The sequence below is a fragment of the Leopardus geoffroyi genome, chromosome C2 (genome assembly GCF_018350155.1).
Source record: "Leopardus geoffroyi isolate Oge1 chromosome C2, O.geoffroyi_Oge1_pat1.0, whole genome shotgun sequence".
Classification (NCBI taxonomy): domain Eukaryota; kingdom Metazoa; phylum Chordata; class Mammalia; order Carnivora; family Felidae; genus Leopardus; species Leopardus geoffroyi.
This window is the reverse complement of record NC_059333.1, coordinates 119,643,970-119,716,058: the sequence shown is the minus strand read 5'-3', so window position 1 is coordinate 119,716,058 and position 72,089 is coordinate 119,643,970. Positions and strand designations below refer to the sequence as shown.

Below are 72,089 nucleotides of genomic sequence, written 5' to 3'. Positions count from 1 at the left end.
GTATAAAGGAAGATAAGGTTCCTCTAAAATGTACGTACAGCAGAACAACCAGGAGGGCTTGTTCAAATACAAATTGTTGCACCACCCCCAGCCCTTTTACTTCTGGAGTTTCTGATCCAGTAATGTGGAATGGGGCAGAGAATTTGTATTTCTGTCAGGTTCCTAGGTAAGCTGATACTGTGCCATAGTTTGGAAACCACTGCTCTTGTAGTGTTGAATTGACATTTTTCTCTTAATCCCTTGCTTTTCTATGCCATGTATTTTGTCTTTTTCTATCCACCTAATGCAGCCTCTTTAAATGGATAGTGGCCTCCATGATCATGCATATCAGGAAAACAGCAAAGCCTACCCATCCTTAGCCATTCACAGGTAGGCCTTCACAGGTTCTTTGTCTAGCCCCTCAACATGCACTCACATCCCCCGTTTGGCTCCAGAGTTGGGCTTCCACTGTGGCCCTTGTCTTCTTGATGATTCCTTTCTGAAGAATTATCTTGGGTCGACCCAGAAACTCTCCTTAAAATCAAAATCCAATATTTTTACCCTTTTACCTTACACAAAATAGTGGATATGAGACACCTGGTCATTTTCCATTTCCTCCTCTGAAGTACAGCACATGGAATAGAATTGACTAATGAATAGGCTGAAGCCTGGATGGGTCTACACGTCCATCTTTCTTAAGGGAAGAGTATTGAATTTTTTATTTATCTCTTTAGTTTCTTTTTTTCCTGCATTTATACTTAAACACAGGTGGCTGTAGTCAATAGGGAACTAGAAAAGCAAATGTAGGGAAAGAAAAGTAAGCAAACCTGTTACCCAGGTACAATAGTCTTGCTGACCTCAGGCTTTGGGTTCACACTATAGTTTGTGTGCACTACAAAGCCTTCATGACATATAATAAATAATTATGATTGCTGTAATTTATAGAAGGTTTTATTTTTTTTTAATTTTTTTAACGTTTATTTATTTTTGAGACAGAGACAGAGCATGAACGGGGGAGGGGCAGAGAGAGGGAGACACAGAATCGGAAGCAGGCTCCAGGCTCTGAGCCATCAGCCCAGAGCCTGACGCGGGGCTCGAACTCAAGGATGAGTGACCTGAGCACGAGATGGTGACCTGAGCTGAAGTCGGCCGCTTAACCGACTGAGCCACCCAGGCGCCCCTAGAAGGTTTTAATAAATGCCAGGAGTAGACTAACACTTCTGTGCCTTCACTCTTATACCTGACGGCATGCCATGCAGGTCTCACTGTATTTTCCAAGGAGGAAAGTGAATGTTAGAAATTTAAATAGTTTGCTCAAAATCCCTCAATTGAGTAATTGACAGTGCTGGTATTTGTACTCAGATCTCATGCCCTCAACTCCTCGAGTCCATCTCGTGCAGTCAGCAGGATACTTTAAAAAAGAAAATTACTTTGAGAAGGGAAAACAATTTTGCTGTGGGAAGCTAGTGGCAGCTCGTGTAAAGTGATCTGGTAACAATAGGAATGGTGAGAATAACAATACATATTTATAACATTTACGGTAGCTGTATTCCAGGTTATGTGCTCTATGTGACTTGTCTCATTTAATCTTTAGAACAACAGTGTGATACAGACGCTACTGTCCCTACAGTGCTTTCTAGCCTTAATGACCCTTATGTGCATTTCAGTGTGATCAGTTTGCTTTTTGACATCATCCAAGTTTCATAAACCTCCTTGGCCTCAAGTTCCTCACCTGTAAAATAAAGTGGTTGGATGACAGGTGGTTTTCATGCTACCGGCTCCCCCATTCCCTAATAATGTGACGTCGAGGCTGTCTTATGAATTTTGTCCGCAATTCCAAATTCTCTCTTGCTCTTTTCCTCCTTTCAAATCTTTTCCTCTAGATGAGCAAGGGATGAGAGACATTCTTATTATTTTATGATAAACTTGTACTCCAACAAGTCTCCTGTAAGCTTTTAATTAAGAAAATAAAGCATGCTCATGAAAAAATAAATAGTACAGAATTCTGGAATGTAGAAATCCCCTCTCTATTTCTGTCATGCTCCCCATCTCCTACCCAGAAGAAGTTACTTTTAAGTTTATAGATTCTTCAAAATTCTGCATAACAAAATCAATTTCCAAACTTTCTCTCTCATAGGTAGCCAGATTTCCTTGTATCTGAGGTGTGAGTAAAACATAAAAACATTCTGAGTAGTGGTACGTACGTGGATTTTGTAGACATGAGTGACCATATATAAAAGAAAAAAAGCATCAAAACCTGATCAGGTCTAGTCACTGGGAACATGTTGAATTTATCACACACAAAAATGGCTTCAGTGTCTTGCACAAGTTTATAGGTGCTTTCATAGTCTTCTGGGAGTGGGGGGCAGTGGAAGCACCTTATCATACTGGTTGCCCAGCTCCACCCAGTGGGGTAGGGTGAAAGCAGCAGTAATGGTGGCCAAGAGTGCAGACCCCAGAGCCATACCACCTCGATTTGGATCGCAGCACTGACACTATTTGAAATGTTGCCTCTTTTTGCCTCACTTTCCCCATGTGTAAGGTTGCTTTGAGTACTAAGTAAGTTAATATTTGTCAAGAATTTCAAACAGTGCCTAGAATATCGTAAACATTACGTAAATAAAACAATGCAGAATCCCTTTCTACAGTCATTCTGTCACTCCTGAGAGTTTATCTTGTTCACAGTTGTTCCTGAATGTCTAGCGTGGAGTTTGGCAAATTTTAATTACTCAATTCATGTTTTTGAATGAATAAGGGTTGAATATTTCCAGAGTTAGGGATCGGAACTCCACAAATAAACTCATTTCCTAGTTGGATAGCTCTAGATAATAGAAAATATTTTCCTTTACTAAGTCAAAAGCTGTGTCATCTCTAATTTCTTTTTTTTTTTTCAACGTTTATTTATTTTTTGGGGGACAGAGAGAGACAGAGCATGAACGGGGGAGGGGCAGAGAGAGAGGGAGACACAGAATCGGAAACAGGCTCCAGGCTCTGAGCCATCAGCCCAGAGCCCGACGCGGGGCTCGAACTCACGGACCGCGAGATCGTGACCTGAGCTGAAGTCGGACGCTTAACCGACTGTGCCACCCAGGCGCCCCTCATCTCTAATTTCTACTGATTATTCCTGGTTCCAAATTCTGCAGCAACTCACTGTGCCTCCTGCCCGTTGAATTGGTGGCATCTCTTAACATATTTTGAAGATCGTGTGCATGCTCTTTCTCTTTTTAGAGTGAAGTATTCCTCAGTAATTATTCTATAGGTTCATGTCTGGCTGTGTTCACGGACAGTATGCTGTTTGAGCTTCATATGTATACATAAAGCGCTCAGAAGAATTACATGCAGTAATGCGTGTGCAAGCAGTTAGCTCAGGACTTGCTACAAAGTAGGCCACTTAAGAATTTCAATGGTGTTGGTGTGTGTGGGTGGCTCAGCGAGTTAAACCTGTTACTCTTGATCTCAGGGTCGTCAGTTCAAGCCCTGTGTCAGTGCAGTTTGTCATCAAATGCGGCTCCTATTCTTTAACAGACCTTAGATCAGGCCCTGATCATTTTTTACCTCGATGATTGTGTGTACTTCCCTCCTTCCAATCTTTCCTCTATATTGCTACAAGAATTAAAATTCCTAAGTAGATTTTATCATAATACTGGCCTTCTTAGAAATCTCTGGTGATATCTCTGCTTAAAGAAGAAAGTCATTTTTGCTTAACCAGATACATGACTAGCTTTTTTTTTTTTTTTTTTTTCAACGTTTATTCATTTTTGGGACAGAGAGAGACAGAGCATGAACGGGGAGGGGCAGAGAGAGAGGGAGACACAGAATCGGAAACAGGCTCCAGGCTCTGAGCCATCAGCCCAGAGCCCGATGTGGGGCTCGAACTCACGGACCGCGAGATCGTGACCTGGCTGAAGTCGGACGCTTAACCGACTGCGCCACCCAGGCGCCCCAACATGACTAGCTTTTTAAGCTATCTTCCTGGCCTCATTACGTGGCCATTTTTCTCCTTATATTGTGTGTTCCTAGTCAGACAGGTAGGCGGGACAGATGCTTTTGTGTCTTTGGATCTTTGCACATGCAGTTTTTTGTAACCTAGAATGCCTTCTACTCTCTGCTTTGTAATAACCTTTTACTTACCAAATCCTTCCTAATATTTTGTAATTATTCACATACCTCCCTCCTCTATAAAGCCATCCCTGAGTCTTCCAGACAAAATTCATCATTTGTTTTTTGTATTGACTTAATGCATGTTTATACCTCTTTGGGTATATAACACATTGCATTTTAGCTATTCGTTTATGTGTAATTATAGTTGTTAATCACATTTTATTTAGTATCTTATAGTTAAAAATGTTTCTACTTCTATTTAGTCTTCATAGTATGAAAATCAGAATTCCTATTTTATATATAAATAAAGTTGGAGGCAAAGGAGTCTCTGAATATGGTAACACCTCAATGATTTCGATGGCATTTCCTTAGACTTACCATGTAGGAAGCATTATCCTAAGTGTCTTGCAGGTAGTGAATCATTTAATTCCTTACCATAGCCCCATAAGGTTGCTACCAATACTCTATTTCATTGATTTTTAAGATCTATCTTGTTCAGTTAGCTGTTGCTGCATAATAAAACTCCCCCAAATGTAATGATCTAAAATAATAAGTACTCTTGCTCATGAACCTATAGAATGTTTTTGCGGATCTAGGTGGGCTCAGATAGTTTTATAAAAGCTTGTTCATGCATCTGTGGTTCACTGGTGGGTAGGTTGGATGCTGAGTAATCTAGCAAGACCTTGGGTAGATTGCATTGGCTTTATTCCACATGATCTCTCCACTTCCTAGCAAGTTGGGGGGGGGGTGGTGGACGGTAATTTTCCTAGTAATAGTGGAGTTCCAGGACCAAGTGGAAGCATGCAAGGCCTCTTGAGCATCAGTTTGCAAATAGGCACATCATTTGTCTGTCGTATTGTATTGGCCCAAACAGGTCATAGGGCAAGCAGAGTTTCAGGTGTTGGAGAAATAGACTTCTTCGGGGGGGGGGGGGGGGCGCTGCAAAGACATGCTGCAAAAGATGTGGTCTGAGGGAAAGAAAGACTTGGTGCCATGTTTACAATGAGCTGCCATGTGTCTTTTTTTTTTTTTTTTTCTGCATTGTAACATCTCTGAAATTGGTCTTATTATCATTGCTGGCTTCAGCCTGGGTTTCCATCAAATTCTTGCAGATATGATTTGCGTTTGCTTCTGCCCGTCACCTGGATCATGACCAACCTAAGGCCACTTTCAATTAAATTCTTTTTTGAGGTTTTTCAGACCATACGGCTAGGGTGAATTCAGCCTGCATGGACACGAACTTCCTGTTTATATAGCAGGGAACATATTTCTTCCGTTTGCACTCTATGTCATAGTGGAGGCATGCAAGTTTTCTGGCACTTTTCTCTGTGTGTCACGTCTTTTTCTCATTTTCCTTACATTGAAGTCCTGACCCTTTGACAGGTTCACTTTACACTGGATCTTCCTTTCAGCTCTCTGCTTTGGGTGTTTTTCTTTTGTAGTAGTGTATCAGATAAGGGTGCGTTTCACAATGAAAGACATCTTAGATAAAATATGCCATATCTCTACTATAAAGATGAGGAATTTGAACCACGATGAGTTTAATGAAGTTGCCAAAGGCCTAGCTGTTAAATAGTAGAAGAATTAAAGCCCAAATACTGTGGTATAGGACCCCTCCTACTAACCACTGCCACTATTCAATATATCAACTGAATATTTAGCTTTAAAAATGCATTATAGCTTAGAAATTTCCATATATTGTGCCTTTTATCACCAATTGTCTTGGCGATTCTGACAGTAGACAGGGGTTACATAATTTAATATATACATATATTAAAAGATTATATATACGTATATAAAAGATCAAATATAAATAATATGCTTTGTCTTTCAGGCAATACACATTATTTTATTAGTGACCTAACTTTATGAAGTTAATAATATATGTAGTTCAAGATCTGAAGTAAGTCTATTAAGAGAGACTTTCCAGCAGCTTCTAAAAAAAATATTTCCGCAGTCATACTATTATAATTAACTTTATCTCCATCCTCATATAATACTGAATCTCCCCAAGACTATAAGGCTCATCACTACCTTTTGTCTGATAAATGTGTCCACCTACTAAATTATTCACTGTTAAGAATAGAGGCCACATAATTATTTGAGTCATTCAAATTCTTTAATTCAAATAATTCATGTACAGTAGACAACTAACAAATATTAATGAAAACATAATGAATTAAAACCCCAATAACAACATTTTTATCTGTGAAAAAGCTATGATTTTGAAATTTAATATTCAGTTTTTTAATTTTGCAAAGAATTACCTTGTTGCCCAAAGCTGTTGTTTTTTTTTTTTCATCTAGCTTTACAGTTTAGAAATATTAAACACTTTTTTAAAATTTCATACAAGTTGAGATAAGCTCTGAAATATTTGCCAATAAAGAACCCCAAGTTTTTCTCAGGCTGCGAAGCAGCAATGGGACATTAAATATTTAAAAACTCTACAAAGTTTTCTCTCTGAGCTGCCAACCTTTTCTAAAGAAATGTATTAAAAGAATTCCCTCCAGTCTCTATAAGATACCTACATTTCATGAATACAGGTAATACCTTTCCCTCTTTGCTGTAAATAAATCTAAAATTTCTTCTTACTGAAACTCCTAAAAGTAAACATATGATGTTTTTCTCATCAAGCTATAAGGAGGTCCCTAAATAGATTTTCACCACCTACAAATAGCCAGACTTTGGTTATTGGAAAGTGCCGTGTGTTTCTCAGTCTGGCACCTTGGTATGTGGGTTTTTAGTTTTCTTCCAGTTGGAGATGTGTGGTGTCAGACTGTAATACTAATAAATAAGACAAATAGTTCAGAATCTTTTTAATTTCTTAAGAGGTTTTCTGGGCATATTTAATTTAACAGAACTGGGGGTTGACATATCCATATTTCATTTTGGGTAAATAAAGCAGTGATCTTCTAATAAATAAACATTTTTCAATTATTTTTTGACTAAGATTCTCTCTGAAATGCTATATTTTACCAATTTTGGTCTCACTTTTTTCCTGCTAGCCCTTTACTTGGTATTTTTCTTCTTTCTCATCTTTTTTTTTTCTTTTTACACTGCATTATGTTCAAAGAGATTTTGTCTTTCTCAAAGCGTGACTAAAATGTTAAATATTTAGCTGTTATTCTTCATAATTATTTGGTTGCTATCATACTATGTGTTTCTCTTTTCAAGTCAGCTTTTCAGGCATCTGTTGCCTTTAAAGTTTCATTTACTTTCAGCATAATTCCTTGAAAATTATTTCTGCTCAGCAAATTATTGGTGGATATCATAACACTAGAAAAAGGATAGTAACTAACTTTTTACTTAGTAGTGTTTTAAATGCTTTATTTGCTTCGAAATAATACAGTTAAGCCAATGAAAATGTACAATGCTTTTTAGTTTTAATGACTAAATGAAGAAAAATCTTAGATAAAACACATTACACTAAGAGTAGGTTTGTTGTGTTGATTTGGAATTTACAGAACTATTACAGTGTAGAGAGACTCTGAAAGCGTGTTTTGCTTAACCTGGTCAGAAATGGAATGAAATTAAGTCTGTGTGATGGTCTCCAGTGATGGCTGACATCAGTTCCTTCGGTCTCCATACATACATGCCGCCCTCCATCCAAAAGTAGAGTGTAATTGTTCTTCCTGTAATTCTGCGCTGGCCATCTGACTGCTCTGATAAAGAAAATGTGGCATACGTGGCATTCTAGGTCTTCTGGGTCCAAGCCATAAGTGGACCGGGGGCTTCCTATTTCCTCCTGTTTGGAATCCAGTGGCCATGCTCTGACGAAGCTCGAGTAGCCATATAGATAGGTCCACATGGAGGAGTACCAGGGGCTGTGCCTTTCAGCTCCACCTGAGCTCCCAGATGGTGGTCAGCACCAATTTCCTGTTGTATGAATAATGTATGAATAAGCCCTTTTGGACCTCGCACCCATCTCATATGAAGCACAAAACACACCCAGTCAACATGCACGTGTAGGGTTATATAACTGGTGTTAGTATGTAACTCTGAATAAGAGGAAAGGTTAAGAATAGGTCAGATAGGGGCGCCTGGGTGGCGCAGTCGGTTGAGCGTCCGACTTCAGCCAGGTCACGATCTCGCGGTCCGTGAGTTCGAGCCCCGCGTCGGGCTCTGGGCTGATGGCTCAGAGCCTGGAGCCTGTTTCCGATTCTGTGTCTCCCTCTCTCTCTGCCCCTCCCCCGTTCATGCTCTGTCTCTCTCTGTCCCAAAAATAAATAAATGTTGAAAAAAAAATTAAAAAAAAAAAAAAAAAGAATAGGTCAGATAATGGAGATGAGATCTGAACGATCAGGGAAATGGTACCAGGGAGAACAAGGCAAGTTCAGCATTCTAAACTCTAAAGTGTTGAGATTCTCATGGTGAATTGGGGGGCGGTTTTACCATGTTTCTAAAAGTAATGTCCTTTCCATACCCTCAGGACTCAGGGTATGTTTATAATCTAAAAAGGCTGTATTACTTTTAGCCAACAAATACACTGAAAAGTCAGAAAGGAGTGGCTAATCTCAGTAATTTTTGTGCATGCAAAGTATACCAGGGATGGATCAGGGGTCAGGTCACTTTCATGCTATTCATACCACTCTCCTGCCTTATCAGGGCATTGATCTCCTCTCGTTTCCTCCTTTAGCGTTAATTCTGTTCTGTCTTGTGTCCCTCACCCGCCTGGTTCCAGACAGTGTTCCTGATGCTTTTATTGGGAGAAGAAAGTTTGAGTACCTTAATGTCCTCTGTCTCCAAGACAATCTTGAATTGTACTGCCAGTTTTAATGCCAGTATTGCTTAGCATTTTAAGGGTTGTTAGGTGAAAATATTGAGTCTCTTTTTTCTTTCTCAATTGCTTTACAGAAGGCAGTCTTACTTTTCTTTGCATTGTGTATTCTGTATCCTAGGCAACCCCTCTTTGCCACTACTCCCCTCCCCCACACCTCACAACCTGTCACAAAAAAGACAGCCTCAGATTCTGAATCAGAGGGTCTTTTTGTTGATTTTTTTTTCAGAATATTTTCAGTCCCTCCACTTTCCTGATGAAATTAGTCTGCTTGTAGAGATTGGAACCCCTTCCCCACCAGCCCCAAAACGAAAAATGATTTTATTTCTGTTACTGAGATACCAGCCAGGCTTTCCTAAATTACTCTCATGCAATTCAGAGTGACTCATCTTACTGGCGCAGAGACATTGCTGGATTGATGGAATTTTTCCTTTATTAAAGTGTTACCACAAATTCTCAATATTCTGAAGGATCTGCAGGAGAATTTTCAGGGGCATTAGACTGGTATGCGGGTGTTCTCTCCAGGTCAGGGTAAAACCTCTACTCACCTGACTGTGGGAGCAAAAATGACTGCCTGGTATCTGTATTCCCGAATATTGTCTCCTGGCTTCCCACGGGTCTGTGAGGTTGCTACTTTTGTTCTTTTGTTAACTGCTCCTACTGGCTATTTTACACTTTAATGGTTTGGTGAAGTACCCTTGCCTCTGAAGCTGTTAACCTGAGAGAGTAACTTCCAAGAATTTTAAGGTTCATTAGAATATTCACAAAAGTGTGACTTCAGAAAAAAAAATTAAAGGTAGTATGGCAAGAGGGAAGTATTTTTGTGTAATAAAACCAAATGAAGTCAGGATTCAGAAATTATTGAAATCCATTAAGTCATCTTAAAGTAGTTTGTGCATTATTGGTATGAGGCAAAAATTCAGACAGTTAATGGCAGGCACTGAGGCCAACACAATAACACCAGAATCCATTTTAATTGTATGAAAGGTTTTATATATTGAATCTAATGGCACCCTTCAAGCTATTTGAAAAACTGAAGCATATTATGAAATTTTATAATCTGAGGTAACCAATTATGACTTTTTAAATTCTTAGACCACAGTGAATCTTTTTATGGAGTGTTCAGAACTATAGGTGTTATGTAAAAGTAATTCCTTGCAAATGCACAGAACTGTGAAGCATCATCAGTCCTTCTCTAAGGAAAAAGGGAAAAATTTGATCATCCAGATATATAAAAGTAAAAAGCTGGCTGATAAAAATGTGGGGTCAGTTCAAACATAGATTAAACTGACTTCTTGATGAATTTGATAAAATGCTCAGCTCTCAAGAATAGAGAGAAGCCTATTTGAAGAACTGGGACCCGTGAGAATATAGAGGTCATTTCTATGTTAAAGAGGACAATACATTATTTGCAAAATGCTACTCTTTCTACATGTTTGTCGCGAGTTTCTTGAAAATTAATGGTAATCTTCAGAAATAACTAACTGCTGTCAGTCCCTGTAGTTTCTGACAAGGTAGCTTGTACCATACTACATTCATTAGTAGGAGAATTAGAAAATATGTCAGCAGGACACAAAAGCTGATTGCAGATGTTTTCCCTCTCTATTAGGTGTGCCAATGGAGGGAAAGAAGTATTTTATTCAGGAAAACAGATACAATGAAGGATGATATGAAAATATTTTTTAAAAAATCCAAATGACCTTAGTTGCAAGTGATCTTAAATCTCAGAAGTCTCCATTTCATTTTCATATTATTCATTGATTTTCTTTTCTATTATGCTCTCCCAAATACTTTAAAATACTGAAGTATCTTCTAAATCCTCAAATCAGGATTCAGGAATTAGTGGGTTCATTGTTTTACTAAACTCCTTTTTGTAATTGTTTAGTGTTTTATTTGTTTTTATGAGAGAAAGACAGAGTGCGAGCAGGGGAGAGGCAGACAGAAAGGGAGACACAGAATCCCAAGCAGGCTCCAGGCTCCGAGCTGTCAGCACAGAGCCCAACATGGGGCTTGAACTCACGAACAGGGAGATCATGACCTGAGCTGAAGTCAGACGCCTCACCAACTGAACCACCCAGGCACCCCTGGTTTTCTTAAATTCTGATCATTCAGATATAGTTAGCACATGTGTTTCCTCTAGGTTAACTACCTAATTAACTAAAATACTTTATTCTTTCAGCACATCAGATAATTAGTGCTAATAGTCACAATGATCACATGTCAATATGAATTTTCCTCCTAATATCAGACCATATACTGAAATCCAAGGGATAGAGAGAGTCAAAGACATGTTCAGGAAAAGGAGTCTATGCATAGAAAATGTATACAAATGAAGTCATAGGATCGAAGATAGGGATTTGAGTGTGAAGATTTCTGGACAATAATAATAATCCCTAATGTTTATTGAGCACTTTTCATTTAGTCACTGTGCTCAATACTTAGCACAAATGAGGCAATATGAGATAACTGTTGTAACAGTACAAGACATAGGCCCATTTCAAGATGGGTGAGTACACTGAATGCTGAGAGATTAAAAGCCTTGCCCAATGCCATACAGCTAGTAAATGATGGTTGCTTATTTCAACCCAGATTGAATCCAGATCCCGAATTAGGGATTCACAATACAGCAGAGCAGGGCGCGTATGGTGGTACACAGAATTGCAGGCAGAGGATCTTAAGCCATTGGAGAAAGCTGAGCAAATCATTGTCTCCAAAATAAATCCAGAAAGTGTTCTTATTCAAGTCCGTGAGATGCTGGGTAGGTTTACCTCTATATTTATGTGCTCTAGTTTTTCTGCTTTCTTTCATTTATGAAAATTAGGGCATTGATTTGAAACCCAATTCCCCTAGCACTGAACAGGTCCTGCTCTGAATTTCAGGATGCCTGGGAAAAGCTTTGGTTAAGAGTAGATTCTTCCTTTCTCCGTTTCTCATTTCGTATTCCTGTGGCCTCCTGTTTGCTCTCAGAATTGTAACATTTCAGGTTCTGACCATTGTTTAGCTATATTGCCCCTTCTGCTTTCACTGTGAGAGTGACAAGCAGATGACAAAACAGGAAATGTGTAGGTGAGCTATTGCAAAGCTCTCTTCTGAAGGAAGGTGTCACAGATTTTTAGGAGAGCACTCTGAGCCTATATTTAAGATGTTACCGGGCTATTTGATCATAGAAGTGTACAAGCAGTTGTTAACTCTGTTTATTGGTGTATGACTGCAAAATTCATACACCAACTTTAATAAAAGGCTTGGAAAATGTTACCAGCCCCTCAACGCCCACCGCTGCTCAGAGGAGTTCCAAAATTCTATAAATTGATTCGAATAAATGCCCTTCTAGTTTCATAACAGAAGGTACAGTCTAAGGCTGGGACTTTCTGTCCCTTTGTGTTTTCAAAGTCCTACAAAGATAGGAATCTGCATAGAGGAATTGAATTTTCTGGTTTTATTAAGTCATACTAACACAAGAACAACAATAATGATGATAGGTAACATGTATTGAGTCTTGTTCTCTGCTTCTGGGAACTGTGCTTAATAAACACTTTGAAGCATTTATTAGCTCATTTAATCTTTACAACAACACTAAGAAGTAGTATTCTTATCAGTGCCCTCTTACTGATGAGACTTGGAAATTTTTTAACGTTTATTTATTTTTGAGAGAGAGAGAGACAGAGACAGAGCATGAGCAGAGGAGAGACAGAGAGAGAGGGAGACAGAATCCGAAGCAGGCTCCAGGCTCTGAGCTGTCAGCACAGAGCCCGACACAAGACTCGAACTCATGAACTGTGAGACTTCGGATGCTTAACTGACTGAGCCACCCAGGCACCCTGAGACTTGGAGATTTTAAAAAGCTTGTTCAGCATCATACAGCTGGTAATAGTCTAGTTTAAAACCTGCAGTCTCATTGAGGTGCTAAATTCTTATCCGTATCCGAGTAAAAGGCAAAAAATCCAGTGATTACCTGGATGTTTGGGCAATTGGTCGGTTACTTGCTGCTAGGATTGCAGTAACAAAATACCACAGCCTGGGTGTCTTAAACAGCCATTTATGTTCTCACAGCTCTGGAGGCTGGAAGTCCAAGATCAAAGTGTCAGCAGGTTCGGTTTCCTCTGAGGTCTTTCTTGTAGTTGGCCACCCTCTCACTGTATCCTCACATGGTCTTTTCTCTGTGTGTGCCCATCTCTGGAGTATATATTTGATTAGGGCCCACCTTATGATATCATTTAACCTTAATTATATTTTTAAAGGTCTTATTTCCAAATCTGGTCACATTCTGGGGTGTGCTGAGGTTAGAACATCAACATAAGAATTTTGTTTGGAGTATACAATTCAGCCCATAACACTTGCCATCACAGATATGAAATATCTCAGAGACCAAATTCTCATATTTAGATAGCCGAGTCAGCAAGTATAGGTGAATATAGGTCTTTGCTTTATTTGTAATGTTAGTATAAAATTACTGCCATTCATTAATTGAGTCAGTTTAAAGTACAAAGCCTCATGTTATTCAAGGAAGAATAAAGGGAAAAAGAATACCAAGAACTAATCATTATAAACTGGAAGTATGCAGCGTACCTCCATTTCTGTAAAAGGTTTTGAAAGTTTTCTAGTAATTCAATGATCAGTCTTCTTCTATAGTCACTGATATTTATTTATTTATTTATTTATTTATTTATTTATTTATTTATTTTTGAGAGAGAGAGAGGGAGGGGCAAAGAGAGAGGAGAGAGAGAATCTCAAGCAGGCTCCACACTGCCAGTGCAGAGCCCGATATGGGACTCGAAGTCATGAACCATGAAATAATGATGATCTGAGCTGCAACAAAGAATCGGATGCTTAAACGACTGAACCACGCAGGCGCCCATTTTTAAATGAGATGTTAAAAAGTTAATGAAAAGCCTTCAATATGAATAAAGAATTGCTTAAAAACTGTAATTTTTCAACTGTCTGAGCTATCTTTTCTAGTTCTACGCATTCCCCAGTGTTTGAAACTAGAGACCTTAACGTCCAGTATTGCATTTGTGGAAAAGAAGTCATTGTTGTGTCAGTCTTGAATCTCACTTTAGAACAACTGATAAAATGAGAGTCCAGAGCAGTGCAACTCACAATGCATTCTGAAGAAGACAAGTTTATGAGTTATTCCATAACAGCAGTTTTCTTACTGACACATTAGGGAAATTGTACATACTGTGATCTCCTTTTGAAGCTTCACAGTGTGAATCTAACTAAAGGATCGATAAAGTCTTAGAACAAAACCATTTGATCAGTGTTTTTGAAAAGCAATATTAATATAGCCCCAAACTGGTATTTCTTGGACCCAGTAGGTATGTAAGGTGTTATACAAATCAAGGCACCTAGGTGGCTCAGTCAGTTAAGCATCTATGGTTCGTGAGATCCAGCCCTCGTTGGGCTCTGCACTGACAGCATGGAGCCTGCTTGGGATTTTCTCTCTCCCTCTCTCTCTCTCTGCCCTTCCCCTGCTTGTAGGCTCTTGCCCTCCCTTTCTCTCTCTCTCTCTCTCAAAATAAGTAAACTTTTTTTAAAAAAGATATTATACAAAATGCTTTCAGCCTAACTCTGTTAATGAATTAGTAGGGATGATCAAATAGAGAAGTTAAGTCTAATAGAAAGTACTCAGGAAAAGTACAGAAATCAAGTTATGAAAAGTTATGAAGAAAATAAGGCACAGTGTCATGCAAGTCAAGAATGGAAGAGGACAGTTAGAAAATATAAAGTACCTATGTACTCTAGGTACTATGCTGAACACCAAAGAGATCCAAAATGAATCAAAAATGACCTGTTTACAGACTTGAAAGGAATAAATAAGCTGAAGTTTATAATTGTGATATAGGAAGAGTACAATAGGAGTATAATCTAGGTATCATAGAGTCACAGTGAAAATTCAGTGTTTGTCATGTGGTTTTGCTTTACCCAGAAGGAATGGGATAAACCATACTAAAGGCCTGTGTGCACTAAGCAAAATTAAGAAAGCTGGCTTTGGTGACATTGTCTTAGGGTTATCTAATGTATTCACTGGGAATCAACTTTTAATACCAAATGGCAGGATATGAACATTAAATCTTTAATATAAAGTCTTTTTTCTTTTTCCATTCTTTTTTTGTTGCACTAGATAGAGCCCCGACATCTGAAGATTAAACAGTCCTGCCCTTTTGAGTTCTCAGTGATTTGGGATCTGGGATTATTGGGCCATTGATTTCTACTGTGAAAGACCTAGAAAAGAATAGACCTGAGAAGGTAAAAGAAAGAACTGTTTTCTCAGGAAAAGAAAAATAATTTTCTAAAGAGAACTCACAGGAAGGAGGGATTAGCTATGAGAGCCTTGGGATCCTGGCAGCTGTTTTTGAGAGAGGTTCTAAGATATGGAAGAGGCCCAGAAGATAGTTGGATTAGCTCTAGGAAGTAAAGTCCTGAGCGGCATTCTTCAAGTCCCCTGTAGCTTAACGGAACTGAGACATAACTCTTGGATTTCCTGGCCCTCACAAATAAACATCTGAGCTCCAAAGCCATGCCAATCTTTTCCCTCTCATTTTTCATTAAGGACTAACACTTTGTCATCATCTAGTAACTCACTTGTTTCTCAGCAGGAAGGATGCCCATCCATGCTATATTAGTTAGCTATTGCTGCAATAATGCTGTGTAACAAATCACTCCAAAACTTGGTGATTTAAAAACAATTGCCATTTATGATTTCTCATAAGCATATGGGTTGGCTGGGCTTGGATGTTCTGCTGGACTCCCTCCTGCACTTGAAGTGTGTTGGTAGGTTAGCTGAAGGATGGCTGGTCTCGAATGCCCTCAGCCGGGATGAATCTATCTTTGTGTTTTCTCATCTTCTAGCAGGCTAGCAGGTGTTTGTTGTCATGGTGGTGGAAGGCATCAAAGAGAGTGGAAGTGTACAAGGCCTCTTGAGTCCCAAATTCCTATTGTCCCATTGTCAGTTCTGCCCCATTCTGTTGTCCAAAGTAACTCAGAGGGCCAACTAGATTCAGTGGGTGGGGAAATAGATGCCACCTGGTGGGAAGAGCTGCAAAGTCAAGTGCTAGACTAGGCCAGGGGAAGAATCTGGGCTACTTTAGTAAACATACTCCACACATGCCTTTAAGAATAGGCTCAGCCCAAGGGCGCCTGGGTGGCTCAGTCAGTTAAGCATCTGACTTCGGTTCAGGTTATGATCTCACAGTTCATTGGTTTGAGCTCTGTGTTGGGCTCTGTGCTGACAGCTCAGAGCCTGGAGCCTGCTTCAGATTCTGTGTCTCCCTCTGTCTCTGCTGCCGCGCCCCCCCCCCCCGACTCTGTCTCTCTCTCTCTGTCTCTCAAAAATGAATAAAGGTTAAAAAAAAAATTAGGCCTCATCCTTCTCTGCTTATCGCTCAGCAGATCCCAGGACACCGATATATCTAAGAAAAATAAAGTGGAGTCCTGGCTTCTTATAGGGAGTGGTCCCATCCTGTATTTGGGGAAAGATCAGTTGATTGAGCTCAGACTCCCTGACTCTGGACAGGGATTAATGACACTCCTATTTTAAACTTCAGAGCAGTTAGTGATACTAAAAGTGGAGAGCAATGTGGCACACACAGAAGACAGAAATTTAGGACAAAATCATGGACACATCTGTGGGAAAATAATTTAAATTTTAAAGCCAAAGGCAGAATTCAGAGTCAGAAGAGCAGAGTAACAGAGAGCCAAACCTAAAAAAGGAGCAGCCACATTATCCCTCAGGCACAAGCAAATTAAAAATTTGGTCGAAAAGTAGATGAAGCTCGTTACAGATTCCATGCCGCATCCTGTGACGGAGGCTGTTGCTCTGACAGCGTGTGCAACTTCAGCAGAAAACACTGCTGTCTCCAACTGGGGGCTCCGTGTCCTGTCAGGGTGCCGGCCTCCCTCCTTCCATCACCGCAGCCCTTAAAGAGCCCACATGGAATATTAAAATGTTTGCCGGTTATATAAGATCTCGGTGGAATATATCGATTCTGTTCATTATTGTTAATCAGAACAAGCAGCATAAGATTCGTCTTCATTTAATCAAAATACACATACTTTAGAGAGACCACCACAGTTTAATAAGGGTCAGGGAACCAGAAATTTTGCCTTCCTGATTCTGGATCAGGCAAATTATAAAGGCAGTAGAATATGTATTAGGAGAAAAGGCTAAAGAAATGAGACTTAGGCTACAAGGCACAAAGTCCTAAAAAATTATTCAAGAATGGGAGAGCTGATTATATAGAAGATGATAAGCATTTGCGACTTAATAGAAGTGAGATCGGTAGAAAGTGGATGAAAACTGTGGAATTAAGGAATCTGGCTGAATGGAAAGAAGATGCTCCTAATCATGACAAGTAATAAACCTCTGAATATCCTTGAACGTCAAAGAGAGTGAATCTCGATCCTCCTAAATATTTGAGACTTTATTTTACTTGTTTGATTCTATGCCTTTCCATTTCACTCATTATAAAAATGTACAAAATACTTGCCTTTCTGTAGTGCCTCCCTGCTTATAAATTTGTTTTATGTTTATTTTCACATACCTTATTTTACTTTTTCCATAATACCCCTAGGGAATGGGAGACAGGCTTTATCATTTCTTGTGTGTGCTTAAGATAAAGACACTGGCATCTTAAGTATCTTACCCAGGGTCAACTAGATAGTATTAAATCTGATGCTTTTTAAATTAAACATTTTGATCCAGTTTGCTATTCAACTGTGGTATGAGTTTGCAATGAGGACATATTACTTATTTTTATTTATGCCTACTTGGAGGATTTTGTGGCATCCCCTTATGTAGTCTCACCCTCCTGTACAATAAATTCAGTGCCTCCTGGTTGCCTATCAGACAATTTCCAGAAGCCTCAGCCTAGGCTTAAAGGACAACAGATAATCTCTTGTCCTGATCCTCCCAGTCTTCCATTTAACATCTCTGTAAGTGTTCCCTCCCCTGCCCCTCTGAGTACAAGGTAGATGGCATAGAATGTTAGAAATGGGGTATTCTTCATTCACATTTGGACTTCTGTTAAAAATTATAAGGAATTCTCAAAGAGAAAACTGTCTTGCCCATGTATATCTTTGTGGAAGGGGTATTGAATTAGAAATACCAGAGGGACACCTGGGTGGCTCAGTCAGTTAAGCATCTGACTTCGGTTCGGGTCATAATCTTACAGTTCATGGGTTCGAGCCCCACATCGGGCTCTGTGCCGACAGCTCAGAACCTGGAGCCTGCTTTGGATTCTCTCTCTCTCTCTCTCTCTCTGTCTGTCTCTCTGTCTCTCTGTCTCTGTCTCTTTCTCTCTGCCCCTCCCCTGCTCATGCTCTGTCTGTCTCTCTCTCAAAAATAACACGAACATTAAAAAAATTAAAAAAAAAACAGAAATACCAGAGATACCATCTTAATATATAGATAAGCATTTTCAGTGCTTCTCCAAGCACTGCTGCTGCTCTCCCGGAGGGCACTTCACGGGCCAGCAGCATACTCTCTTTTGTTCAGGCATAAATCATGGAGTCGGAGGTGACAGGGTGAAAGTCTGTGCCTGGGAAAGATCATGGCTAGTTGCCTTTCACAGAGGAAAAAGGATAGCAGAGGCTAGTATTTCATGCCGTAATTTATATATATATTCTCCATTTTAAAAGTCCACTCTTTTTTATGTCTATTTTACGAGGCAGGGAAAATAACACTAGATTTAGGGTGAGACAAACCTGGAGACACATCTTGGTTCTGCCGGGTGGAGAGTCTTGGGCAAGTCAGAGAGCCTCTCCTAAAACCAGTTTCTTTGCTATCAAATGAATGCAGTCAGTTAACTAGCAAGGTGGTGGATAGGTTTAAATAAGCTACACTATTTAGAGATGTCCTTTCACACAGTGCTTTCCTGCACCTTCTAGGTACTCAAAGTATAATTGGAAAAATGGCAGTGTTCTTTGTTGCCCCAAATAGCTTCATTTTTGTCAACACTCAATCTTCATTGCTCTCTGTACCTCGTGCTTCTATATTAGAGTATACTAGAGCACTTCTGGTACTAATAGATTGATGATTTAAGCATGTATTGAACAGCTTTTACGTATGGAACTAGCTGCTGTGGGATGTCAATATATAGGCAACAATGGAGTAAGGCCACAGCTTAAAAAGTGTTCAGTGGGGGGGTATAGGTTGTAAGCTGCAGTAAGATCCTAGTAAAAAGACTATAAGAGGTTAAGATAGTCTACTGAGATATGGTGGATGCAATGTGACTTAAGTTGAGGCTAGAAAGATGAATTGGGTGTCGCTCAGCAGAGTAGAGAAGACTGAACCTTCCAGGGTGGAGTGTGGCAAGAGTGGAACACGGATGTCAACACGGATGTGGTTGTGCTGTGATGAGAGTCCTCTCCCTGAGCCAAGGATGGCTTTGCAGCAATAGGGACGTGTGAGAGCACTTGTAGCTTTGGTAGGGGAGATGCACAGAATAAAGGGCCTTCAAAACCAGGTGAGATTTAACTTTGACTTAAAAACAGCAAGGATGTAGTATGCATTCAAGAGCAAAACAGTGATATAAATGCCTTTTATCCATTGGTCATGTGTGGAATAAATCGGGTAAGAAAAGAAAAGCTTAGGGGCGCCTGGGTGGCGCAGTCGGTTAAGCGTCCGACTTCAGCCAGGTCACGATCTCGCGGTCCGTGAGTTCGAGCCCCGCGTCGGGCTCTGGGCTGATGGCTCAGAGCCTGGAGCCTGTTTCTGATTCTGTGTCTCCCTCTCTCTCTGCCCCTCCCCCGTTCATGCTCTGTCTCTCTCTGTCCCAAAAATAAATAAACGTTGGAAAAAAAAAAAAAAAAAGAAAAGAAAAGCTTATTTAACAGTTTTGGATTCCATGCATGATGTGATAGTGAGAGTCTATAGTTGGTTGCCCTGGGAATGAGGTCAGGAAGACTAGTGGTGGAAATGTGACTAAGAGGCATTTAGGCAAATTACCGACAGGACTTAAGGATACATAAGTTCTATAGGGAGACAGGAAAATTCCAGTGTTTCTGTGTTGGAAGACAACGTAATGGTGAAACTCTCATGAAAAGTTGGGAAGAAGATCTGTGTTTTGGGTAGATCATGAATTAAAATTTGAGAATGCTGGACTAATGTCCTCTAGGAACCTACTCTTGTAGGAACGGGAATCAACATGGTCTAAAGCAAGTTCCTGAGTGCTATCCTGAACCTGGACTGAAACACTAACTTCTAACCTCTAGTCTAATCCTTGTACCAGTTTTTTTTTTAATTAAAAAAATTTTTTTAACATTTATTCATCTTTGAGAGACAGAGTGTGAGTGGGGGAGGAGCAGAGAGAGGGGGAGACACAGAATCCAAAGCAGGCTCCAGGCTCTGAGCTATCAGCACAGAACCTGATGTGGGGCTCGAACTCATGAATCCCGAGATCACGACCTGAGCCGAAGTCAGACACTCAACCAACTGAGCCACCCAGGCGCCCCTCCTTATACCAGTTTTATGCGCAAATGGTGACAGGAAGCAACTGGCCACAATGAAAAGAGAAAAAAGAGAGCGCCTGAATTTTAAGCTGAAGGAGATTGATTTCATTCCTTCCTTGCTTCTGGGCAGCCCTTTCATTAATGGATTGATAATTACTGATAGTTATGCTGGAGGAAACGTCTCTTAGGGGTCTCCCTCTCAGATACGTGCTGAGGAATGACATTTCTTCAGGTATCCATGACTTTTGTAGGGTCCAGCCTTCCCCTATCTTTCGTAAACCTTAAGTTAAAAATGAGCACATCTTTCCAGTTTCTAGTTCACTGAGCACTGAATGGCAAAACAAACAAACAAACAAGCAAAAACACCAAAAAACAAAGCAACAATAACAACGATAAAAACCAAAACCCATGCTATGTCAAGATTCTCTCTCTCCTCACAAATTAACTGAATTAGGAAAACTGAAAACAGGTGGGTAGTTGAGCTAATAAAAATGCAATCAAATGCATTTTTATCCTATTCTAAGTCTTCATTATGTAAGGTTATTTGGCCTTGCCTGATAAAGTCAAGGTAAAGCAACTATAATTTTGCACCAGCTACAGAAGTATCCAACAGTTTTGATGCCTTCTTAATAACAAAGCTAAGTATAAATATCAAGTTCCCTGATTTCCACCTTCATCTTCTTAAAACAAGTCAAGCATTCAGAAATGGGCCTTCATAACTTCTGAGTCTTTGCTCCCTTTCAATCAATAGTCTGTACCTTAGACTTTCCTGCAAGGCCTATTTACTGACCATTAAATTTGTTTTTGAATATTGTCTTGGTTTTCCAGAAGAGCAACCCAGCTCCTTCAAAGTTTTTAAGTACTTTTGAGGAATGACATTTCCAGATTTCTGACAAAGGTGATGCAGATTAAAAGCTATGTAGAAGGGCACCTTGAAAGCTGTCATTCAGAGAAGTCCTCAGAGGCACGTTCCTAAAGTGGGGTTGGATAAGGCTGATTCCTCTTCTACTGCTCATGGCAAGGCTGTGGAAAACTTCCTGGTACATTATTACACTGGATTCTGTCATATCTCAATGCTCGTGACTTTCTCCTGTCAACACACCTACTCCACATGTACTAAGCACAGTATCTAAGTTAGAAAATGATAAAACTAAAACCTCAGGCCATTGATGGTCTTAGTAATAGAGGAGAGGGTCATGTGGCCACCAGATAAGTCGCTAATACCATTTCATGAGCAAAGGAAATGATCTCTTTTAGTAGCTTACAGGGTATCCCACTAACCTTGTTTTCTTTTCCTTTAATGTTTATTTATTTTTGAGAGAGAGAGCATGCAGGGGAAGAGCAGAGAGAGAGAGAGAGAGAGAGAGAGCAGGTAAGGCGCCGAGGAAAAGAGAGAAAGAGATAAAGAGAATCCCAAGCAGGCTCCATGTTGTCAGCACAGAGCCCAATGCGGGACTTGAACTCACTAACTGTGAGATCATGACCTGAGCTGACACTGAGTCGGACCTTTCACGGACTGAGCCACCCAGCTGCCCCACCTTTCCTTTTTCTTGTCACAAACTTGGAGGGGAGTGAATACCAAGAAAAAGCTTTTGTTTCATTCCCTGAACTGAGAAGTATAGTGACTCAGTGTTTTCTTGCTGTTTACAACCTGTTCAGTACATTTTTTTCTAGAAAACCATGTGTGAAGATTGCTTCTATTTAAGAATGGTTGATGGTTTCTGCTGCTTCATCTGCTATATATCTCTTTCTGATGAATGGCAGTGGAATAATCCCAGGATGAATATGATACAAGGCTAAGAGATCAACATTATTTTCTTGGTGAATTGATTACTTTCCTCTGAATTTATAGTTCTTACCAGGACTGCAAATTAATATGGTTGATGCACTTAGTTATTCAGATTGTGCTATACATTTAAATTCAGGCAGCTTAAACATTAAATGTTCCAAGTTTATAACTCATAATCAGATTGTAGGTCCTGTAAACAAGAGGAGGTGTTTGTATCATATCTGAACAGAAAATGTTTTTGAAATAGTAGTGGATCACCATGCGGGATACTATATTCTGTAACATGAAACATACGGCTGGCAGCCATCTATTATTTACTATATCAACACATATTCAATTCAACATCTGACTCTTGGCTTGTACCTAGGAGAAATGAATACAGGCAATAGAATGGGAAGGTTATATGTAGTGTGTATACACATAAATAATAAATTATATACACATGTGAAATTACTGTATAGGATTGACATAATTTTAAAATTGTGCTTATGCATATGCTAGAAGTTCATTGTACAAGGACAGTTTTCATTTTTTTCAGAGGTATGTGTGGCCTTTCTATGTTTGAAGGTGAGTTACTGGGAGAGGGCAAAGTAATCAGAAAAGTTGTTATTTTTGGAGGGGGTGGCTGTTGCTACTTTTGCAAGTTGTAGTGTAAGTCAACATTGTCTTTACCTAAATTAAGGTTTTCAAACTAAGAGGACTTTTGAAACGACCTTCCTTCACCTTTTCAGATTCGAGGTCCATCAGTGGAGTGGGTCAGGCCGTTCCTTATGGGCAGTGTTGTGCTCTGATCCAGCTTATTGCTCTTCCTACTTTACATTTTGTAGTTGCTTTAATGACACATGACTGCAAGGTGACATCACAAGGAGACAGAATGCGAGTGGGTGGGGCAGAGAGAGAGAGGGAGACACAGAATCTGAAGCAGGCTCCAGGCTCTGAGCTGTCAGCACAGAGCCCGACGCGGGGCTCGAACTCACGAGCTGTGAGATCATGACCTGAGCTGAAGTTGGATGTTCAACCTACTGAGCCACCCAGGCGCCCTGCCATGGCCGTTTTTATTATGGTTGTCTTCCTTCAGGACTCTCCTGGGGTCAACGAAAATAATAGTTTGCTGGAATCTCTATTTTTAATCCGGAATTATGATATCCACCCACACAGAAAGAAGACATCATGATTAGGTAGTATCCTTATTTTGAAAAAATATTAAGGAAAAATGATTGTATTTTCCTTAGGTCTGTGGATACAGTTGTGAACAAATGTTGGGTCAAAAATGTCATTTCCTTTCAATATTGATCACCAAAATCACGAGAGATAAAAATCCCACACTAATGAATAGTATTGGACAGTAAAAACCATTATTTTCTCAGTTATGATGGCAGGGAACATTCAAGGCAGGGTCTAGAAGCTGTCCTTTTAAATGAAATCTGAATGTTATCCTGGAGCATATTGAATACATTTGGGGATTTGGTGAAAGCATAATTTACTCTGAGTAATTTTTTTTATAGGGGTGTGAAGAAATACCCTTTAACTCTTGAGATAATTGATGTCGTATGGGCAAATGTAATTGTAATAGAAATACATGTTCATATATTTAGATGGAACTTGACTCATGGGCAACTTTATTAGCCCAGCAGCTGCAGGCTGGAATTTATCACTTTCATATGACCTTGTTTAATACCCAAAACATAGAGACTGCTCGATACGATGTGTACACTTTTCCTTAAGTTGTTGAGTGACTACACAAATCATATAAGGAGTAGCTGTTCTCCAAAGCTGAAAAGCTAGTTGTATATGGAGGTGGCTTCTTGGACAACATGACACGTTGAGAAAGTGGCAACATCTACCGTTTTGCAAATTTATGAATGGTTTCAAACAATAGTTATGAATCTGCAATGTGCATATCATCTGCTATATTACTTAGTGTTTACCTTTCAGGATACTCTGTTTCTCTAAACTGCAGGAGAAACTAGTTTAACATGATACCTTATTTAATAGTCCAAAGTTACCATTTGCTGCTTATAAATACTCTAAATGTCTGTTTGCTTTTGTTGTTTTATCAGTTATTACTCCAGAGAATAATTTGACTCAAAATCACTTAAATTTTTTCCCAATTATTTTCTTTGTAGCCCCAAAGAACAAGATGTTTTCTTTTATTAAAAAAAAAATTTAGAGTTTATTTTTGAGAGAGAGCGAGCCAGCATGAGTGGGGGAGGGGCAGAAAGAGAGAGAGAGAGAGAGAATGAATGAATGAATGAATCCAAAGCAGGCTCCAGGCTCTGAGCTGTTAGCACAGAGCCCGACATAGGGCTGGAACTCAGGAATGGCAAGATCATGGCCTGAGCCAAAGTCGGACACTTAACCAACTGAGCTGCCCAGGCACCCTAGAATAAGATATTTTCTTAAAATATGAAGAAACTTGTATTCATCAGAATGTCTTTTCCTGAGTTTTAATGTCTTCCTCTATTTATTGTCCATGCTGTGCTGCGGTTTGGAAAAGTAAAATGTTATCCAGCTGTTTTCTATCAGTTACTGAGAGCTAAATATGACGGAGGCTACTCTGTCACCCTCAGCATATCAGTGTCACGGCATGATGGGTCTTCAACTCCTAAATTTCTGCTGCTCTGGTGCTGGTCCATAGTGGACTCAGGGCTGTAAAAAAAAAAAAAAAAAAGAGGGGAGAAGGGCTTTCTTTGCAGCCCACAACTCTGAGGTGCCTGCCTGGCTTCAGACCCAAGAGTCTTGCTGGGAGCTCTGCTATCTGGGAACCATTGCCCGTCATGGGTAAAAGCTGCCGCACTTGGCTCTCTCTTGCATGCACTGAGAGTAATGTATTCTTTGCTTTCTCACTCTGCTGGCAGAAATGAGCAGAAGCTGTTCAGAAGCAACAGCAGCAGAGGGGCCTCCATTTATGGTTCTCCGTTTCCTTCTTCATTTCTCAAGTTCAGAGCCTCACTTAATTGTATTGGAGCTTTCAGCGATGGCAGATTATGTCTTCTCCCTATAATCTATTAGGGTTCAGGAAGAACCTTTCATTATAATGGCACTCCTTCCCCAAGAAGAGAAAATATGCACTAAATGGAAACTCTAATAATGAACACGAACACAGGATTTAAAAGTATATAGAGTAATTCACATAAATTGTTTTTGTTATATTTAGTGCTCAAAACACTTTGCAGTAGGCATTATGATGAAATGGGGGCTAAAATAGCATAAGTGACTTTTCTCCCCAAGTTGTACAGCCAGTAAGAAGTGGTTTTAGACCTTGACTCTGTGTTAATCTTGAATCTGTGTAGACCCCAACTTTCACACTTGATTCCAGGGATCATACTCTATGTGAGCTGTAAACCATGTATAACATGAAGTTATTATGCATTGCCACTCTTTTTTCTTTATTTTTTTTTAATGTTTATTTATTATTGAGAGACAGAGCATGAACATGGCAGGGGCCAAGAGAGGGGGAGACACAATCTGAAGCAAGCTCCAGGCTCTGAGCTGTCAGCTACAGAGCTGGACGTGGGGTTCAAACTCACGAACTGAGAGATCATGACCTGAGCTGAAGGCCGTGGATTAACCGACTGAGCCACCCAGGCGCCCCACTGCATTGCCACTCTTATTGAATTAGGTATATTAATGTTTTTGTATGATCACATGTTATATTTAATGAAAGTGTGTTTTAACCAATTTCATTTATTCATAGTTCTGCATTTTATTTCATGCAAATGTCTGTGTTTGGGGCATTACAATGTTAAAATCTTGTATACCACAGGCTGTGCCGGGTTTTGTAGGTCATCTCAACTTTGGTTGTAGTAAATCTTGCTGTTGCTATGCAAAAATCTATAAGAAGATTCCATCTGCTTTTATAGTTGCCTAAGAAAAATACATTATTGGTATCATTTGGATGAAGTAGAATTCAAATGAAATCGTCCTGATGAAAATTATTACTTTTGGAGCTTGCTTTTTATATTCTTATGAATACCTGATTCAGTACAATATATTTTCTAGCACCTATAGTGCTTTTGAATTTAAACATACTCTCTGCAGGGGCACCTGGGTAGCTCAGTTGGTGAAGTGACCTGACTTCAGCTGGGGTGATCATCTCACGGTTTGTGAGTTCAAGCCCCGTGCAGGGCTCTCTGCTGTCAGCGCAGACCCTCCTTCAGATCCTCTGTCTCTCTCTCTCTCTCTGCCTCTCCCTCCCCACTTGCTCGGCGTGTGCTTTATCTCTCTCTCTCTCAAAAATAAATAAGCATTAAAAAAGATTAAAAAAGGGGTGCCTGGGTGGCTCAGTCTTCAAGCATCTGACTCTTGATCTCACGGTTTGTGAGTTCAAGCTCCATACCAGGAGCTTGGGATTCTGTCTGTCCTTCTCTCTGCCCCTCCCCTGCTAGTGCTCGCTCGCTCTCTCAAAATAAAAATAAATAAACCTTAAAAAAAAAGATAAAAAATAAACATGCCATGTGTATTTAAAAGAAATATATATAAATTCTATATAAAACTGTTTTTTAACCAAAAACGAGACATCATGGTTAGAGAAAAGAATGAAGAATGAAGAAATATATATTCTGATTTCCTCCTAGTGGGCCATGTGAACCTCTCTATCATCCTGTAGTTTTAGAAGACTACAATGTAGTGTAGCTTAAGGTAAGCAGAACAAACAGAACCCATGGGATTTTTATCAAAGACATTTTTATTTTCTGTTACTGCTTTACTTTAAAATATATTGAAGGCAGCATTCCTATCGTTGGAAAGGACATTTTGACAGGTACGTGACATTTATGGTCATCCTCAGGTTACTGAAACTCTTAAAGTCACTTTGCATTGTTAATATGGCTTCAGCTCGGAAATTAGAAGGGCCAGCCATATGTACCAATGAAAACTTTGGAGCTGAATTCTAGTTAAATTTTCTCTCTTTTGTTGGCTGGAGTTCTGCAGCAGACTGTGGTTGGCAATGAGAAACAGAGAAAGGTTGTGTCTCTAGCAAAGTATTTTTTTTTTGTTTATTTATTATTTATTTTGAGAGAGAGAGACAGACAGGCAGACAGACAGAGAATCCCAAGCAGGCTCCGCACTGTCAGCTTAGAGCCTGAAACAGGGCTCAAACTCACAAACTGTGAGATCATGACCTGAGCCAAAACCAAGAGTCAGATGCCCAAACAATGGAGCCACCCCAGACACCCCTCTCCAGCAAAATATTTTTTAAGAGTTTAAAACATGGCTCTCATGCAATTGTGAAGTGAGCACATGACAAACAGTTATGTAACTCATTAATGAGGAAATGAGCAGCATGATAGAAATGGTTTAAGAGCGTTTCTGGAACACATATAGTCACTAAGGTGAAGAAAACTGAACTAAGTTTCCTAAATTTGTAACAGGTTGTCCTAGAACTGTACCTTTTGGGTTATATTTTCTCGTGGAAAGAAATCTGTTAATATTCACTTCTAGAGTCTGGGCCCTAAACAATAGAGATAGTAAGTGACATAATGATTCCTCTTGGGGAAGCGTGTTAACCACTGCTCCAGTGTGATACTGAAAGGAGAAGCAGTCTTTCTTTTGCCCTTTTCCCCAGCTTGTGAACATTTCCCCCTGGCATCCTTATTTCAGGGTTTTTATTGATTCCTCCTTTTCCTCTTTTGCTCTATTTTCTTTCTCTCCCTGAATGCTCAGGAAAGAGGAAAACATTGTGTAAGAAAGGTTTTCTTGATTCATAGTGTCACACACTGGCATTTCACCCTGGTAGCCTGGTTGCTGTCTAGAGTTGACTCGGAATGGTGCTATTCTTGGTTCCCAGAGCATGCCCCCCACAACACCGCCCTTGCCAGGCACAAAGGATGGTACTTCCCCTGCTGTGAGTGCTGCTTTTTCCTCTTGTTTTCCGTTGTCCCCCTCATTCTAATGGTTTGTGCTCTCTTTTGTTAAGGACCACTCCTGGTCAAAGAAAACACTTGTATACTTTTTGCCCATATAAATTCTGGGAGGGCAGACCAATCCCAATACAGAAGCAACTCTCATTCTGCACCATCAAAGTAACTCCTTGGCCCATCTCTTTGTTTACTAAACCTCTTAGGTGGAAGGCAGATACTAGTTTACTGGGTCATCTTCACTGTGAAGAGAGGCCCTTTTGAACCTCCTCCTTTTTGACTTGAGTTGAAGAGGAATGTCTTCCCTCTCTCCCTCTGGGGTACATGGTTTCTATAGGATCCCTCTTGCGGTACAAATCTTTCCTGTAAATCCTCCTTCCAAATTCTCACTTGGCTCATTCATATTCTTAATTTGGATTTAAGTACAAAACCATTTTAAATTTATATTATACTTGCCAATTTCCTTGGAAAATTTATTTGTTGGTCTTGTATCTTGCTTTTGGTGTCTCATGTCTATTTAATCTAATGTCTCCGATGAAACTTCTGCTTTACTAGTTTGCTTTACTAGTTTACTTCTGCTTTACTAGTTTCTGTTACTGGTTTGGGAGGCTAGGAGCTGTACTCAATTGAATTTTTCCCAGAATGATTTTATCTGCTTATTTTTGGAGAACTATCTGTAGGACACAACAAATTGGGGCAACTGTCTTGGGGCCTATGTTAAGAGTATATGGGGGGTGTGGATGGGGAGAATGCAGGAGTGGGGAGAGGATCTGGAGAGCCAGGTGATTGTGGAATATTTTACTGCATTCCCTGATCTAAAATGATACATGGAATTAGTGCATTTACACCAGCCCCCTTGCTCCCCCTGCATGCAGACCCTTTTCTAATTCCAAGTGCTCTCAGCTTTTTGACAAAGGGGAGAGTTTAGTGTGCTGTATTGTAACGGTCTGTAGATTTCTCTTCCCCCTAGACAATAATTTCCTTGAAGGCAGGAACTGTATTCACCTTCTTGTATCCCCAGCCCCAGCCGCTTGTCTGCATAGTGTATACTCAGTAAGTATTTACGGAATGAATGATTGAGAGGGATGGATGCCTGTAGGATGAGATATCCCCCCTGGGCTCTGTTTTCTAGAAATGTTTTTGTCTCTGCTTTTCCCTTTTGTAGAAGAGTTGGAGTGAGGGAGATGGCGGGGAAATAGCAAACTGCTCTCACCATTGTTTGTAATAGCCTTTCCTCTGTTAACGTGATTCACCTGTGCCCTATGAATGTTTGTGTAGGAGGAAGCTATACAACTATTTGTAAAAAATAATTGAAAAATACTGCACCACATGAATATATATATATACCCATATTTTTATAAATTGCCTTGTATTGAAAGGTTCTTTAAGGCTGTAATGTCATCTTTCATTATGTGCTGTATTCCTGTTTAGAATTCATTTATTCATTTGAATAAAATGCCATCTATTGTCACTATCCCTGGCTTGGGTGGTTTGGTCTTCTATTTGGGGGGATTATCCTTATTTTTAGTCTTTTATTTGGTACTCTAATAAATATTTTGAAAGGTGTCCCCTTGATTCCTTCTTTTCCTCTACTAACTGCAAAAGAAAATAGCAGCCTATATTTAAAGGGTAGGCCTTGTTATCCCTTCTGGCAATTTCCCTCTCTTCCAGAGATTAGAGTTTACTACGGTACAGCAGCCCAATAGGATTGTTCTGGAAATGGATTTTCATGTAAAGTATTAACTTATGGTATTATGTGTAGCAAAAGGACAAGGATCAAAATATTATTAAGAGAGAGAAGCTGCATTATTATTATTTCTAATAGGATTGGTATAATAAATGGCCCTTAAAGACCATACATCTGTTCCGCTCAATGCTTGCTTTCTGAATTTACCATGAAATGTATTTCACTGATAAGACACAGCATTCAGATCCATTATTTCTCTAGAAGCCTGGTTAAGAGATTTAAAGTACAAGATATTGCTACATGGTCTGTGGTACTTCATTGAAAGTAAGAACTTCATTCTTAAATTGAAGGAAACAAAATCTATATCCCACTGGTAAATGGTTTTAGGGGACTTCCCTTTATTTTTATTACTAAATATTGAGCTTTAACTAAAGACACCTTATGTAAGTTTGTATTTATTTATTTATTTATTTATTTTTTAATTTTTTTTTTTCAACGTTTATTTATTTTTGGGACAGAGAGAGACAGAGCATGAACGGGGGAGGGGCAGAGAGAGAGGGAGACACAGAATCGGAAACAGGCTCCAGGCTCTGAGCCGTCAGCCCAGAGCCCGACGCGGGGCTCGAACTCCCGGACCGCGAGATCGTGACCTGGCTGAAGTCGGACGCTTAACCGACTGCGCCACCCAGGCGCCCCTATGTAAGTTTGTATTTAAACAACATAGCTGCTTGTTTTCTGTCAGAAAAAGGGTGAATTTAAAACTTTTCTAATAAAATGTTATAGAAAAATTAAAATTCATGAGTGACAAAATCATGGCAACCCTCAAAAAATGGCACTTTTACTTTTCTGCCAGTCTAGAGAGAACCTTGAGTGGAACTGAGTCTGTTACTGAATACAGGTCTCTCCCTGACTCTAATGCATATTTTCCAAGGAGGGGTTGGGTGTGTTTTAATACCAGCCCAGGATTAAAGGCTTGATCTCAGGTGGATTCTCTTCCCCACAGTGAAACTGAATGTGCCCATCCGTAAAATGAGGATGAAGGATATGGCTTTAATGTGGACATCAAAGCCCGAGGAGAACACTGACAGGCTAGAGTGGGGTGTGTGGCCCTGATTTTGCCCCTTGCTTCCTTTTTCCTGCCTGCTAGTGTGCCTGAAGAGATCAGGTTGTCCTTTAGCCCATTGGTGATGGTTTCTCTTCGGTGACATTCCCTTGGAATGGCTCGGTGAGGCAATCCTAGCGACCACAGTGAGAAACGTAGACTTCTGACTCACACCTATTGAGTGGAGCTCTCTTTGGACTTCATACATATATTTTAGAGAAAATTAGCATTTCAGCCAGTTTTGAAGTCCTGACCGTTTTTCTGAGGAGTTGTGAAATATATTTGGACCATATAGTGGACCGTGAAGTATACTTTAAAACCACATCTAAAAAAATAAAAATTTAAACCACATCTACAGACTCGAGGCAGTTTGACTTGTGGATATCAATTTCGAGGGCTATTCAGTGTAATGGTCTTCCTCTCCCCAGTAGTGTCCACCACCAAGCTCTCAGTGATACATTCACACTTGGCAATACGAAGGACATTAGATAAACTAATTCTGCAGTTTGACACTCAGAGATTTTCTGTTTTCTTACGTATATCAGCAATAGAAGTTTTAAGATGGATGGCTCTAAATTTGAATGTATGTTGGAGTAAGAAAAAATTGTGATATTTACTCTAGGGAGATTTAAAGGGGAAACACCCTGAACTGGATTTCATTGGTTCTATGGTCAATTATATACTTAAAAATGTTTTTGACTTCTAAACTCTAACCTATTTTCTCTCTATTCATATTGGTAATCAGTTTTGGTAATTTTTGGTGTCAATTAAGTTTCCAAGAGTGAATCCCCCAAAAGCATTATAAGTATAGGAGATAGAGATTAACTTAAGTGCTTTGAATTGTGACTATTATTGCTCATGAAGGAATTACTTCTACATTTGAGATTACAACAGAAGGACCATGGGACTGATAAGAAATTAGAATTCATCATATCTAAAAGGCAGCACAGGTCAACAATAATTAAGTTCTAGAAAAGTTGTAAATACATATAAATATAATAAGGGATGGTAGAGATGGTTGACATAAAGAGATCATGAATGTAAATTAAGGATAAAGTTATTAGGGATAACATGTTAGCTTCCATTAGAAAATGGTTCAGTAATGATTGCTTGGATCTCATCTCACTTTGGCTTCTCCCACTATTTTCTATTCGGTCAATTTCTTACAGCCATTGAGAAGGGACCCAAAAGAAGAAAATTTTACTGTGTTGTGGACAGAAAGATGCCCAGTAAATAAGAAGAATTTTGGTACAGAAGCCCCAGATTTCTTATAAATTACAGTATCTTGACTCAGTAATATATTTTTTTATTTTCTTTATCTGCAAAGATGGTGGTTGCCAAGTTCATGTGCTTCCTATATAAAATAGGTATGCGGCACAGGAGAGGCAAAAGGCCTCTCTCCATTTTGTGCTCTGACCTGTCTTCTAATCCCAAACTCCAAAAAAATATATTCTTAATATATATTTTAATAGAAATGTACAATTAATAGAAATATACAATTCAGGAGCACATTTGTTCCCATGAAATTTCTTTACAATTTTGAACTGCAAGATACCAAGATATTATTTTTTTATTTTCCATCCTTTTGTTTCCAAAGCTGTGTCTTTGTAATCCTAATATCTAGAGAATAAGATATGTATACAGGTTTTTTGGTTCTCTCTGATTAACATCTGAATTCTATGTAACAAAGAGCTACATAATAGAATCAGACTTCTTCTGAGCTAGACATAGCTGTTAGTGGTAATGATTATATCCTTGCTTGTTACTGCATTTTTTTTGGTTGAACTATTTCAGTGAAAACTCTTTAAAAAAAATTTTTTTAATGTTTATCATTGAGAGAGACAGACAGAGAGAAAGCACACATGAGTGGGGGGGGGGGGATGGGCAGAGATAGGGAGACACAGAATCCCAAGCAGCTTCAGTCTCTGAGCTGTCAGCAGAGATCCCAGTGCGGAGCGGGAACCCACAAACTGGGAGATCATAACCTGAGCCAACGTCAGATGCTTACCTGACTGAGCCACCCAGGCACCACACAGTGAAAATTCTTAATAAGAAAAACAACAGGTATCAGGGCACCTGGGTGGCTCAGTTGGTGAAGCATCCCACTGTTGATCTCAGCTTAGGTCATGACCTCATGGTTTGTGAGTTTGAGCCCTGTGCTGTCTGCACTGTCAGTGCAGAGCCTGCTTGGTATTTTGTCTCTCCCTTTCTCTGCCCCTTCCCTGCTTGCTCTCTCTTTCTCAAATAAATAAACTAAGAAAAAAAAAGAAAAACAAGAGGTAGTATTAAAAAAACAAGAGGTAGTATTTTTTTATCCATCAAATTTCAAATTGTTTAACTTAGGGACTAATGAGAAATACATTTAGGTCCGCTGTATCATTTGACATTTGAATGTTAGGTCTAATATTTTTTTGAGGAAGAGTCTTTGTGTGTATCATATGCATTCTCACAACTCCCTAAGTTAATTTGGAATTCGCTGGATGAAAAAAAAATACTACCTGTTGTTTTCTTATTAAGAGTTTCCTTAACAATATTTCTGTTAAAAAAAAAAAACAGTGAAAAGTAAGGAAATAATCATTACTAGAATTAGCTATGTCTGGCTCCCGAGAACATAAGCTAAAATACACACACACACACACACACACACACACACACACACAGTTACACCTAATATGCCTGCTGAAGACATTCCTATACAGTTTTAGTATATAAGCTTCTGGCTTTATTTGCATATTACAGGGAAATTAATATAGAATTACATCTAAATGATACTATGTTTTATTCCTAAACTGCTATGAAGGAGATGTTGCATAGATCTTAAAATGGGATAATAAGCACTGTGAGAGCCTTCCCCCAAAAACCAAAAAACAAAATAAACTCTGCAGTTACTAGGTAGTAACTTTTGGGGGACAATATTGTTAAAATGTTATAATATTTAAGAAAGAAAAAGATTCCAAAGGCAAAAATCTCATACACATTTTGCTATAGCTTACGTATGTTGCCGAACGGTAATTTCATAAATTATGTTCAAATAATTTGTTGTAAGGTAACATCTATCAAAAAAGGACCTCTATAAAAAGATGTGTTTTGTCTTCTACCTCATTCAAAATAACTTTTTTCCCCTCCATTTTCATTTAAATTCCTAGTTTTACATTGTCATAATGCTTGACTTTGTGTTACCTCATGAAGTGCTTCATGATCATATAATTGGGGCTAAGTAGGAACTAAATGCACCTAAGCTTAATGGTTGCTGCTCACCAACTACACAATTATCGTCAGGGAGGCTAAAAATGCAGAATGTCTGTCAAATAGAAAAGAAGTACACAGGGGTGCAGCGGTGGGGAAGATGGAAATCACAGCTGGAGGTAATGATTACTCTGAGTCTCTTGCTACAGCAAACATAGCATTTGGAAATTCATGAACATTCCTTTTAAATGCTCAAAAGTCTTTGCAAAACAAACCATACATTAACTAAAACACTCATGACTGCACTGCCTGCACACTAAGCCACCAGTAATTTGGGGGAAGTTTCTTTCAATCCAACATCAAAAGAAAGAACTGAAAATCTTTTATTTCAGATTTGGCTTTTGTGACAATAAGTTTGACATAAATAAAACAGTTCCACTTCTCTGACACCTAGCATTCAGTGCTATGCCACATAATCTTCCTAGGAAATAGTTAATTTTAAGTATAATATACATCCAGTAAGAATGATAATAAAGTGGCCATGTGTTGCTAAACAATACACAGTACGTGAGCCTTAACTTTCTGGAGTTTCTTCTACAAAAAAAAAAAATCAATCACCCAGACTCATTCTTTAAGAATCCTTTTGAATTTGTATGCTCCTCTTTGAGGGAGAATAATTAACCTCTTGGCTTATCCAGTAAGAAGGGAGATGGTCTCACATTCATGCCAGTCCACATGCCCCTCTACTGTTCCAGTGCCACCATGCGCCACTGTTCGCTTTGGTGTTGGCCACCCCACTGCCCTCTGGGACATAGGAAGACAGCCTCCTGAACTGGCAGCAATTGAGGATATAGATGGACAAATCACAATTTCCTTTACTCCTTTGGCTCCTGGTAAGTGGTCAGTATGTATTTTATGAATGAATGAATGAATGAATGAATGAACGAATGAATGAATACCCTTTGTTTTTCAACGTAGCACTACACAGTGCTACTGGGTTTCACTGAAGTGGTGTGGTTTTTGGCCTTTTTTCACTTACCGACTCCTTTCTGTGTACAGTCCACAGGCCTCTCTACCTGAGTAATGGGAGTCCATTGCAAAGCCCTCTATACCATTATAGTGACAAAAGCCCTACAGTCTTGGAAAATACTGCTTTTGTCCTGTAGTGAAGATTACATTTTGCAGAAAGTGCTCTGGGTAATGGTGGTTCGGAGATGTTGGCTCTTCTTCTTAAGCTAGTTGCCCTTATTTTCCAAGGTAAAGATTTCATTACCATAAATATCAGGGTCATCTTTATTTTCAGTTGTTTGCAATTCAGATTATGGTGTAAGAAAATGACGGGGGTGGTGGTGAAGGGAAAATCAGACTATTGAATGTCTCTCTTCCTTATCAAGACACTATTGTCCCTGGGAGGCATAAATGTCCTATTTCTCTTTTCCAGAAAAGTACATGAAATTACAAAAAGAAACTAAGAAGGTCCTCAGGTTGATGATTTACAGAGTAAGGGTTGGCTCTCAGGAGTTCCTAATTCTAACGAGTGCTCTTCTCATAGTATAGCAGTTCTTCAAATATTGAGGGAGTGAGGGAAGCAGTAGTCATTTGGAGCACAAGGGCAGTAACTGCACACACCTATGTGGGAAGCAGAGGGAGATTTTGGGTGGCAGTTTTCAAGGAGTTAGCATCTTGGGGACATGGAAGGGTGGTGTGGCTCTAGCCAGAGAAGGTCTTGCAGACTGAGCCATTGTCACTATTGTTCTGATGTCAGATGATTTTCCACCGAAATCATTTGCAGAAGTCTTTGGAGTGTTGTGGTTTCCTGGCGTCAAGTTGCAATGGTAATACTCAATTTTAAGATAAAACTTGTTTTGTGTGGCTGTGGAGATCCATGAAAACGTATTTGAGAGAGGAAATATTAAAAATATAAGGCGCCATTGAAATACTATTCAGTTATTTTTGCACGAGTTTAGAAGTCTGCACATCAAAGGCTACTCAGGTTTAGCCTCTTTTCGGAATATATATCTGATCTTAGAAATCATTTGAGGTAAATATTTTCCAAAGAAGGTTCTAAGGAGGCTATTTCCGTGTTAGGCAAGTACATGTTATGGGTTGCGTGGTTAAACATGTTTGGGAAGTACAGAGTTCAACACAGTTTACAGAGAACCTTTAGCTTGCTAACGTACACTTTTCAAGGTAGGAAGCGCTGTTTACCAGAATTCTTTGAACCTGACCCTTTACGCTTAAAGAATCACTAAAGTGATGAATGGTTTCCAAAGAAGAACTTTATGTCACATATTCAAAACATGAAAATCTCAACTAACAGAAAGATTATTATCCCCTAAAAACACACTGTGACCCCTTTACTGATAACAATTTACTTTTTAATATTTTACTATATAGATGGTATGGCGTCTTCCATGTGTATCTTAGCAGACCCTTTTTAAATAGCCTTTTCTAAGTTGCTGACTTATGATTACGAGGTCAACCTTCCCCTCTGCTGCTGAGAGAAGAGTACCCTGATCACTGCTGGCCGTGGGTGGAGGTTTGAGGTTGTATGTTCTCATATACACAAGAGATCCTAGTTCTGGTGGATTAGGAACTAGAGTGTGGAGTCTCCAGCTTTTGATGAAAAATGCTCCCCCTTTGTCCTCTATAATACAGGTCTTATAAATAGCAATATCTTAAAAAAAATTCTGACAGTGCAGTTGGTTATTCAGCACTACAGAGGACTAGCATCTACACACCTACCCTGAAAACTGCCATTTGATTCTAATGATATTAGTTTTCAAAGGAGAAAAATCAAACCCAGACTATGCGACTTATTTGCTCAAACAAGACAGAAGCCAGCGTCTCTGCTGGAGAGTAGTTATTACTTTTGAGGGACCATAAGATCACCTCAATTTCCTTGCTCTGTCCAAAAGAAAATTAATATCCTCATGACTTAAAGAAGAAAGTGAGCCTAGAACTCAAAGGATGAAATCATTATCTTTGATAGGCTGCAAATAACCAAACTGAAATTTACCGGAATATGAATTTCTGAGCTGAAAAAGAAAAGCCTTATCTCTGGAGGATTATGGGAAGAATTTTTTTATGTAGCTCCCCCAAGGTTCTACCAATGTAATTCCATGCAATAAAAATGATATTGTACATTGGACAGACTTCTGAAGGACATACCTTTAAATTAGAACTTGAGCCTGCCCGCCTATTCTCTCTCTTTATCAGGTGATTATTCATGTCCATTTCATTATCCCAGCATCAGTGTCCTTTCCATAGGGAGCATTGTTGAGATTGAACTCTAAAGGGCATCTGCCAGCCTGCTAAAGCTGATTTTCTGATTCTGATGCTAGAGCATCTGATGACACAGGTGAAAATTCTCGCAAATATTCTCAGCCTGATAACACTGGGAAAGGACATTCCATTGAAGTATTTTCTCTGAGGGCAGGGGTTAGGTGTCCAATTTTAGGACTTATTGTTTGATTCTGTGAGAAGACCCTCTCCAGTGTCGACCATTCTCAAGTTCAAGGTTTCATCTGTGGCCGGGGTACTGCCATTCTTCCGGAGTCACACCATGGCAGCCCTCTTTCTCTCTTCCTTATCCATTCTCCCATTTGTTTCATGTATTCATTCATCATACATCTATTGAGAAGTTGTTAGTTTCTCTAGTACTAAGATAAAAAGTTAGAAATTAAGAGAAGGGGTGCCTGGGTGGCTCAGTCGGTTAAGTGTCTGACTTCAGCTTGGGCCATGATCTCACCATCCACGAGTTCGAGCCCCGTGTCGGGCTCTGTGCTGACAGCTCGGAGCCTGGAGCCTGCTTCGGATTCTGTGTCTTCCTCTCTCTCTCTGCACCTCCCCTGCTCGCTCTCTGTCTCTCTTTCAAAAATGAAATAAAAACATAAAAAAATTAAGAAAAGAAATTAGGAGAAAAAATTTTAGAGGAAAAAAATAAAGACTTCAATCACAGTGAATCATGGAAACTTCAGATGCTTCAAGCTTATCCCCATCCATCGTGAAAGTTCACTCAGCTTTAGTTCTCATCATTAGTACTTGACTTTTGGCTTCTCGATACAGGATGTTAACCCTCTTTGTATTGCAATAATATTTTTTGCATGAGTAATATTTCAGGTATAGCTATTTTTTGCTCTTTTATATATGCCAGAGAAATCCACACCTAGGTTTCTTTTATAGATCAAGAGGCAGGTCTTAATTCATACATCCTCAAGTTTTTTTTTTTTTTTTTTAACTTTCCATGTTAGGAAATAGAAAATCTCAAGTTCTTCCACTCTGAAATAAATAACACTATTTAGCTCGTTCTTCACAACCCATGCTTGATTCAGAATGTCCTCTCCTTTGCAAACTGGACCGCATGATATCATCTTAAAACATAAATTATATTTTATGGATTTCTACATGGTGCTCTCATTCACCTAGATTTCTATAGATGCCCAACACTAATACCGATAGTAGATTTAAACCTTAGAAATATATTTGTTAGAGGAGAAACATTCATAAAACATTGATAGAATTTCACATTCCAGTTTTGAGGGTTAATCTCTTATTCCAAACTCTTACAGACTAGTAAGTTAAATCAAGGAACTACTCTACATTATTTGTTGATTTATATATGAATTTATAGATCATGGGATGTCAGTCACAAGAATTTAAACATTGTAACAAGTTACTATATTTTATTTGAAGAATCAGCTGAAATGTTAATATGCTAAGTAAGCACAGTGAAACTTATACCTGTATTCTTTGATTCATTCATTATTCCTTTTGGGTTATAGCTAAAAGTTTATGATCTTTATGTTCAAATAGACTTTAAACATTTGTCTCTCAATTCTACTACATTTCACTGGATTACTCTTCCTTCCTCCTTTTTGGATTTTCAAAAGGAATATATTTTTATTGAGGTAAATTTTTTATAATATACAGATCTTACATACATAATTTAATGAGTTTTGACAAACGTCTATACCCACATAACCACCATCTCAACCAGAAAATCCTTCCCCCAACTTCTTTTTTTTTTAAGTTTATGTATTTATTTTGAGAGAGAGAGAGAGAGAGAGAGAGAAAGAGAGAGAATCCCAAACAGGCTCTGCGTCAGTAGCTCTGATCCTGACGCGGGGATTGAACCCACAAACCATGAGGTCATGACCTGAGCCAAAACCAAGAGTTAGATGCTTAACCAGCTGAGGCACCCAGGCACTTCTCTTCCCTCAACTTGAATTAGTCTTTGCTTTCAAAGGCATTCACATACAATTTCTATAGGTATACATTTTTTTCCCTGCTCTTGAATGTTGTATAAATGGAAACTTGAAATCATTCTTTTGTCTATTTTGTATACTATCTATTAGTGAGATTCAAGCGTGTTTTGCGTATATCATTAGTTAATTCTTATTACTGGGTAACATTCTGTTGAATAAATATACCGTGATTTGTTTCTTCTGTTCCTATTGATGGTCTTTTGGATTGTTTCCTGTTTTTTACTATTATGAACAAAGCTACATGAGCATTCTTTTGCAAATCCTTTGGTGTAAATATTTGGAATTGTTGAGTTATATGTTATTAGGTATATGTTTAACATTATAAGACACTGACAGTTTTCCAAATCAGTTGAATCATGTTGCACTCCCACTTGAATGTACTAGAGTTCCCCTTGCTTCACATCTTTGCCAATATTTGGTGTTGATGGTGTGCATACTGGTTTATCATTGTGAATTTAATTTCTGTTTTCCTAATGATTTAAGATGTTCACCATCTTTTCATGTGCTTACTGAACATTATATACCTTATTTTTCTGAAGTATCTGTTCAAGTCTTTTACCCATGTTTAAATTGTGTTTTATTCTTCAATTGTAAGTGTTCTGTATTGCATTCTGGATGCAAGTACTTGGACACTGTGTTGTGAATATTTTCTCCTACTCTGTGCATTTTTTATCTTTGTTAAGAGTATCATTTGATAAGCAGTTTTTAATTTGATGAAATTCAAATTATATTTTTTTCACTTTGCTTTAGTGTTTTTGGTCCTCAGTAAGAAATCTTTGCCTACTTCAGGATTATTAAAATATCTGTTTTCCAGTATACTTAACATATATTACATTAGTTTCAGGTGTACAACATAGTTTCAACAAGTGCATACGTTATGCTATCGGTTTTTGGGTTGTTCATCCTGCCAGTGATCATCTGGACATCATTTTGGGATATGGTATGACACTGGGGGGAAATTTTCCCCCATACAGATATGTAGTACCACCACCATTTGTTAAAAAAACAAAACAAAACAAAACAAAATGAAAAACAACAACAAAACCTCCTTTACTTCTCTGAATTGCCTTGGTATCCTTATGAATATTAATTGAATATGTATATATGTGTTGATCTCTGGCTTCTTTTCTGTGTCATTGATCTATTAGTCTATTCCTATGCCCACACTGCACTGTCTTTCAGTAGTTTTATAGCAAGTATTGAGACCTGATAGTAAAAAAAAGCAAAACAAAACAAAAAAAACACAAAAAACAAAAAAACTCCAACTTCATTTTTTTTCAGTGTTTTGTTTTGTTTTGTTTTCGCTATTCCAAATTCTTTGACTTCCATATAGTCAATTTACAGATTTCAGCTAAAAACTCCCTGGAATTTTGTTTGGATTGCATTACATCTACAGGTCAGTTTGGAGAGAAATGACCTCTTACTAATAGTGATTCCTCTGAGGTATGAACACGGTAGAACTCTCCATTCATTTAAGTATTTTTAAATTTGTCTCAGCAATGGTTTATAGTTCTTGGTGTGAAGATCTTACCTGTCCCTTGTTAAATTTATTGCTAGCATTTTGATTTTTAATGCTGTTGTAAATGGTACTGTTTGCTTACTTTCATTTCCGTGTGAAGTTAGTGTGCAAAAATATAATTGTTTTTTGCAAATTGACCTTTTTGTACTACCACCATACTAAATCACTTAGTGTTATCTTTTTCTTTGGTTATTGAGATTTTTTTACATAGTCATGTCATTTCTGGAGAGTTAGTACAGTGTTGAAAAGAAGTGGTGACAGTAGATATCCTTGCCTTGTTTCCAATCTTAGGGAAAGAGTATTGTTATTAACCACATAAATATGAATGTTAGATGTAGGTTAAGGATGCTTTTTATCAGTTTGAAGAAGTTCTCTTCTATTTCTAATTGCTTAGATTTTTACTATGAATAGATGTTTTTTTCTTAAATGCTTTTCCTGCATCTATGAAGGTAATATGGCTTTTCCTTTCTTAAAACCCTGTTAATATGGTGAATTACTTATTGATTCTTGTCTTCCTGGGAAAAGTCCCACCTGATTATTATGTATATTATTTATCTGTATTTCTGGATTTCTTCTAATATTTTCTTAAGACTCTTTCATCTATGTGCAAAATTATAGGTAAATAATTTTTCTTGTATTTAATTTTGTCAGCCTTTGGCTTTAGGTTGATGCTTGTCTTCTTTTTTTTTTTTTTTTAACGTTTATTTATTTTTGAGACAGAGACAGAGCATGAACAGGGGAGGGGCAGAGAGAGAGGGAGATGCAGAATCCGAAGCAGGCTCCAGGCTCTGAGCTGTCAGCCCAGAGCCCGATGCGGGGCTCGAACTCACGGATTGTGAGATCATGACCTGAGCCGAAGTTGGACACTTAACTGACTGAGCCACCCAGGCGCCCCTGATGCTTGTCTTCTAAAATGAGTCCGAGAAGGTTACATCCTTTTTTATTTTCTGAAACAGTTCAAGTAAGGTTGTTATTATTTGTTTCTCAAATGTTTAATACAATGCACCAGTGAAGCTAGCAGGTTTTACAGTTTGTTTATTGGAAGAATTTTAACTACAAATTCACTTTCTTTGTTAAATATAGGGATATACATTATTATATGCTAATATTTTATATATAATATTTAAAAAATCTCCACACGTATATATTTCATATCAGTTTTGTCAAGTTGTGCATTTCTATTTTTTTTTATGTTTATTTATTTCTGAGACAGAGACAAAGCATGACTGGGGGAGGGTCAGAGAGAGGGAGACACAGAATCTGAAGCAGGCTCCAGGCTCTGAGCTGTCAGCCCAGAGCCTGACCGGGGCTCGAACTCATGGACCGTGAGATCATGACCTGAGCCAAAGTCAGACGCTTAACTGACCGAGCCACCCAGGAGCCCCAAGTTGTGCACTTCAAGACACTTTTTTAAATGTAAGTTTTAAAATTTTGCCATAATATTTATATAAAATTACCTTACTGACATTTTAATGTTTACATAATTTGTAGTAATGCCCCTTCTTTTGTTTTTCCTATTGACACTTCGTGTTTTCTTTTTTATCGTGATTGGTCTTCCTAGGTATTTTTCAATTGTATTAATCATTCAAAAAACCAGCTTTTGTATTCATTAATTATATGAATTTTCTACTGCTGTCATAACAAATTATCATAGAGGCGCTTAAGCAACACCCATTTATTTTCTCACAGTACTCATGTATTGGAATTCTGGGTACAGTATGCCTCAACTGGTTCTCAGCTTGGTGTCACCAGATCAGAATTTAGGTGTTGGAGGACCATGCTTGTCTCTGGAGGCCCTGGGGAAGAATCCACTCCCAAGGTCATTCAGGTTGTTTGCAGAGTTAGGTCCTTGGTACAGCTGAGGTGCTCTTGTTTCTTTGCCGACTGTTATTGGGAGCCTTTTTCAGCTCCTAAGTGTGCCTGACTTTCTTGCATATTTCATCTTTCTTTCAGATCAGCAATGACATGTTGAGTCAGGCTTCCTCTCAGGCTTCCACCTCTGACTTTCCCACTGTCACATTTCTCTGACTGTAGTGGGAGGAAGTTCTCTGCTTTTAAGGGCTCATGAAATCCAGGTGGGCCCACCTGGATAAGCCGGGATCATCTCCCTATTTTAAGGTCCACAATCTTAATCTCACCTGCAAAATTCCTTTTGCTACATAAAGTAACCCATTCACAGATTGCAGGGATTAGGACATAGACATCTTTGGCGGCAGGGGGCGGGGGGACATTCTTCTTACTATAGTCCATTTTCTCTATTGTTTTATATTTATTTCTGCTTTTATTTTTATTATTGTTTTTCTTCATAGTTTGCCCCATTTTTTATTACTTCTTAAAATGGAAACTTAGATCATTGATTTTAAATCTACCTTTTCAATGTAGACATTTAAAGCTATATGTTTTCCTCTGCTTTAGTTGCATCCCATAAATTTTGATCTTTATTTTCAGTATTCATTTCAAAACATTTTCTAATTTTTCTTTTGATTTCTCCTTTGATCTGTAATTTTTATAATTGATAAGTATATTATTTAATTTTTTGATATTTTATTTGTCAGCTATTTATTATTGATTGCTTATTTAATTTTGCTCAGAGAACATTTTGTCCAATATTTCTACCTTTTGAAATTTATTGTGGTATTTTATCCCAAAACATATGATTTACCTGATGTGTGATAGTTGTCTAACAATAGAGTCCATTTCAGATGATAATTGTCTAATTTATAATAGCTGGCATCAGTGCAAGAAATATTTATTCCTTTGGTAACTAATTATTAGACATTAATATTACCATTCACATTTAAGCTTATTAATTAGTTACAGGAGTAAAATGAGTGTTAATCATAACAAGAAATTAGAAAATTTAAAGTATTCATCATTTCCTTCTTATTCCCTTCAAAATGGGGTGAGACAGCCAGAGAGTGAGAGTGTCACAACTTTTCACAAAGGGCCTCCTTGTCAAGGTACCTCTAGTCTAATAAATCTCAACTGTAGCTGATACCACCCCCAGGAAGTGTTTGGGAATGCGTAGGGGCATTTGGTTACATTACTGGGGGATGATACCAGTATTTTAGTAGATGAATAACAGGAGTCCTAGACATCCTGGAATGCATTGAACTCTCCCACACACTAAAGAATTGTCCTGTCCAAAATTCCATGCGTGCCCCATTGAGAAATAGGGTAGGGGTGATTTTGACCTTTCTTTAAATCTTCCAGTGTACTTAGCACGATATTTTACATTCTAGTTATTGACTATTATATTTTGTGTTATATTTTAAAAATAATGAATGTATAAATAAATGAACTATTCAAAATATTTGGGTAATGTGTTATAAAACATGCAGGAACTTATGCCAGTGACCCGATAGGAACATAAAGATTTCCTTTTTGTTGGCCATTCAGTAATTTATAGTCTGAACCAATCCTTCCACCCACTCCATGCCCTGTTTAAAATGAATTGTTTTTCTTCATTATAAAGAGAGTCTAGATCCTTTTATTTAAGCATGCTGAAAGCATTGTAAATTAATGCTGGCCTTACTCAGTATAGGCAAAGATACAATAGAATTACTGGAGTCTTTTTATTCTTGTGGAATTGCTATGTAGTCAGTTGTATGGCCTAATATTCCATTAGCCAAATTATTTTTAGTGTCTATATTCATTAAATTTAGAAGAAAGAAGCTCTATTCTCTTCTCCACATTAGTCTTATACTAAACATATAAACTACCCTTGGATATTTTTTGCAATTCATAAGTTTTCCTTACATAAAGATGCAGAGTAATCTTGTGGGAATGTGCATAGGCTTTTAAAATTATTTAACTTGGGGCGCCTGGGTGGCTCAGTCCATTGAGCAAACAACTCTTGATTTTGGCTCAGGTCACAATCTCACTGGTTTGTGAATGCAAGCCCCATGCCATGCTCCACAATGACAGTGCAGAGCCTGTTTGAGATTTCTTTCTCTCCTTCTGTCTCTGCCCATTCCCCACTTGTGTGCTCACTGTCTCAAGAAATAAACTTAAAAAAATAAAATTGTTTAACTTCTATATATTTATCTGTTTTAATTCACCCATCAAATGTTTCATTCCTACAATATTATAGATGGTCTGCAAAGTACTGGAGGTATTCATACTACTAAGAGAGTTTCTGCCTATAAGGGCTTAGAGTTTAAAGAGGAAGACAGGCAGTTAAGTACGATAAATGATACATGTTCTGTGACAAGGGGAGGTTCAACTCATAAATGAGATCCAAGGAAGGGAGTAGTCAGTTCTACCCGTGTGTGTGTGTGTGTGTATGTAGTGGGGGAGTGGAGACTGGGAATGATCTCAGATGATGATACTTGAGCTGGATCTTGAAAGACGAGTGGATATTAAATAGGCAGGCAGAGGGAAAGGAAAGGAGGAAGAGGGAATAGCTAAGCAAAAACAAAGAGGCAAGAAGCAGTGAGGCACTTTTACACATCTGGAGCTCATCTGTCAGATCCATATAATGGTGGTAAGGTGATATGGCTATAGAGGGGTTGACAAAGCCCTGTACACCATGCAGTGAAGTGTAAAATGTATATTATAAGTTATATAGTGGTTCTCCAAGTGTGATTTTAGTCGATAATCAGTACCACCACCTGGAAACTTGTTAGAGATGCCCATTTTCTGGCCTATCCCAAATCTTCTGATTCAGAAATTCTGTGGGTAGAGCCCAACAACCTGTTCCAACATGACTTATAGGTTATCAGTGCATGCTAAAGTTTGAAAACGATGGGGCTAAGAGAGCCCCAAAATGGCATTAAGCTGGTGATAATATGTTCAGATATGTGTTTTAAAAGATTATTTTAGTGAATATTTGTTTAGAAGAAGATAAAATGAGCAGGGAGGCCATTTAAGATCACATGGTCAAGAGACCATTGAAGACGAGCCCATGTGAAATAATCAGGAAGAGAACAGAGAGATGGAGAAGTTACAAGCAGCATTTAAGAAGGTCGAATCAATGGAATTTGATTTAAAGAAAAGAGAAGAGCCTGAAATCAGTCGTACTTCTACATTTAATGATTTGATGGTGGAAAGTGGTGCCATTCATGAGATGGGGAGTACAGAAGGGGGAAAGGGACACTTCTGTTTTGAATATATTGACATTGAATTTCCTATAACACAGTTGAACAAAATATTGAATAGACACTTTGGTATAGAAGCATGGGGTTCTAGAAGGATGTCTGGGCTGAAAATAGAGATGAAGAACTATAGATCTTCTAGGTAACTGACTACATATGCGTTAGGACAGCATGCTGGATAAAAACAGACGAGCCAGTGTAATGCTTCAGGGTCATTTATGGGCTAGACAGAAAAGGAAGAAATTTCACATGTGACTGAGAATAAATGGTCCACTATTTGGTGAGTTAGAGGAGCACCAGGAGAGTGTGTGGGCCTGGAGACCAGAGAAGGAGAGGATTCCAGGAGGAAAGTATTGGTCAGTAGTGATATATTATAGAAAACTGAAACCCCAGAAGAAGCATTTCATTTTGATTCTGGGGGATCATTGGCAGCCTTGGTCAGAACAGCTTCTCTGGTATAGGGAGGATAGTTTTTCTTGAATGTCTGACACAGCAGGGACAGCAGACTCCCTATTTTAGAAGAAGGTGCCAGTTTTATATACTTCTAAAATCAGTGGAGGGGTTATGAAGCCAATGTTCAGTATTCATGTGAAATTGCCAGCTGAACCAAGTAAATTAGAAAGAAGACATGTTCGGGGCGCCTGGGTGGTGCAGTCGGTTAAGCGTCCGACTTCAGCCAGGTCACGATCTCATGGTCCGTGAGTTCGAGCCCCGCGTCGGGCTCTGGGCTGATGGCTCAGAGCCTGGAGCCTGTTTCCGATTCTGTGTCTCCCTCTCTCTCTGCCCCTCCCCTGTTCATGCTCTGTCTCTCTCTGTCCCCAAAATAAATAAACGTTGAAAAAAAAAATTAAAAAAAAAAAAAAAAGAAAGAAGACATGTTCTTAAGAGCGGATGTAATCGCTTCCATATAGAAGTGGAATGGAGGCACTGGAAAGTGAGATGAAGGGGTAAGTGAGATACATGTGTATCTACATCCAGTGGGAAGACCTCACATTATAGTAGAGTTGACATGAGACACTAAAACAATTCATCTTCAGTCACAATGAGGAGATGTGAGAGGCCCTGTAAGCTGGGGCCATAAGCTGGTAACAGGAAAAGTTGACATCTCCATACATTATAGAAGAGTGTTCGGAATGATCACTTTTTCATTTGTCTGTCTTATTTCCAATGAGCAAAGGTCGGACTTTGATCCCTTCCCTAAGATGAGTCCAAAACTATGGGGTAAAGATTAAATAGGTCCTCTATTCTCCAATGTTGACTTTCTTCTGCACTATCCTGAATGTTTAGCTTTCATCTTGAATTCAATCTCAAAATTTCACTCTAGTCTAAGCCTGAAAGGTTTGCATAACTGGAAAACCTGGGTTTCCAGGAAGTTTGGGCCTTTCTGGACTCTTGCTCCTGGCCCACGGCACCAGTGGTCATTAACTGGAGTGAAATGGTATTTCTATTTTTTTTTAAACACCAACTGTGAAAATGTACTGAGCTTTACTATTTGAAGTGAATGCTCTGAAGAAAGAAACACCTCCCATTGACTGCCATATGAAAATCATTAATTTTAAAGTGCCCTTTTACCCTGTGATAGCCTGTACCCTACTGCCCTCACACAAGGGCAGGAATCAAGTCAATTAATAAGCTGAGACAAAATAAAATATTCTGAGACTGTCTCTGGCTTTTTATTTTTAGGTCAGGGTTAGAATGAAACTTGTCCCTAGAGTTTGGAAGAATTAGTTCATGATACCCAATAGCATTAAACACTTAATTGGCTTCTAGTCTAATTCTGGGTGTCTGAGACAGTTTCTGTTTAATAATTTAGGCTCCGTTATTTTAGGATTCAATTGCAGTAAACTTTTAATATCTGGGGTATGTATTTCCTAGGAAATCCCTGTATCTCTCAGCTTCAAACGTTTATACTTGTCATACAAGACAGGTCACATTTGACAATAAAGCATCATTTTCATTTGTGACATTTCCCTGCTGTTTCTGTTTTACTAGCATAAGTGGAAATATCCAAGCACCAAGTCACACAGTTTATTCTTCCTCTTAAGAAATTACATCTACAGTGGAAACATCATAGTAATTTATGATTATAAAGAGAGTATTTGAATCATAGAGGTTTGGGGGAAAGAATCCAGAAGAAATTCTACCAAGTTTGTCTTTGTCCAAGAAATTAGTAATATAGAGGATATATTTGTAGAAAACAATTTTGCATATTTCTAAAATCATTTAAGTGGCCATGAAACCAATGTTCATGTGAAATCATAAACTTAAAAATACATATCCATTTAAAAAATGTAAATATTATCTGTTTGAAGTGTGTATATATATGCCTTTTAGTTTATATTTTGTTATATATATATATCATATGATGTAAATGGACTCTACAAATTACTGAAATTATTAATCAAATTACTCAGCAATAGTATAAATGTTTACTATCATTTAGTTTAATAGGATTCTTCCAAAAATTCAATTTAGCTAGTAAATATTTATTGTGTTCCTTATAAACAGTAGATTCTATTATTGCAGCTTTGGCTACAAACAAAATTGATAGGGTCCCAGCCTTCAGTAAGTGTGCAGCTTAATAAGAAGGATAATAAACAAGTAGTTTTGAGTGTGATGGATGTCATGGAAAGCCAAAATAGAATGGGTAGCATTGTAGACCTATCCTGATTTAGGGGTCAGGGCTGACTGGAGAAAGAGAAATATAAGTTTAGACTTGAAGAATATCTAAGTGGAATAAAGTTGTTTTAGGAGTATCTAAAGCCAGGAGGCGAGGGAGATGAGACACAAACTAGAAAGAGTCAAGTATGACTGGGGCATAGAGTGCCAATCAGAGAGTGGTGAAAGATGAAGCTTTAGAAGTAGATGGCAGCTAGATGTGAAAGACAATATAGTTGTGTAAAAGATATTTGAGTTCATATAAGTCCTAGGGAAGGAACTTGTGGGGTAGTGAGTAGTGGATATTTGTGATTATATTTGTGTTTCACAAGGTACCTCTAGGTAATGACATCGAGAAGGATTGGAAAAGAACAAGAATGCAAGTGGCAATACTGGCTTATAGACCATGGCCAGTAGTCCTCATAAGGGAAGATGGTGGCTTGGCTTGCATTAGGGTACTGGCAGTGGGAATGCAGAAATGTGGATATTCTGACAGGTGATTAAACCATAGAAGCACTGAGTCTTGGGGATGGATTGTGAGTGTGTGTGTGTGTGTGTGTGTGTGTGTGTGTGTGTGTTGGGTAGCATCACTGAGAAAAAAGGAAGGAAATTCTTATCAAGTTTATGGCTTAAGAAATAGATGCAAGGCAGTGCTCTTTAGCAAATATCACAGAATTATTGGTAGATTTCAGTGAGAATGAATTCCATTTTCTGGTAGGGCATTAAATGACACAATGTAGAGAAGTAAGCAAATTCTAAATATGTATCATTGTATTATAATCCCCTAAATATTCTTATGTATAATGTAGTGCTTAAGGAACATTACTTCTATGTAGTTTATTTTGAAGGAAAGTGTTCACAGAACACTTCATATAAATTAAAATCATTTTATTGAACTTGCCAGTTAATTACAGAGTATTATATTCCTGCAGTGAGATAAAAGGCCAACAACAAACACATAATTTTAAGCATAGTTCAAATTATTTAAATTACACGTTCCTATAAATGAATCTTGGGACCCTCTCCCATGGAGCCTTCTCTGTTCTCTTTCCTGGCATGTCTCCTCTTCAGTTTCTAGTTGGGAGAAGGAGCAGGCCTCTTCTCTCTGATCTCTGTTTTTTTCTCTAGGGAGCTCACCTGTAGTCTTTCAACATCATCATCTTTTTCTCCTAGTATCATTATCTTGTTCTGTCTCTTCTTCTAAGTTGATGACCTTCTATGTGTGTTCAGTGTCCTCATGGCCTTTTTGGCTGGAGCTAGTACATCCAAAGCAGAAGCCAATCTCTGCTGCATTAAGATCAGTTTCCCTCCTGAGGCCTCTGACTCTTTCATGGATTCAACCTAAACCTCTTCAAGTCCTCAGACTCCTTCTCTTCTTAGAGAGTTAATGAAAACAGGTAAAATGAGAGGAGCATTTACTAAATGACATTCTGTGTTCAGCATTTCACCTGCATGATCTCATTCACTTTACACACCAACACTGTACAGCTGCTGTTGTGAATTTCCCTGGTGTACAGGTGAAGAAACTGAGGTTTGGAGTAGATGCACAACAATTAGAGTCACGGTTAATAAATGACAAGATATGAATATTAAACAATGTTGTTCAGACTCTGAAAGCACTGAATTTATGCCCTTAACCACTCTGCTAACCTCCCTATTTCTATTCAGTGCGGATCGTGTCTTTACACATCATACAGGGATAAATGTAATCGCTTCCTTACTGACCTGCCTTACCGAACCATCGTTCTTTTGATACATTCAGCAATTTGATATCTGAATAATTGTTGTAAATGATCATTTTTTAAAAGTTTTTTTAATATCCATTTATTTTTGAGAGAGAGAGAGAGACAGACAGACAGAATGCAAGCAGGGGAGGGGCAGAGAGAGAAGGAGACACTGAAAGAGTGACCCTGGGAAGGGGAGAGAGAGAAGGAAAGGGAGAATTCCAAGAAAGCTCTGCTCTGTCAGCACAGAGCCTAACAGAGGGCTCAATCTCACAAAGCACAAGATTATGATCTGAGCCAAAGTCAAGAGTTGGACGCTTAACTGACTGAGCCACCCAGGCGCCCCTTAGCTAATTTTTTTTAAATGTTCTGTCTTGTATTGGCCAGGCCTCACACAGTCTACTGAGTCTTATCTCCCAGTTTCTCCTCACAGTCCTATATGTGGGCTTTCTTCTGAAAATTCCTCCATGCTACAAGTGCCTTCTCCTTACATGCACTCTGTGAACTGGCAACTGCTAATTAAATGGACATCTGGTCCAAGGATAGACAGTCTATAATCCAGCAGCTAGAGAGGTGAAATGGTGAATCCTTTACCCAAAGAATGGCTTATTGAATCAACCTTCTCTTCTGAGATCTGACTGGCCACGAGAGAGGAGTTAATTCAGTGGAGGTAGGAGAAGTAGAGAGGTAGAGAAAAGCAGAGAATCTTCATAAAAGGATTCATCAGAGAATTGTGATCAGGTTGTTTTGAGAAGGAAACATTGAACTCTTGTCTCAGAGCCCTGGAACTTGAACCACACTGGGCTATGGTGGTCTGGTTACTGTGAAACCAGGTCAACTATGGTTTCTGTTCTCTGATGGTCCCTAGATTCTTTTGAGACCTTGCTATGCATTGTCTTCCTTTCTATGTTTACTCCTCAAACAACAATTCCACATTATCTGAAGGAATTGAGTAAGGCTGGTGTGTGTGTGTGTGTGTGTGTGTGTGTGTGTGTGTGTTTTCCCTAAAAGAGCCCAACTCAGGATCTTTGCTTTTTCATCACATTAACTTACATAGTAATAATAATAACCACTGACAATTGTCACATATATCACACATGCCAGGGACTGTGCTAAATTTAAATGCATTCTTTCATTGAGTCCTCACAATCTTTTCAAATGGGTTTTCTTCACCTTTGCTAACAGGTAAAGCAATGAGGCACAGAGAGGCTCAGTAATTGGTTCAAGGTCACACACTTGTTAAATGGCAGCCCTGGGATTTGCATTCTGGTCTGCATGATTCCATTACCCATTTTTACCATATTCTGCCAGTCATTCTGTTTTTTTTTCTTTTTTGCCAGTCATTCTTTACCTGGACCCTACAATTTCCTGATGTAGAACTTTGTGTCTCACTCATTCTTCTGTGTTTATAACACTGATATCCTTACTGTCTCACTAAAAAACTATTTTATTCACTGTTCTGTTTTTCTGTTTGTTTTTGGTGGTTTGGGGGGTGACTGTTGTTCCTTCCACCTAGACTGTCATCTGATCTCATATCATTAAATCCTAAAATTCCTTGAGGATTCCAATGTAAGCCTCAATCTTGAACATTTTCTATATCCCTTACACTTAGTCCATAGCAAGAACACCTCATTTTACATCACCGCGTCATCCATTCCATTGGTCAACACCACTTCATAGAAGTAAGTCTTTTCACCTCAGTTAGGGTAATCTGGTATCTGCAGTCATGTCTTTCCTCCTCTAATTCTATGAAAACACCTTTGTAGTGCTGACCTCATGGTAGACTTTACCACACTGAATAATTTATTGCTTAGTAAAAAGAATGTAAATGTAGTAATATGTATAAAATATATTTTATATTTAGTTTTACACTGAAAGATTTGGGAATAATGAATCATTTCAATCAAACTTAAAGTGATTTTTGTCTCTTGACAGTTAAATGACTACTTCTTTGAGTGTCTAAAGAGTGTATGTCAATATGTCAATTTAGTTTTATTTTGACTCTTTTTAAAGAGTCTTTATAAAGATGTCTAAGACATCTTTGTCTTAGATACCCAGCAACTGTTGTTTCTCCTCTTGGTAATAAATCCACAATTTGATTCTGATGAACAATCTCTCTTTTATTCTCACTTCATATAATTCATATAATTCAGTGCAGAAATCTCCACTTTTGGCTCCTGACTCATTGGAACTATATTGCTCTGGTCACTGACCTAGGAATGGACCAAGATCCAATAAGAGGAAATGAAATCCAAGGAGACTTTTTCTGGACCCATTGAAAGAAGAGCCTGGTGCTTCTCTTCTGATCTTGTTAGTAATGAGGAGGAATATGAACTTGAAGCCATGGGAGGCCTGAGAGAAAGTCAAACAGAGAAACCAAGTTCAAATGATATTGAGTGCATTCTTGGATCAAACTGAACAAGGACTTGGCCTAGTCTCTTCAGATACCTGAGCCAATAGGTTTCCTTTTTTTTTTTTTTTAACTTAACTTGGCCTAAGTTGAAATTTCTGTCATTAACATTTTAATTGTCTCTCTCTTCAGAAGAAAAAGTGAATTCTACATACTTTAATGTGTGTTAGCCACTGTTTGCCCCATTCTATTGTAACCAGTTATTATATACAATTCTCATTTTAAAAGGATGAAGTAAGGTCTGTTCATAGATAAATATGCAAACAGCAAACTCTGATACTGCTAATTGTATATCTTAAAGTATTTCTTGCTTTGTGTTGGTATAGGTAGGTGATATTTGCCTTTGAGGATAGGAATGTTAGAGTTAGGAGTCTGGCTAATTCTCCTGATGTTAACAGGACTGTATAGGAATGGCTGTATACATAAAAAGGTGCCCTATACTGGCAGAATAAGTCCTCAGGGAAAACAAACCAAAACTGAGCCATATACATCAATTGAGTTTTGAAATAGAAAATTCCTCAATTTCTTTGTCACAAAATAATTGAAAAATTTCTAGCTCATATGTCTTGCTGTTTCATTTGGAGGTAAGCTGATATAGTCCTTCTCACATAGTAAGTATTATCGACATGCATTACACTAGAATATTTATTAGCACTATTCAGTGAGCTGTAAATCACCAGGGAGGTCCAGGATTAGCAAGATATTAATGTTTAACTGCACAAAATTGCTGCTAGTTTTATCTTTCCAAGTATTACAGTTTATAAAGACAGTCACATAATTTCAGTTTAAATGTCCCTTAAGTCATCATTTTATTATGACTGAATATTACTATTAACTGGGACTTTATAATGAAAAAAATTCCAGTTGAGAAACACAAGTTTTAGTCTGCTGTGATTGTGATGAATACTACATCATTCGGGAAACACTTTATACTTGGTATTCTTTTTTAATGTTTACTTATTTGAGAAAGAGAGAGAGAGAGAGAGAGAGAGAGAGAGCATCCATGCATGCGCATGTGCACGCGCACACACACACACACACACACACACACACACACACACACACACACGTGTGAACAGGGGAAGGGCAGAAAGGGAGAGGAAGAGAGAGAATCCCAAGCAGGTTCTGTGCTGTCAGCATAGAGCCCAATGCGGGGCTCAATCCCATTAACCAGGAGATTATGACTGGAGCCAAAACTGAGTTGGACGCTCAACTCACTGAGCCACCTAGGCACCCAGACTTAGTATTCTTATTGTAAGATCTGGACAAGCAAACTAAACAAAATGAAAAACGGTAAGGATCTATGATCTAATAGAAAAAGAATTCCAGAAATGACAGGTCTTAGGATTTGATTTCTGGAAAAGCAGTGTTATTCAGGACAAGGGTGTTTTCCTGTCCTTCTGACTTCTATTTTTGGTGACTTGGCTTTAGTTTTCAAGTATGTCCTCTTGTGGCTAAAAAATAACCACTGGGCTGGAGGCATATCCTCATATAACATATTCAAAGGCAAAAAGAGGTCTTTTTTTTTTTATTGTGGATGAAAACCTTTCCCAGATACCCCCAGTAGACTTACAACAAGGTCCCCTTGACCAGCACTGCTTATAAATCTGTAACCTAGCTGTAAGTAAGGCCCACATAGTGAAAATCTGGTATTTTTATATATGGTGGATAGAGGGCAAAGAAAATCAGCAGGAGAACCATCCATGTCTAAACTGGCAGACTATTCTGCCATGTGATTACTTTCAGAGAGGCAGAAATTTAGTAGCAACAGCTGTTGGCCAAATAAGATAGCACATTAGAATCCCAAGTTAAGTAGTTAGTGCTACAAGGCTATTGTGCTTTGTTGGAAGTCTAACTTATTTAATGATAGGAAATTGCTGAATTCAAGAGGACATCAAAATAATTATGTTGTTTGGAATGATTTCATTCAGGCTTCTCATCCCAGTAGTTATTTTACTTTTTAGCCTGTAAAGGTGAATACACAACAAAACAAACACAAAATTCAAAAAATGGGCGGACCAAACCTGTCTCAATTTATGATATGTAAATATTGAATCATCTCTTTCTTCTTTATCTGTGTTCATTATTGAATGGCCTGTCTGCTGCTTTTTTTTCATGAAATGTTTGTGTGTGTGTGTGTGTGTGTGTGTGTGTGTGTGTGAGAGAGAGAGAGAGAGAGAGAGAGAGAGAGAGAGGTTACGTGTTTTTTTTTAATATTGTCAAACTAGCTAACATACAGTGTATATAGTGTGCTCTTGGCTTTGGGAATAGATTCCCATGATTCATCACTTACATACAACACCCAGTGCTCATCCCAACAAATGGCTGCGCCTGCACACACACAAATGGGGGAAGGGCAGAGAGAGAGAGAGAGGGGAACAGACAATCCCAAGTGGGCTCTGTGCTTACAGCAGTGAGCTTGATGTGAGGCTTGAACTCATGAACTGTGAGATCATCGCCTAAGTTCCAGTCAGATGCTTAAACGACTGAGTCATGCTAACCCAACTGAGCAGCCCCTGTCTGCTGCTTTTGAGCATCTTCAATTCAATTAACATTTGCTGAGTTCCTAACATTAGAAGTCCTCATTCTAAGCTCTATAGGCACACAAATAAAATACACTTTTTTGTAAGGAATTTATCATCTATAAATGAAACAGATTGAGATGCAAATGAATATAATGCAAGATGTCAGCCATGTACTTTAACCTGAAGTTTAGACACTTACCATGGAAATTAGGAGTCAAGTTTCTGCTAAATCTGGGAGGTTTTGTGGAGGACTTGTCTATAGGTTTGCTGTCTAAGATGGACAAAGAGAAACAGGACTCTTGATATTCCATATTGTGGGATCTAAATGAGAGGGAAGATACATCATGAGATTAGGAAATGTTGAACAGTTGGATGATTTGGACTCTACAGCTTGCACTAAAGCAGATAAGGGATCTGAAAAGGTGGACTAAAGCTAGATTTAAAGCCACACAAAGGAGTATGGAAGCACCATCAAGCTACTGAATATCTCTGGCCAAGGTGAGATCTCCTCTCTACTTAGAACTCTCATGCCTCTCTTTGCAAATTACTAATATTTGTTGAACATTAAGTTCTAGTCAACGTTCTAAGTACTTCAGACATACTCATATGATCCTTACAAAAATCCTATTAGTTTCCTATTACTGTAAGTTCATTTTATATATCAAGAAATTTGACACAGGTTAAGAAACTTGCCCAAGATCACAATCATAACTACCACCTCTGTAGTCGGGAAGAAAAAACAGCTATTCCTTCCTGATACACATTATTGCCATATTTCTATTATAAGAAAAAAGTTTATACATCAATATAAATATTTCTTATTTTTGATTTTTTTTTAAATTTTTTTTTTCAACGTTTATTTATTTTTGGGACAGAGAGAGACAGAGCATGAACGGGGGAGGGGCAGAGAGAGAGGGAGACACAGAATCGGAAACAGGCTCCAGGCTCTGAGCCATCAGCCCAGAGCCTGACGCGGGGCTCGAACTCACGGACCGCGAGATCGTGACCTGGCTGAAGTCGGACGCTTAACTGACTGCGCCACCCAGGCGCCCCTCTTATTTTTGATTTTTTTTAAATGTTTATTTATTTTTGAAGGAGAGGGAGACAGAGCGTGAGCAGAGGAGGAGCAGAGAGAGAGGGAGATATAGAACCCGAAGCAGGATCCAGGCTGAGTGTCAACACAGAGCCTGATTCAGGGCTCGAACTTACGAACTGTGAAATCATGACCTGAGCCAAAGTCAGACACTCAACTGACTGAGCCACCCAGGTGCCCCAATATTTCTTAGTTTTGAATTATTTGTCTGATGGTTTAATATAGCAAAACTTTATAATTTTTTATTTTTTATTTTTTTGTTTTTAGATTTTACTTTTTAGTTTTATTTTTTTTTTTTATCATTATAAACTCAAGGATTTAAATGTATTTGATGGATTTTAACTCATGGTGGTTTTTAGCCAGAGTTAAATCGTATCATCTTAGGCGCATGGAAACTTCTTCAGGTGGCTCCCAAGCAAAACTTTAATATAAACCTCAATTCCTGTAATCCTCTGCACAGGAAGAGATATCATAGAAAAGGAAGAATAGTGCATTAATAATTATAAATCTTTCATCTGGAAGAAAAGTTAGAAGCCATTTAGTGCATTACAACATTTCCAATATATATTATTTAAAACAAAAAGTGAAAGGCCTTTATTAACATTCATTTAGTAGATCATGGAACATTGGAATTGAAAGGAACTGCTAGGCCAGAGTTACAAACTGGCCTGCATAGTGACTTTTTACATTTTTTTCTGGTTTAACTGAATTACTTGTCAGGTTCAAAAAATATTAGAAAATTTAATATAAAAATATGAATTTTCAGCATCTCATAAGTAGAACATGGGGAAACAGCAAACCTACATTCCTATGACAACAATCAATTAGACCAGAGTAGAGATTGGTTAAGTCAAGTCCTATACCACCTGGTTAGTCACAGATAGTGTATTAGTTTTCTGTAGCTGCATAAAAAATCACCACAAATTTATAAACTTAAAATAACACCCATTAATTAGCTCACAGTTTGGTCAAAATTTTATTCAGCATAGGTGGTTTCTCTGCTAAAGGTCTCACGGGCCACAATCAAGGTGGCAGCCAGGCTGGCCTCTTATGTGGAGGTTCTAGGGAAGAATCTGCTTCCCAGCTCACTCATATTTTTGGTAGAATTCAGTTGACTGTTGTCGTAGGACTGAGATCCCCATTTTCTTACTGGCTGTCTTAGCTCCTTTACAGCAATAGAGTATCCCTGTCTTGCTGAATCATTCTTATGCTTTGAATCTCTCTGAATTCTTCTTCTGTAGCCACTTAGAGGAAATGCTTTCCTTTTAAAAAGCTTATGTGATTAGTTTAGGACCACCCAGAAAATGTCCTTATTTTAAGGTCAACTGATTAGTAACCTTAATCACATTTGCTAAATACCTCTTACCATGTAGTGAACAAAATTATAGAAGTAACACCAGGACTGAGTTTATGGGGCCATCTTAGAATTCTGTCACAGATAGCAATGGTCTTCTTGGCCACTGTATGTATAAAAATACCAAGTGTACATGAAGATATTGTCATGGAAACTCATATATTACTAGTAGGAGTAGATAGTGTATCACTACACTGAAGCACTATGGGTAGAACGTATGCATGCATGACCTGTAACTCCCAAGTTCTAGCCTAGGTACATACTCCAGAAATGCATACATTTGTGCACTTACAAATGTAGGAAGGACATTATGCTTCTATTATGTACCTTATAGAAAACTCCGTGGTAAATCTCATTTTCTGAACCTTGTAGTTGTTTATAGATAGTATCAACACTACCTTCTTTTGAACATTTTGAACATTTCTAAGGTCTTTTTCTTATAGCTGATTGTATTTGCCTGACCTACATTAAAAAAGATCATTAGTAAAATACCATAAAATACCATTATGTAACAAATTTCCTTTTTTAGCTTATTTTTTAGAAAGCAAATGGGATAAATGGACTCTGAGTGCTATAATTCTAGGTATGTGTGTTAAAGTTTATGTGCTTTTTCCTCATGAGAGACTACATATTTGTATGAGGGAGGAGAATATGTAATACCTGCAAGTTCTTTACTGAGAGAGTCCTTTTGTCTAGAAATTATACTTGATTGTTTGCTTGATTTTTCCTCCCAGAAAAATTAATACATGTCCCTTTATATCACAAATAAAAGCAAAAATAAAATGTGATCAGATGCCACTTACCAGATGCCATTTATAATTTCTGTTCTGGAGGAAATCAGAATAGGGGTCAGAATACCTACTGCCCTCCATTGCTGGAAAGGTCAGCCTGGCAGTGGTTTTTCTTGGGCCCTCAGACAATATCCCCAGGTGTTTCCAACCCCCAAACAAGGTACATAGTTGGGGCCCTGGCAGTTGTAAATACTGTTATCACTTTGGGTGAGGGCTTTCAGCAGAGAGGAGAATAATGTTGATATTTCATGCTGTAAGGAATATAAGGAAGGAGACCATACAGCTGGCCCGTCCTTTGATATCTCAGAAGTGCTACCTTACTGTGATTAGAAGAATCCTAGAGTAATCCAATGCAGGGAACATAAATAGCCTTATATTTGGCCCTGTTTATGTTTTGCTTTCATCCTAGTACGAAATTTTAACACTGTGAGTTGTCTCAGCGCAAGAAAGACATTGCTCATGTTTTATTTCTATTTACACACTAATGGCCATGTGTGTGTGTGTGACATGTAATTATATATGTTATCATTACTCTTTATCCTTTCATTTTCATTAGATCTGTGAACAACTGCTGTGTTTGGGAATTTTTTTCTACTTCTGGGCACATGGTAGTAGGATCTCACTTTCCCATCAATAGATGCTTCACTATATTCTCTTGTCTTCTGCCTTGCCATCTGGCAATGGCTGCTCCATCAGCCTGAGCCATAGACGAAGGAAGGCAATTATGTAGAGCAGAAGCCTAACCAACTTATAGTGGATGTATAGCATCAGAAATATACCTGTGCTGACATTAAAATTTTTTTTAACGTTTATTTATTTTTGAGAGAGACGGTGTAAGCAGGGGAGGGGCAGAGGGAGACACAGAATCCAAAGCAGGCTCCAGGCTCTCGGCTGTCAGCATAGAGCCCAACGTGGGGCTAGAACTCACAAACTCAAGATCATGATCTGAGCTGATGTCAGATGCTTAACTAACTGAGCCATCCAAGCACCCCATGCCTGTGCTGATATTTTTGAGCTTGTTTGTTATTGTAGCATAATCCAGACTATCCTGTCTTACCCATGGCCTGGGTAGTTTTAAGTGTCTCTGGTTTAACAGAACCATTCCATGATTTCAGTAGTCTTAGTAATATATAAAATTTATATGGACTGAACAAAGACTTAAAATGTTCAAATAATAGAAGGCTTTTCTTCTTCAATTTTGTTGTATTATTATACCAAGTACTACAAACCTAACTTTGAGTTTCTCCAAAAAATTTTTTTCAATCTAGGTACAAAATTTTATGTTGAGTAAAATAATGTGCTACTTTAGGAACGTCTTTTATGAGCTGCTTGTTTTATGGGGGACATGGCTGACAGTCTTCTTGCCTTTTCCAAACTTCTGTTCTAAGGCATAATAATTTCAGGTGATTCTTAAATTTTAGACATGTTTTGTTGACAATCTACACATAATAGTCTGCACACACATTCTGCTTGCTCAAGTGTAACAAATGGACATCTGATTTTGAATTGCTCTCGACATTCTTTTTTATCCCCCAATATAAACATATTGACAAGCTGATAAAATTTAAGTTCATTAATGTTTTCATGTAATACCATTTTTTTTTATAATTCTACAAATGGTGCACGATAGTTCTCAGAAGAGCTGTAAAATAAAACTTAAATTGAATTTGGAGTACTAGAATGACTAATTGTGATTACTCTTCATTTTAGTTAGACAACATATTGTGGGATTTTATAGATAAGAGTAGAATACAGATGTAGAAATTTAAATGTCTAAAAGGCTCAGTTTTCCCGTAACACTTTAGAAAAGTTTATGAAAACCAGGAAAATGCTGCTGCTGCCTGGCTTTCAAGAGGCTTCGTAAAGAACAGATATTATATTGGTGAATCCACCAGAGTCCTTGAAACTGGTGAATAAACCGTGAATGTCAACTGATTTGTTTGTAATGAGCAAAGTAACTCTTGTATGGACCACAGTATTGTAGAGAGTAGAACCAACTCATTCTAGGAAACCAAAATATAAAGTGGATTTCTCTGTGATCATAGAATCAAAACAGACACAGATAGTTAATGACTTAAATGCATAATGGTTTAAAGCTAATACCAATTCATTTAGTTACACAGTGATAGGAATATTCTTGGCAATCTTCCTTGCATACTTGAATGCACTTGACGAATGTAGTTTTGACTTTGGATGTTTACCTTCATGATTCTATTTTCTATAGCAACTCCATTTTGACTGACATTCATTTTTTTGATATACTCACAACTTCAGTTTGATTATAATTGGATTTATGCACCTGAAAGAATTTGTTTCTTTTGAGACATTCCTTATCTCTGCTTGATCTCCTCTCAGGGGACTTGTTAGTGAGTTTCCCCAGTTCAGTCTCTCTTATTTCCAATTTCTTCTGACTTGTCTCATTTAAATACCTGCTTACTGACAAAAGCAGTTATTGCTTGGATAATAAAGACAATGTTCATACATTCAATTTTTTGATAGCATGTTTCCTTATGAATATAAGCAAAGTTCTACTAGTCCTGCCAAACATTTGGCATTTATAAAAATTCATCCATTTGCGAATATTTAAGTTTCTTTCATTTTTCTCTTGCAGTTTCCATTTAGCACAGATGTTCTGTAAAGAATTATAAGAGTCCCTGGAGTTCTTGCCAAGAAGATGCTGTTGAGGTCTACATTATCTACTACTCATTGATTGCTGAAAATATAATCATCAACTCAATCAGTAAATTTCATTAAAAACCAAACAGATGAAACAATTTGACTAACTCTTCTTTGAGCTACAGAAGAAAAAGAACATCCATTAGAAAAATAAACAGCAATCATGAATAAAGTATCTTGTTTTTAATCTAGTCTTTTTATAAGATTGTCTCTATTTCTAAATTGTAGTTATTCATTCTGGGAAAATCTGTAGTTTGTTTCTAAATGAACGCACAAATTACTTTAAGTACGAGATAAACTTTTGGAATTTAACAATGCAGTATTTGCTCTTTAAATTGTTCCTTTCATAGCAGCTAACAGAAGAGAACAATAGTTTCTCCATATTCTTGGAAAAGTTTATCTTGCAAGAAGGGTGATACAATCCTGTACTTATTTTCTTTGTCATTCTGATATGATTATTTAACTTCTTATATATCCTGAGGTGACAAAGGAATTTTTAGAGACCATACTGCTCTTCACAGAACACTTCCATTTTCTCTGAGCTAAACATTAGGCAAATTCTCTTATTAGTTTTAGCTTAAGATGAGTATATCTAAAGGATCTCATTTTTGCAAGGATTTAAAAGGTCAGAAGAATAAATCAGAGAACTCCTAAAGTTAAACACAATGCATATTATTCTCCGGGCAGTATGAAAAGGTAACTTTGTCCAGCTATTGTGATAGGTTGATTTGAATAATCTCAAAAAATTGATACTACAGCTAAATAGAATAATACAGACATTGGAAATTCAGCATTCAAGAGCAGTAGCCTTCATTAGCTCACTCAATGTGTACTTCCTGAGTTTTTCCACTGTATAAAGGCCAGAGAGGCACAAGGGGGAACAGAAAACTGTATGTACCACAGCAGATTACAGGTTGCCCTATGCAAAGAGCACGGAATCTACAGAAATTAGAGGATCAGAAATACACATGAAATTTAATCGTGATATAAGTCAAGAAGAGAAAACAACATATTTATGTTTACTAAACATATACTCATTTACTAAAAATGAGAGGCACAAATAATAAAAGTTATAGAAGATCACAGCAGTGCATATGCATTTTGAAGATAGTTGGTCTTAGGTAAAAGTCATTGGCCAGCAGTTGTGACCATCATCATTAAGTGGCTTCATAACATTGGAACCTGCCTCTGACTTAGTACCACAGGGCTTCTCTAAGCAAAGTTCCTTTAGTTAGACAGAAAAACCACATCTTTCTGTAAGTAATAGCAAAACACAGTTCTTCCCAGTGCATCTGGTGATCCTTCCAAGTTGGGCAGTGAGTAAAAATTTGTTCTTTTATTTTACAGTAAAAGACCACTTAGAAGATTGTAACTTTGAGAACATTGAATGAGGTATGTGTTCTGTTTATTTGTTAGGAGAACCACTATTTCAGGAATGGGAAAGAGTTGAATTTAGTATATATATTTCTCTTGGGTCTCTCTTAAAAACTTCTGGTTGACAGAGAAGAGTTGTCTAATAAGTCTCATTTTGACAAAATTAGGTGGTAAGAGTAGGACGGGAAAACTGATACACAAGATATTCATTACGTTGAAACGTGAAGTTATCTAAATACACCATATTTAACCTCAAATATGGCCATTTAAAATTGAATTAAAAAGAAATGCTTGTGTTTGGTTTTTGGTTGAGGCCCTCAAGGCTAGGAATGATGCAGTAGATGTCAAGTATCTCACAAGTTTCAAAGGAAGGAGCCAGACCTTTTAACCAGGATGTGCTAAGAGATAGTTAAAATGGTTCTGTCATACTAGTGATCTCCCACCTCCAACCAGAAAAGCATAGAAGTAGGAAATGAATGAGGGAAATCTTCTTTTGAGAGATTATGGGCACACTGTGGGTTCTCCCTTCTATAGGGACAGAAGAACAGATTCCTTTCAACACCTTACATGAAGTGGGAAGAATCTCGGAGGGATCTCCCAGTCCACCCACCTGGAGGGAGCCTGAGTGGAACCATTTTGAAAGGAAATCCATTCAAAATAATTCTGACATGACATAGCCCAGCAAGGGCCTGTCTGTGGGTGTGAGGCTGAGAATGATGCAGGCGCCCTGTGTATTACTGGTAGTACAGTAGGAGATGGCAGAGAGAGAATCTCAAAGACTCCCACAAATTCAAGTAGTGAAAAAAATCAGCTTGGCACATAGGCCGGTCTCCTAGGATCAGGGACATCATTTCACAAGTTGCTCAATACTGCCTTTTCTCTTCAACCTCCTCTCACTGTGGATCCTACCCCAGAGAGATCATATGCTCAGGTTTGTTGCTTCTGATACAATGCAAAAGCGCAATGATTATGACAGCACAATATGCATCAGTAATTGGCTTTCCAGATAATTCTTATATTGTTTTCTTCAGACACAAGATACCTACCTAAAATATTGAGGACACACACACACGCACACTCACACAGTTTTTAAGTTTCAAACTGAGTTTTGCTACTGGCGTATATAGGAGCTGTCTTCCCATAGCAACAGATGTTACTACAAGACATGAATTGGGTTATTTCACCAAGGTTTTTTGTTTTTTTTTTTTCTCTCCTACTATCTGTTCCTTTTATTCTTGCTTTCATGTTTCTTTTTTTCCACCTCTCCCTCACTATTGCTCTTTATTATTATTTTTTATTTGTTTACTGAACCACTCCTGTGGGGAGTTTAGGTTCCAAACCATTGGATGAGTCTGCCACTCCTCTGTTCAGGCTGTTAGATTTCTACCACATGTCCCAGCCTTGCTGGGGTTTGTTCCCCCTCAACTTTTACTCTGGGAATTCCTATCCTTACACTACAGGACTGCCCCCACCCCCAACTTCATTATCATCTGAGAGAAGAGTTATGTGCACAGGAACTCCTTATCTTTTCAGAAAGCTTTACTTTGGCCAGGCTTATGTAAAACAAATAACATTCAATTGAGATGACCTTTTGGAATGTCCCAAGGAATATCCAGTAGGCATAAAATAAAGGTAACATTTACAAGGCTTCTGAACGTATGTAGACTCCATAATGATATAGTTCCACATGATGAACATAAGATGTTTTCATCTGTTGATTCTGACATTGATACCTCATATGAGTGCTTTGACCTTCATTTCTGATTTATTTATTCACGGGACTGATTCTGCACATTACTTTGAATTCCATCTCTCCTGTGATTTTTCAGTTATCATATCATGACGGCAACACATTTGAAAATCATCTATGCTGTAGTCTACTAAAAATAGACATAGAACACACACACACACACACACACACACACACACACACACACACACACGGAACAAATTGCATAGAAATTAAGGAGAATATAGGTTCATGGCTAGCCACCTAGTTTATTGAAAGGAAAAAAGGCAAGGGCAAAAGAACTACCTTTATGAATAAAACGATCTTAACAGAAGCTATCTTTAAGGTGTCAGGCTCCAATTTTTCTTACCCAACACCTATAGAAAATGATAATGTTGGCATTGTCTACTCACATGGAAAAGGCTGCTCGTGAGACATCTGCACCTCAGCACATCTGTAACCCATTCCCAGCACTCAGATTTAGAGGCTCTGCTTTAGGGATTACTGCCAGGACTGGCTTCATTTAAGGTTTTTATAGTGTTTGGGAAGATGAAGTGCCCAGTAAAATCTTCAAGTTCACAGATGACACTAAGCTTCTCTGGGTAATTAAATGTCAGGCTGATAAGGATAAACTGCAGAAAAATCTTTCCTGCTTGTGTATGAGGTCAGGACATGAAGATGAACTTTACCCAGGGATGTGTGAATGTTGTAGAATAAGGAAAGAGGATATAAATCATAGTATATGATGGTGACCGTTGAGCATCAGTGACGACACGGGATAAAGATTCGAGTGTTGTTATTTATCTTCTGTTTCTGGAAAGTTCTACCTGAAGTCTGTGGAGACAAAAACAGGTACTTTAATTCTGTGAATTGTTAGGGTATTGCAAAGGACACAGAAACATCAGTAGCAATTCAAACATTTTCATGTATGGTATTTTGTTTAATCCTCAAAGCAGTCCTGCATAGTAACTTTTAATACATTTTGCAAGTGAGGAAACGGTGGCTCATTGATTGATCCTTGCATCAAGGCTTCTACAATTAGTTCTGGATGCTGCTTCTAAAGAAAGTGAAAATAAAAAATGTTCAGAAATGGCCATTTCAAATTAGGATTGGGAATTTGAAGAACTGAGTAGAGAAAGAGATTTCTATAGGAAGACATATTTTAAAAAGAAGTAATCTTTCATCTGGAAAAATTACTTGAATGCTGAATATAATATGGCTTCCATAACAAAGCACATAAATTGGGTGGCTTAAACAACCCAAATTGTCTCACATTTCTAGAGGTTAGAAGTCCAAGACCAAGGTGTGGTGAGCAAGATTGATTTCTTCTAAGGGTTGTGAGAAAGAATTTCTTCTAGTCCACTTCTTTCTGTATCTCTTCACATTTTATCCCCTCTATGCATGTCTGTCTCTGAGTCCAAATTTCCTTTTTTTTAAAAAATTTTATGAGGACACCAGTCATATTTGGATTAGGGCCCACCATAATACCTCATCTTCTTTATGTCTGCAATGAACCCATTTCCAAATAAGGTCATATTTGAGATAATGGGAGTTAGGCTTCAGTACACAGATTTTGGGGAGACATAATTCACCCCATAATAAATGACAAGGAAGCACTACACAGTGGATGATACATTTGTGAAAGGTTTTACTCTGAATAGGAACAAGATCTGAAGCCTATATATGTCAGTGAAAAATAAAGCATCAAGAGAACATTAAGCCAATAAAGAGATGTGGGTGGGGGTGGGAGAGAAATATGTGACAGAATCTTAGCATTGTAATACTAGAGAGTTATGGAAAACCATGAGGATCACTGTTTTTACATAGTTGAATAATATCCTCAAGAAGGTTCTTCTCTTCCTGTCCAACAACGTAACCAAATGATTTTACCTAATAGAGCATTGGTATTGGTATGTATTTATCCCAGTTTGTTTTAATCCCAGAAGAGATTTAATCCCAAATATTTAAAAATGTGGTTTACCACCCGACCCAAAGAATCCAATTCTTTGAATGTATAATGGAAACTTCAGGCTTGGCTTTCTTTTTCAGATAAAAATCCAAACAAGAACATTTAGACACATTTATACTTTAATAGTTGTATTAAAAATACAAATATATAAAAATACATACATAAAGTATTTATTCACAGTTTCTAAGAGATATCTATGGGGAATTACAATTATTCTTTACTGTATGGAAGTTAAGACATGAAATGGTAGAGAAAGGTAAAAATAAATTTTCATTCATTTGTTACTGCATCCATCTTCTTAAGGCAGTATTAGTAGTTAAAAATAACCTTCAATTTAGTTTATCATAATGACACCTTATACCTGGCCTACACAATGACCATTTTATTAAGGTTATTGTCCATTAATCTCTGGGTTTTAAAATGTCTCCATGATTATTTTCGGTTTATTTTGATCCTCTGAGTTCATAGCTGAATAGATTCAGTCATTGTGTTAGCTGTTATGTCTCTTGTCTGGTTCCTGAAGTGCCTGGTGACTAAGGATTGACTGACAGCTTTGGCAAGGCCGGTGTAAACAGCAGGCAAGCCCCACAGCACTCAGGAGTTGGTGATATGTAAATGCAGTTCTTGTACCCGCGTTTTAAATATAAACATCCTGGACTTGTTGTTCAGGACTGAGCTAGACTGACTTTTTCTATGTGGAACCAGAACACTGAAATTGTCAACAACAATTTGCAGTGCTTTCTGGAAAAGGAGTGATGAATGGGATTTGTATTTGGCCTGGACTATGTAGATCCAAGTGTGTGAACAGAGGGGATGACAGTGGGCAAGGAACGGCGGTGAAAGACACCATCCAAGGTCAAGGTGGAAGGTGCTTTGCTGTAAGAAGATGAGAGGTTTCCCTTTAGACATTTAAAAGAAGAAACTCTTTGAGTCATTTTAAAAGAGATGATGAAACATTTTTTAAAGATGAGTGAATTTTATTTCATAAAATTGGAGTATAGGATGAATAAAGCAATATTCTTCAGTGTCAAAATATAGTGTAACCAATATATACGCTGTCCAAACACAGCTAGTTAACAGTTTGATCAATTTCTTCCCAGGGACTGTGTGTATGTTTGTATGTATTTGTGATTATGTGTTTTCCATTAGTCTCATCAAACCATTTACATTTATTATTTTTTTAAATTCCAGTGTAGTTAACATACAGTGTTATCCATTTAAGTTTTGAAATCTTGATTCTTCATGAAATACCAAGTGTCTTTTAATGTTAACGTTATATATAACCATCCGTAACTTCTTAAATTTTTTAAAATTGTTTATTCATTTTTTGAGAGAGAGAGAGAGAGAGAGAGAGAGCAGGGGTGGGGCAGAGAGAGAGAGAGAGAGAGAGAGAGAGAGACAGAATCTGAAGCAGGCCCCAGGTTCTGAGCGGTCAGCACAGAGCCTGATGTGGGGCTCGAATTCATGAGCCACAAGATCATGACCTGAGTTGAAGTCAGACACTTAACCAACTGAGCCACCCAGGCGCCCCTATCCATAACTTTTTAAATGTTTATTCCTGAGATTCTGTTTTGACTCTTCTCTTTCTTTCTGTAATCTCCCTGGTCTTTTTCAGTTTTCTTATCAGAACAGCTAACATGTAAACACTTTACAAGTCACAAATCTACACGTGTTTTAGGCCTACATATACAAATATTAACCATTTAGATGTCCATTAGTTAATTAATTTATTGATAATTAATCAGTTAATTAATTCATGAAGATCTTAGTATGTGTTAGGTGGTATTCTGAGTACCCAGGGTTTAACCTGGAAGGTGGTGGTTGAATTTAAAGAAAGGTGGTGAGAACTGAAGCAGGAGCCAGGCATGAAAAGACTACATTTCAAAAGTTCTTAAGTGCTAAATGTAGGCCTTTGGGCATTTATTCCAAGTCTATATTCCATGCCCTATTAAATAACCTCATAGTACTCTGCTTATGACACTCATCAGAGTTGTCGTTAATCAACTATTGAAGTAATTATTTTGTTTAGTGTCTGTATTAGTTTTCTATTGCGGCTATGACAAATTACTGCATGCTTAGTGGCTTTTAAAAGAGCCGAGGATTATTATTTTATAGTTCTATAGGTCAGAAGTCTGGCATGAATCTCACTGAGCTAAGATCAAGGTGTTGGCAGGGTGCATTCCTCCTGTAAATTCTAGGAGGGGGCATTTTCTTGCCTTTTCCACTTGTAGAGCTGCCTGCTTTCCTTGGCTCATGCCTTCTTTCCTCAGTCTTTAAAACGACATCGAGCAAGTCCTTTTCATACAGCCATCTCTCTGGCTGTCTCTTCCACATTTAAGGACGCTTTTATTGGGTCCACCCAGATAATCCAGGATAATCTTATTTTAAGGTTAAATGGTTAGCTACCTTAATTCTCCTTCACCATGTAACTAACATATTTACAGATTTGAGGGAGCAAGATGTGAGAGTTATTGGGGCCATTATTCTGCTCACCACAGTGCTTATTTCCTTCCCCCAAACTGTAAATCTCATGTAGCAAACTCTGCATCCACTCTTCTCTTCTTTTTTAGTTACACGTTTGGTTTGACTCTGTGGCAATTGCTGAGCTAATAAATTTCAATATCCTGACCTCTGCTGTAGTACAGAGGCATAATGTGGCATTGTTCTGGCAAATAAGTTATAATGGGGAGTCTAACTGAGTAATTCTTGCAGAGTTTACTATCCTGATAAGAAGTATCACTCCTTTATCCCTGTAGCCCTGCCTTAGAGTCTAAAGAATAACATCTTGTGGCCAAGAATGATAGGAATGAACACTGGGTGTTGTATGTAAGCAATGAATCACGAGAGTCTATCCCCAAAACCAAAAGCACACTGTATACACTGTATGTTAGCTAACTTGACAATAAATTATATTAAAAAAATAATAATAGGAATGAATATACGAGGCTTCTGCATTAAGGACAAGAAATAAAAACATGGAAGGAGCCTTGATCACTGATGACGTCATTTAGCTGACCTATTAATCCAAGGTTTGCCTCTCCTGGACTTGGTGTACATAAGAAACAATATTCATTACATGCTTACACTGCTCTAGAAGGGTTTTTAGTTACTTGCAGCTACATGAAATCTTACTTCATAGCCTCCACGAGAGCAGGCACAGTTTATACCTTGTTTACCCCTGTATTTCCAAAGCCTCGGGCAGAGCAAAACATCTTTTAGGAACCCTAGTTAATAAATAAATGAACTCAAGAGTTAAATTTCTCTGGAGATTTTAACTATTGATCTGTGTTTAAAGATTCACTAGACACTAACTAGTTTAAGAAGGAAGGGTGAGTAGATCATCCAAAACAAAGAATGTTTGTCAATGTCCTGAAGTGGGGGTGACCTTGTATTTAGGGAAGTAGGAGAAAGTGGTGACTATAAAATAACAGGGAAGGAGAGAAAGTGGCTAGCGGGTCACACAGGACCACCATAGGACACGTTAAGAATTTTTTTTTTTCATTCTTACTGACCGATTTAGATAGACAGATTTTAGTTGAGATTCTCATTTGTATTTTTTTTATATTTTAATTCCACTGTAGTTAACATACAGTGCTATATTATTTTCTGGTGTACAATATAATGAGCCAACAGTTCCATTCATTTACTCAATGCTCATCAAGACAAATGCCTTCCTATTCCTCTTCACCTGTTTTACCCATCCCCCACCTGCCTTTCCTCTGGTAACCATCCATTTGCTCTCTGTAGTTAAGAGTCTGTTTGTCGGTTTGTCTTTTTTTTTCCTTTGTTCACTTGTTTTGTTTTTTAAATTCCACACATGAGTGAAATCTTATGGTATTTGTCTTTCTCTGACTGGTTTATTTCCCCTAGCATTATATTCTGTAGATTCATCCATGTTGTTGCAAATGACAAGATTTTCTTGTTTTTTTATGGCTGAATCTTTTCGTGTGTGTATTAGCCATCTGTTTGTCTTCTTTGAAGGAATGTCTGTTCACATCTCTGACCATTTTTAAGTTAGATTGTTTTTTAGTGTTGAGTTGTAGACGTTCTTTATGTATTTTGGATAAAAACCCTTTATCTGATATGTCATTTGGAAATTTTTTTTCCCATTTAGTAGGTTGCTTTTTAGTTTTGTTGGTTGTTTTTAGTTTTTTTTTTTTTTTTTTGGTTGTTTCTTTCACTGTACAAAGGCTTTTTATTTTGATGTAGACCCAATATTTGTTGGTATTTTGATAGGGATTGCATTAAATCTGTATGTTGCTTTGGGTAGTAAGACATTTTAACAATATTTGTTCTTCCAGGCCATGAGCATGGCATGTCTATTTCCTTGTGTTGTCTTCAATTTCTTTCATCAGTGTTTTATAGTTTTCAAAATACAGGTCTTTCACCTCTTTGGTTAAGTTTACCTAGGTATTTTATTATTTTTGATGCATTTGTAAATGAGATTGTTTTCTTAATTTCTCTTTATGCTGCTTCATTATTGGTGTATAAAAATGTAACAGATTTCTGCACATTGATTTTGTATCCTGTTCCTTTATTGAATTTACTTATCAGCTCTAATAGTTTTTGGTGGCGTGTTTAGGATTTTCTATATATAGTATATGCCATCTGCAGAGTGAAAGTTTTACTTCTTTCTTACCAATTCAGATACCTGATACTTTTTTCTTCTCTGATTGCTGAGGCTAGGCCTTCCAGTACTATGTTGAAAACAGTGGTAAGAATGGAAATCCTTGTCTCAGTTTTTCCTCATTGAGTATATATTAGCCATGGATTTTTCATAGAAGGACTTTATTTGGTGAGGTATAGTCCCTCCAAACATAATTTGTTGTTGTTGTTGTTTTTATGATGAATGGATGTTTTACTTTTTGAAATGCTTTTTCTGCATCTATTGAAAAGGCCACATGTTTTTATCCTCCCTCTTAATGGTGTGATGTATCATGTTGATTGATTCACAAATATTGGACTACCCTAGCATCTAAGAATAAATCCCACTTCATTGTGGTGAATGATTTTTTAATGTGTTACTGGATTTAGTTTGCTATTTGTTGAGGATTTTTGCATCTGTGTTCATCAGAGATATTGGTCTGTAATTCTCTTTTTTGTGGTGCCTTTATCTGGTGTTGGTATCAGGGTAATACTGCCCTCATAGAATGAATTTGGAAATTTTCCTTTCTCTTCAATTTTTTGGAAAAGTTTGAGAAGAATAGGCATTAACTCTTTTTTAAATGTTTAGTAGAATTCATCTGTGACGGGGAGCCTAGGTGGCTCAGTCGTTTGGGCATCAGACTTCGGCTCAGGTCATGATCTCACGGTTCGTGAGTTCGAGTCCCACGTCAGGCTCTGTGCTGACCGCTCAGAGCCTGGAGCCTGCTTCGAAATCTGTGTGTCCCTCTCTCTCTCTCTCTCTGCTCTCTGCTCTCCCCCACTCATGCTCTGTCTCTCAAAAATAAATAAACATTAAAAAAATTACAAAAAAAGAATTCATCTGTGAAGCCATCTGGCCTGGACTTTTGTTTGTTTGGAGTGTTTTGATTACTGATTCAATTTCATTGCTAGTAATGGGTCTGTTCAAATTTTCTGTTTCTTCATGACTCAGCTTTGAGACTTTATATGTTTCTAGGAATTTATCCATTTCTCCTGGATTGTCCAGTTTTTTGGCATAATATTTGTATTTTTCAAGTCTCTTTTGGGCTGCTTTGTGAAGAAAGGCAGGTGAATGCTTTGAGAGATCAAGAGGGCATGTAAATTGTCCAGATGAAAGATGATGAGAAAGTGATGTGATCTGATGATATGGAAATGTAGAGAAATGCATGGTTTGGAGAGACATTAGGAGGTTAGATTGGTAGGTCTTAGCTCTTGACTGGATATAAGGATAGGAGAGAGAAGGATCTGGGTTAACTCAGGCTCTGACGGTGTATGTGGGAGGATTATAAATTGTTCCCGCATCGGCACCATCCTGGCATTGCTCTGTTGAGGA

The 72,089-nt window shown here is 38.1% G+C and overlaps 3 long non-coding RNA genes across 3 annotated transcripts; 1 reads left to right on the top strand and 2 right to left on the bottom strand.

Annotated features, from left to right (window-relative positions):
- Positions 1-7,441: 7,441 nt before the first annotated feature.
- On the bottom strand, positions 7,442-8,969 carry LOC123576175. Its single transcript, XR_006701205.1, has 2 exons — positions 8,806-8,969; positions 7,442-7,956 (listed from the first exon to the last, which is right to left on the bottom strand). It is a non-coding gene; the product is annotated as an uncharacterized LOC123576175 (long non-coding RNA).
- Positions 8,970-34,656: 25,687 nt separating this feature from the next.
- LOC123611449 lies at positions 34,657-62,275 on the top strand. Its single transcript, XR_006718675.1, has 3 exons — positions 34,657-34,820; positions 34,987-35,184; positions 60,976-62,275. It is a non-coding gene; the product is annotated as an uncharacterized LOC123611449 (long non-coding RNA).
- LOC123611448 lies at positions 52,292-57,792 on the bottom strand. Its single transcript, XR_006718674.1, has 3 exons — positions 57,586-57,792; positions 55,326-55,447; positions 52,292-52,543 (listed from the first exon to the last, which is right to left on the bottom strand). It is a non-coding gene; the product is annotated as an uncharacterized LOC123611448 (long non-coding RNA).
- Positions 62,276-72,089: the final 9,814 nt, after the last annotated feature.